This window comes from Vitis vinifera, chromosome 17, assembly GCF_030704535.1.
Source record: "Vitis vinifera cultivar Pinot Noir 40024 chromosome 17, ASM3070453v1".
Lineage (NCBI taxonomy): Eukaryota > Viridiplantae > Streptophyta > Magnoliopsida > Vitales > Vitaceae > Vitis > Vitis vinifera.
Window position 1 is genome coordinate 551,145 of NC_081821.1, and position 60,948 is coordinate 612,092.

Sequence of the window (60,948 nt, forward strand, 5' to 3'; positions counted from 1 at the left end):
GACTGGAAGCCAAGGGTGGCAAAGAGAAACCTGCAAGAGAAGTATCAACCTGCACAGACTCATCCACAAGATCAGAACAAATATTACATGGAGAGGAGTTGGATCGAGGAATGTGCCAGGAAGGAGAGGGAGGGGGAGATGGATCAATATGGTGAAGACGTGGTTCCAAGAAATTTGAAATATGAAGAGAGGAAAGAGGTTGGGCCTGGGAGCTTGGGACAGTAGGAAAGTGAGTTTCATCAAATTGAGCGTGGCGGGTGATGTATAGCCTAGAGGTGGTGGGATCAAGACAACGAAACCCTTTATGAGAGGGACTATAACCCAAGAAAATGCAAGGAATGCTGCGGGGAGAAAGTTTGTTAGGCATATAATCACGCAAGCAAGGATAAACACGACAACCAAAAGGATCTCATAATGTGGAGAGTAGCCGTATAAAAGTTCAAAGGGTGACTTACCACCAAGAAGTGGAGTGGGCAACCGGTTGATGATATAAGTTGCAGTGTTGAAAGCGTCAACCCAGAAACGAGGAGAAAGGTGGAAGTGGAAGAGAAGGGCCAAGCCAGTCTCAGTCACATGACGATGTTTTCTCTCAGCACGACCATTTTGAGCAAGTGTATATGGACAAGAGAGTTGATGATGTATGCCAGAAGTACGTAAGTGAGCTTTGAAGCAAGTATTAGTAAATTCAGCACCTCCATCACTTTGAAAAACCTTGATACGAGCGGAATGTTGGTTTTCCACAAATTTTTGAAATTGAAGAAAAATATCAAAGAAATCAGATTTAAATTTCAAAGGATAAAGCCAAGTAAATCGGGAATAATCATCAATAAAAATAACATAGTAAAGAAAACCGGAATTTGATTTGATGGGGGAAGGACCCCAAAGATCACAATGAATAAGATCTAACACATGAGACGACCTATGTTCATTTCGGGAATAAGGTAATCGATGATTTTTCGCAAGTTGACAAGTACTACATAGTGAGGGAGAAGGCAATAAAGACGTAAGAGAAAGATGTCCTTTTTTATTTAAAAAAGAAATTACAGAATAATTCACATGACCTAGGCGAGCATGCCATAAATCATATGAAGCACGTAGAGATTTATTTTTAAGGACAGAAATAAAGGCAGAGTTGCCGCACTCCAACACATATAACCCTCCATCTCTTTTACCGGTTGCCACCACCCTTCCTGTTTGACGATTCTGGACAGTAAAAAGATTATTAGTAAATGTAACGGAGAGAGGAAAATCAGACGTTAATTTACTAATGGAAAGAAGATTTTTTGTGAGATGAGGGACAACCAATACATCTAATAAGTGAATATTTGGAACAGGAGAAAGAGTACCAGTGTGGGTAATGGGTAGAGAGACACCGTTTCCTACGATCACAGAGTCCTTACCCATGTAATTTTTGGACTGATCCAAAATAGATGGATCGGTGGTCATATGAGCCGAAGCTCCGGTGTCCAAAAACCAGTCAGCAGCCTCGGGTCCAGAAAGAGAACAAGATGTGTTGAAGGCCTCGGCAAGATGAGCAGAGGAATCAGTCCGAGCATACCGTTGGTTGCAGCGGTCAGCATAATGGCCCTCTATGCGACAAATTTGGCAGCGAGGTAGTCAACGACCATGACCAGAGTAGGTTCGTCCTCGGTTGGAAGAGTTGTTGTTGTGGGAATGAGAACGACCTCGCTGGTTGTTACGGAAAGCAAATGGAGTTCCATGAGAAGTGGTGCGACTGCGATTAGTGGCTGTGAATGCCGCAGTGGTGGGTTCAGAAGACTCAAGGGATCGCTGGAACAACTCAAAACTTTCAGCTTTAGAAACTAGATCTGCAAAATAGGGGAGAGGGGTGAGAGACATTTGAGCTGTAGAAAAACTGGAAAAATCGGGGCCGAGTCCACGAAAGAACCAGTGCACTTTGTCAGTGTCCTCGACGGGTCTTCCAATGGCATGAAGCTGGTCACAAAGTGTTTTGAAGGTACGGGCATACTCAGCAACGGGTTTGGTGCCGCGTTTCATCAGCTGCAAGTCATCCTTGAGTCGTAGTTCACGAGCTTTCGAATGATGGCTGAATGTATTCTCCAATGCGAGCCAAACTTCACGGGCAGTGGAGAGACCAACAACGACAGCAATGGCTTCCTCGGTGAGAGAGGAGAGCAAGAGACAGAGAAGCCGTTGATCAGCTGCTTTCCATGCCAAATATTTGGTGCTGAGTGTGGTAGAAGTTTCTGGTTCAAAACGGGGTGGTGGAACAAGAGTTCCATCAACGTAGGCCAACAGGTCTTGACTCTCAAGGAGAGGAAGAAGTTGGCTTTTCCAGAGAAGATAATTGGAGGAAGAAAGCTTGATGGTGATCATGTGGATTAGAGTGTTGAAAGGAAGAAGATGAGAGGATTCAGAAGCCATGGAGAAAAATGGATTGGGGTTGCTAAACCAGATTGGCTCTGATACCATAAGAATATTTGTCAAACCACCACACTTGAGAAGGTGGTGAGAGTTTTCTATTTATAATCATTTACAGAATATTACAAATCAAATAATATCAAACTGATTACAAAAGAAATGGAAAGTAGGAAATAATATCAAACTAATTACAAAAGAATAGCATGTAATCAAGGGTCAAATATGATACATATGGTAAATTGTAATGGAAAGGCTAAGTATCCTTAACAAAGATGACCTATGGGCATTATGCACCTGTTGTCCAGCTCCACTTGCCTATCCTTTGTGTGAACAGTAACCCAGTTTTCTGATCCTACAGGAAGAAAGCTATGCTACCAAGGCCACCATTGCAGCCAAAGAACAGAAAGAGAAGCAGCGACTGGAAATAACTCAACTAGTCCGCCTCCTTAGACAAATCGAGACTCAAGTCAACTCCCACCACGGTGACATCCGCCAGACACTGGCCGACCACAGGAGGTCCCTCCACAAATCCTTTCAGAAAGCCATTTCGTATATTGCTGCCATTCACCATTCCTGTCAAAACCAGGAAACCCTTCTCTTCGTGTTGAATGTCTTCCAAATCACGCTCAGACAAGTGGATGCTGCCCTTAACGCAGTGGAGAGTGGTGTGGAAGACCTCATGCAGCAGTTGGCTCAACAAATGTGCAATCCACTGGTGGAGTATGTGAAGCGCCTCAAGACCGAAACGACATTAGGCACATTTGCTCGCCTATTAGCCATGGTGGAAGAGATGGAACGGGAAATCAGAGATGGGAGGGTGGAGCTGGAGGAGGAGAGAATGAAGGTGAGAGTTGCAGAAAAAAAGATGCTTGAGGCTCTGACTAGGTTGACAGAATTAGAAGACAGAGAGAGAATGAAGGAACAGCTTGGGTCGCTCTTAGAAACTAGGAAAAGCTATACTCTACGTCCACGCAAGGTTCGCCGACCCTGTTAATATGTGAGACCAGTTGCTTCCTAACTCGCATTGATTTGGTAGTCGGAATTTGGAAGTCCATCGATGGCTTCCTCTGGCCACCATCCAGTAATATGACTGCAAAACGGTACAAAATTTGTGTTTGTTTCTTATACTGACCACATTTTCATGCAATCTCAGGTTTTTTTTTTTTTTAATAATTATTATTTAAAGTCCTGGTTTAAAAATAAATTAAATCAAGAAACTTTGAGACCGATTTACTATGATTTAAAAAGAATTTTCTATTTAAAAATAAATAAAAAAACTTGTTTTGGGTCATTATTCTTTGTTTTCAATTTTAAAAAATGAAGAACATTTTTAAAAAAATAAATAAAAATTGTATTAGAAAGCTAATAAAAAACAAAAGAAAACATAGATAGATTTAAAAATATATCTATAAAAAGCAAATAAAACCAATTTAATTTGTATTAGAAAACTATTAGTTGAATAATATTAAAAAGTCATTGACCAAACTAATTTAAGCTCAAATTTTGATTTAATTAATATTAAAAAATTATAAAACTTGATAACATTATAACATCATTGACCATATAATCGTATTTTTGTAAATCTTTTCACTAGAAAAATAAGTTCCAAAGCCAGGCTGAATTTTGCAGCTCAACTCGGATCGATCATTTTCCAAAGCCAAGTTTGTTAATGGTGGTTGCATTGGTTAAAGCATGGTAGGCATTTTTATTATTGACTCTAAGTAATAATGGATACTAGACAAAGTTTGCTTTGTTGACAAATAAACCAAGCTGAATTTTGCAACTTGTGAATGATGGCATGGCTTGGCTTTTGGTGCAGCCAAGTCTTATGGTTTTTTGAGATTTCATTAATCCTTTTATTTTTAGCTTTGTTATATAATTTGCTTTTATGATTGAAATACTTCTTGAATGCTTCTTATGGACTTCAGTAGCCATAACGTTTTTCTCTTCTGCGAGTTGTGCTAAGTAGATATTTTAACCATTAGAGAATGAGAAAATAAAAGTTAATCTTAATAAAGAAAACACTCAAGAAGAGGAGGAAGAGGGGGGAGGAGGAAGGGTGTGAATTGGGTTTTAAAAATTCTTTTTCAAACACAATAAATTCAAGTAAAAGAAACACAAATATAAAGAAATAAAGTTAGAGAAAGCAAATTTAGATTTTATAAATGGTTTGACACTCTTTGCCTACATTCACTCTCCTCAAGCTCTTAACCGAGTGAGAGTTTCACTATACTTGAAGCTTCAACCAAGCTTCCAACACTGTTATACTTGGATTTCGACCCCAATAGACTCTTACAAAATCCCTTCAAGTCTTTGCTCACATGAAACTTTTAACACTCAAATAACAAGTTTAAATCTCTCAACCTACCTCAACAAGGACTTAAATACGACTTAAATGCTAGGAAAAATCACAAGGGTGTACTAAGGAATATGCAAATGGAGATTTAATGCACTAAGGAAAGAATGAGAACTTTTGAGTTAAGAACAAATAGGCAAACAAATAAATGCAGGTATTTTTTTGCTCATGAATGAAGTGGAGCTCTCAATTTATAGGTTTCTAAACTCGATAGCCAAAATGTCAAAAAGCCACTTCGACCGATCGAGTTAGGGGCCGACCGGTTGATTAGCCGTTGGTCAATAAATATATGGCAGGTGACCGTTAGGTCTCGATCGGATTTCAACCAAGACTCGATCAGAAAGACATAACCATCGATCGAAAATGCAAGACTACCGGAAGAGAGAGAAGATCTTTTGCATCTCTCGATCGGACCTCGATCGATTATACCCTCTCGACCAGAAAGGTATAACCAGTCGATCAATACCCTAGCCGATTGAGCTAGTTGACCAATGCCTTGACCGGTTCACCATTTTTTGCCCAAAAACCTATTTTTTTTCTATTCCTTTCACTTCTAACACTTAGGCAAGGTCTTTAGGTAAATGAATATGTTAATTTTGAAGTGATTTGCCTAAGGTTCATTTGATAAAACTCGGGTTTTAATGGAAATGTAACTTTAATGCATAAATCGAGTTTTTAAGGATACATGAAAATATAAAATAAAATAAAAAATCATAAATGCATCCATGTATTCATCTTACATATGTTTCTTATAATTAAAGGTCTCCCAATTATCTTGATCTTGCATCTATTAGGTTATTTGATGAATTTCTCGAATATCATTTTGATTTTCCAAATTAAAACTTGAAATTCTTTATAATTCAAACCAATTAGCAACTTAATCATGATTTGGCATCATCAAAACGCAATTAGGAGAACCCTTAGGGTAACAAAAATATCTTCCATTATTCTCATGTTCAAGTCCCATAAAAAAAAACATTCTTCCTATGCACCTGAGAAGGGGGTTCTCTATGATGGAATATACATAATTGAGAAATGTTGGAGAAAAGTTGGAATTCAAGTAAATACATATCCTACAAATACATATTTCCAGTTAGGTTGTTCTTTTTGCTAAATGTGTACTGATAAGGTTTTTATATGCACCAGAGGTATAAGGTTTGTAGGTACCTATTTGTTAGATGTGACAATGAACCCACCCCATGGACAAGGTTTGTGTGGTTTTGCAGCTTCTTCTCTCATTGAATTCCCTTCACTATTTTTTTTCCCAAATTTTAACTACAGTGATGAACATGGGGACCGACCTAGACCCCTTGCTAGAGATTCCGGAGTTAAATGTCACGGACTTGGTCTTTTCCTAAACTCGTGCGACACTTAGACAAGTCAAGACACTTGATCTTGATAAGTTAGCCTTACTCCCAATGGTTAGCTTGCTAGGTTAAGATGCTTACGACTCGGAAGCTTTAGAAGGCGTAGTAAGCAACTCTTAAAGAATGGAAGTTTTTATTACTCAAAGAAAACTTTACAAGTGCTTTTGGAAACTCACTTGCTTGCTTGGTTAGGTTCTTAGGTGGTACCTTGGCCAAATAAAGTCCTCACATATTTATAGGTACCAATGGAACTCTCTGGAACCTTGGATGGTTCCTTACAAATCAAGAATAATTTGGAAGCTCCTACACTAGTTTATGCACAAGGGTATGTACAAGATGACTTTGGAAGATTCTTAAACACCCCACACTATTCCAATTCTCTCTTAGCCAAGTGTGGAGATGTGTGAACATCTCTAACTCTCTCTAAAAGCTTCCATACTCTTCCACTTTGTAGTTAAGTGTAACTGTCTCCAGGGATCTCTAAAAGCTTCCCACCTCCTATATAAGCAAGCCCATGGGGAGGGTCATTTGAAGCATCGCTACTACTGATAACAGAAGGAAAGTCCATCATGGGACTTTGATGTAAGTGGTCATATTTCTCTCTCTCACCATTATTTTGCTTGTTTTTAATCCTTCTTTTTCTAGTAAAGCCCATGCGCACGTAGAAAAGAACAAAATGATGTGAACCAGATCATAAAGATTACTGCTTGGATTGATTAGATGATATTTCTATCGTGTTTCAATTGTTATTAAGCCCTTCAGATCTCGACTGTTTTTTTCCGTTGTGGGACAATATGCACATATTGTCCATGTAAAAACAGTTATGCTACGCTGCAATCTTTTTCCCAGGACAATACACTCCTATGGAAGTGGAAAAGAACTCCACCTGTCAGCCGTAAACTTGTGGACACTGGAAATTCCGTGAGAAAGAGAAAGAGAAAGAGAACTGCAAGAGAAAAGCTCCCTAAAGATTTGGTTTTCTCTCTGTTCTTATTCTTTTTCCTTCTTTATTCTTATTTAACCAATGCCATCCTCCTTAGGATTTGAAACTGTCCCTTAGGTGGATGGTGGACCTCCTTCCAATTTGTTATTGAATCAAATTAAAACATCAATGTTCTGACAAGATGGTTCCATAGGGATTTTGAACTCATAAAAGAAATTGGTATTTTCTATGATCTGATCTTTTAGGGTATGGAAATTGGTCCCATTTAGGATCATTGCAGGTTAACTTGATGTGGAAAACTAAGGTAGAGGGAGGACTGTTGTATAATCTTGCTTCCTTGATGTTTAATAGATTTTATTATGTTCATTTTCTTAAATTTCACTTACATTTCCGAATGCAGATTTCTACTGCTCGCTGTGTCAAAATGTGATGAGGCTTCCTGTAACAACACCATGTGCTCATAACTTTTGCAAAGATTGTGTGCAAGAGGCCTTTGCTGGTAAGACGTTTGTACGTAAGAGATTATGCTTTAGTGGGCAGGCACTTAGATCGCACAAGAATGTCATGAAGTGCCCTTCTTGCCCAGCTGACATATCCGAATTCCTGCAAAATCCACAGGTATGGTACATGGTGCCCCATATACTTTTAATGTCTGTGAAAGTAGATTTTATCTTGCTTTCATTTTCATATGATTTGTGAGAATGGAACTGGTAGTGCCAAGTTATTTGGGGTTGTAAGATTCATAAAAATCTTTTTAGGTTTCCTTTCTTATGCTCTCAGCAACCAGAAGTAGCATCAGTGCATGTTTTTCGTTAATGTGGAAGAAGTGCAAGTCGTCTTCTTTTTTTTTTTCCTTTTTGCATGAAATTTAGTTTACGTGAGCTTGTTGGGGACTGATAGTGACAGGTTAATAGAGACTTAATGGATTTGATCCAATCATTGCAATGTGACACCAAAGAGGGAGGAACCCATAGCTCAAGAGAATTTTGAAAAAGTTGATCCTGTGAATTGCTCCTCAAATTTGGATGATGAGAAGAAAAACGAGACCAATGCAGAGGATAAGTCCGAAGATTCTCCTAATGGGAAGAAAACTGTTGGTCGTGGCCGGGGTCGCCCGCGGAGAAATGGTCGTGGGGGTGAGGGTCGGGGCCGGGGTTGTTGTCGTCCACTAAAAATCAATATCCAGGCTAATGATGAATTTGAGTAATGGGAGTGTTTATACCAAGATAATTCTTTCAAAATTGTTTTATCAAAATGGAATAAAAATATTTGGTATTTTAATTTATATAATATAAAAAGTAAATCATAGGATACGACGTTTTCATAATTAAATTATAAGGTCCTTAATTCTCACGTTTAAGAATATTATGAAGACAATTTTATCCGATAGAGAGTCATTTTCCAAATTTTTAAAAAGTATCCTTTTTTCGATTTAACGACTACCATTCCATTCACAGTACTCGAAGTGTCTTCAACCTGTTTGCTTTAAAAGTTAAAACATTAAACAATTGGAACACACGGAGACAAAGTCAATAACATTGCATTTCTGTAGGAGAGTTAACCTAAGAAAATTTTATTCCTCAACTCTTTTTTCTTTAAATTGTTCGGGCCACTTTTTGGGCTTGGGAGTCCAAAAAATCGGTTCTTGCTTTGGATTTCAGGCCGTTCCGTGCGTACTGTATTCCTTGGAGGCCCATGTTGAGCCCATGGGCTTGCAAGTCCAAAAATGTCCACTGCTTTGCCTGCTGGCTGCACTCAAAAACTTCGCTCGAATTTCCACTGAAATCAGTAGTTTCTCTCTGTGAAAGCCCTAACTATCCACCCCTTGTTTGACTAAGGTAATACCATCCATTTCCCAAGTGTTAAAGTTGATTCATTTATTTCTTTTCTCATACTTTAATTTATTCAAATTCCTTGTTAGTGTATTTCTTTGTGCAATAACCTTATTGATTCAATGGAAAAAAGGGCAAAAACACTGTATGAATCTGTCCAAAAGGGTTCAAGTTAGATTGTGTGAAGCTAATGAATAGTGAAACGCCAAATTGCCTGATTTGACTGTTCCATTTTTTCTGTCTAATGGATTGGAAAAGATGTTTTGAGGGTCTTATTTCTCCAGTTTCACTTGGTTACAAAGTTACAAAATTTTAAGAACTGGCGACCGCTTATAGTTTAGGTTAACAATCTGCTATAGGAAAATTCGTAGCTTAGATGTTTTTTTTTTTTTGTTTTTTTCTTTTGTATTCTGTCTAATTCTGCCAAGGTCAGATTTTGGTTATGGGTGCTGTTTTTTCTTTTGTCCATTTAATAAGGCCTTTCTTTGCAAAGGGGAATGGCTGATTCTTCCAGGGTATGTGAGTTCCAGCTGTTGTTTATCACCATTCAAATGCCGGGCAAGGTGGGATATGCTAATTGCTGGTGGTTTCAAATATCGGGTCTTTTTCAATGGGCAATGTCTTAATGGTCAAAGTTTGGATTTTGGGTGGATTCGTACTGTTGGCAGTGTGCCATTACATCTTGGGACTTGAGTGTTTGTTGAATTTCCATCGATTGATTCTGGATGCCATATTTGTTTTAGTCTGCTTTGGTTGCTCTACTATCCGTTTGGATCTCAAAAGGACAATGAAAGAACGCTGCAAGTTACAAGCTATTTTCAGTTTTCCCTTCCATTCCCTCCATAATTATCCTGTTTGGAAAGAGCCTAAGTGGGATGCGTTTTTTCATTTTTATTGAAACAAATTGGTGACTTGATCTTTCCAAGATTACTTATATGTTGCTAAGATTTTTAAATTTGGAGTTGTATTCTAAGTCACTCAGAGGGATAATTTCTGAATTGGTTGTCATTATTGGCATTTTCATTTGAACAGATGTCAACAGATGAATTTTTGTCTACACTGAACATATGCCTAGTTTTGGCTTATTATTTTCCATATTCTTCCATGTAAAACAGCTGTTACATGCATGAAAGGGATTTATTGTGGCAACTTTATCAATGCTGATAGATTTTGTCATTTGTTATAGACTGATTTACTTGGATTGATTTTCTTCTTCTTTTATCTATTTTATGTATTTTTTTAAAATCATATGGATTTTTTTGCCAGTCTCCCACTCACCAGTCCTTCCACCCCACTGATGTGGTGCCCTCAAAGCTCCAGTTGGTACTGATAATTATAATTCTGTTAAAAGATATATCTTACATATGTTGGCTTCTTATTGTAGGTTTCTGGTATTTTGAAACAAATTTATCCAGTGCCTCAAGATCCTAAGTATTTATTTACTTCTTCACTGATGGCAAGCATGGCATTTTCTTGCCTATTTATCACCTTCTGTTGGTAATGTTTTGGTCATAATCATGTGTATGTATCATCCAACAATCAAGGTTATATACTTAACTGCAACCCTATTTGATGGTTGCTCAGGTGTTATTTGCTTATACCATGTCATTTGCTTGCTTTAATCATCCTCACCAAAAAAAAGTTCATCTTGACTTGGAGTGTTTCAGAGCCTGTGCAAGTGATGCTATGCATACCACTGCTGTGGACCTTTCACAGTTGGTCGTGTGGAAGTAGAATCATGTAGATTGTGAAAGCAAATAACTTACGTATTGATACAATAAGGTTATGACTTCAATTTTGGTGGCACCTGAGCCAACTTAAAGTAGAGATGGCAATTAGGGGAGTTTAAATACTATAATGGCACCTAAGCTAGACCTTTACTGTGGTGAAGTTAAGACATCGTGATAGAGTTCCCTTTGGTTTTGATGATGATCATCATTTTTGTTGATACGTGATAACGAAAGTGGAATTATTTCTTGCTATGGCATTCTCCCTTCTCTCAAATGATTTTACTCATCTCTCTCTCTCTCTCTCTCTAGTTTGTATTTGATCCATTTTGCAAATAAAATCTTGTAAATGGCGGTGTTCTTAGGCAAGTTATCTTGTGCCAAAGAAAATGGTTATATGTAAAGGATACCTTCCCTTGGGAGGAGTGCAGTGTTGTATTGAAATTTTGACTATTTCATTTGAAACTCAATTGGTGTCCAGTGAGTGTAGATCAAACTTCTGTGGGCTGGTTCTAAGAGTCATGCCATCATTTGGGTGACCCATCATTGGGCTTAAGAGTGGCATTGTTCCACCCCAGCAAACCCCCAAACATGATACTCTTATGACTCAAGCCTATGAACCTTGGCTCTAATACAAATTGTTTGATCGAGTTTTGACTATCTCATTTGAAAACTAATTGGCATCTAGTGAGGGTAGATCAAACGTTTTATGACATTCACCACAACCTGTTTTAAGAGCCATTATTTAGGTGAAACATCCACGGGCTTAAGAGCAGTATTGCTACTCCCCAACATGTAGCAACATTGAAGTTGCAATTTGCATAGAGATAAAGTGACCTAGTAGGATTCAACATCTTGGTATGAGAGTTGGTGGGATTTATTATGTAGGGTACCTTACAATGAGTAAGCTGATCTAGAGGATCAAAACCAATCAGGGTGTTTATGGGAAGTGAGAGCTCATCGCCTGCCCTTGGGAACTGCAGGCTTGTCTCCTATATAGGCAATGAATGAATGGCGATCTCAGCATGACATATGTGTTGAGAGAGAGAGAGAGAAAGGAGAAAAACCTTATTCACATTCATTGTAATCTCTACTTACAATTGAGAGATATATATATACAAGGCTAGTAACTACCATACATGTGACCTATATTAACAAGGAAAGATAGTATACTATACATACATTATATTCAACACTCCCCCTCAAGCTGGAGCATATACGTCATATGCACCAAGCTTGTTACAAATATATTTAATCCTAGGACCTCTGAGAGATTTAGTGAAGATGTCTGCTAGTTGATCATTTGAATTGACAAAACTTGTAGCAACACATCCTGATGCGATCTTCTCTCTAATGAAATGACAGTCAACTTCAATATGCTTGGTCCTTTCATGAAAGACTGGATTGGATGCAATATGTAATGCGGCCTGGTTATCACAGATGAGTTTCATCTGTTCATCCTTTCCAAATCTCAACTCCTGAAGAAGATGTCTCAACCATATGAGTTCACATGTTGCCAAAGCCATAGCTCGATACTCGGCTTCAGCGCTAGATCTGGCCACTACATCTTGTTTCTTACTCTTCCAAGATATTAGATTACCTCCAATAAAAACACAGTACCCTGAAGTGGAACGTCTATCTGTGGGTGAGCCAGCCCAATCTGCATCTGTGTAACCAACAACTTGAGTATGACCTCTGTTCTCGTACAATACACCTTGGCCTGGTGTACTTTTGATATATCGAAGAATACGGATTACGGCATCCCAATGGCTATCACATGGTGACTGTAGGAATTGACTAACAACACTCACAGGAAAAGAAATGTCTGGACGAGTAATGGTGAGATAGTTCAATTTACCTACGAGCCGTCGATATCTCCCGGGGTCTCCTAAAGGCTCCCCCTGTCCTGGTACAAGTTTGACATTCGGATCCATAGGTGTGTCTACCGGTTTACAGTCTAACATACCGGTTTCTTCCAGGATGTCTAAAGCATACTTCCTTTGGGAAAGGACCACACCAGAACTGGATTGAGCTATCTCAATTCCCAAGAAATACTTGAGTTTCCCCAAGTCTTTGGTCTGAAAGTGGGTAAAAAGATGTTGCTTTAGTTTCTGAATACCATCCTGATCACTGCCTGTAATGACGATGTCGTCCACATAAACAACCAGATAAATACACTGCCCCAAGGAGTTATGATGATAAAAAACTGAATGGTCTGCTGTACTGCGAAGCATGCCAAACTCTTGAACAACAGAACTAAAACGGCTAAACCATGCTCGAGGAGATTGTTTCAAGCCATATAGAGAGCGGCGTAACCTGCACACTAAACCAGACTCCCCCTGAGCAACAAAACCAGGAGGTTGCTCCATATAAACTTCCTCAGCAAGATCACCATGAAGGAAGGCATTTTTAATATCCAACTGATAAAGAGGCCAAGAACACATAGCAGCCATGGACAGAAGCAAGCGGACAGAAGCAATCTTGGCAACAGGGGAGAATGTGTCACCATAATCAGAACCATAAACTTGAGTATAGCCTTTAGCAACTAAGCGGGCCTTAAGGCGATCAACCTGACCATCAGGACCAACCTTAACTGCATAGACCCAACGACAACCAACTGTAGATTTACCAGAGGGTAAAACAACAAGATCCCAAGTGCCATTAGAGTGCAGAGCAGCCATTTCATCCACCATTGCCTGTCGCCAGCCTGGATGGGAAAGAGCTTCATGGGTGCTCTTTGGAAGAGAAACAGAGGATATAGCAGAAACAAAAGCAGAATAGGGTGAAGATAATCGATGATAACTCAAAAAATTGTAAATAGGATGAGGATTACGAGTAGAGCGAGTACCTTTCCGAACAGCAATGGGTAAGTCATTAGGAGAAGGCAGAGCCGGGGCAGGTGAAGCCGAAGGGATAGGAAGTGAGTCAGCAGGTGCCTCAGGAAAAGGGAGAGGAGCAACGACACGAGGGCGACGATGATAAACCTGAAGTGGTCGAGGGGGCATAGCATCAGGTAGGGAGACAATGGGAATGGGCAAGACTTCAGAAACAGGAAGAGACTCAGAAGTGGTGGAAAAGAATGGTGAGTCCTCAAAGAAGGTGACATCAGCGGAGATAAAGTACCGATGAGTCTCAAGGGAATAACAACGATAACCCTTCTGAAGTCTGGAATATCCCAAGAAGAGGCACTTCATGGCTTTGGCGGAAAGCTTGTCCTGTCCAGGAGTGAGAATATGAACAAAGCAAGTACAACCAAAGACACGAGGAGGAAGGAAATAAAGTGGTTGGTCAGGGAAAAGAAGGGAGTGAGGAATCTGATCGTGTAAGACAGAGGAGGGCATACGATTAATCAAATAACAAGCGGTAAGAACAGCGTCCCCCCAAAAACGAAAAGGAACATGATTATGGAGGAGGAGAGTACGAGCTGTCTCAACAAGATGTCGATTCTTGCGTTCAGCTACCCCATTTTGTTGAGGAGTATGAGCACAAGAAGACTGATGAAGAATCCCATGATGAGACATAAACGAAGTAAATTGGGCTGAAAAATATTCCCTGGCATTGTCACTGCGTAACACACGAATAGAAATATTGAACTGGGTTTGGATTTCAGTATAAAATTTCTGGAAAATAGAGAATAACTCAGCTCGATTTTTCATTAAGAATAACCAAGTACATCGAGAATAGTCATCAATGAAAGTGACAAAATACTGAAATCCTAAAGTAGACGCAGTCCGACAAGGACCCCAAACATCAGTGTGGACAAGCTCAAAAGGAGACTTTGCCCGATTATTCAAACGCTTTGGGAACGAGACACGAGTATGTTTCCCAAGCTGACATGACTCACACGGAAGCGACGACAAAGTGGAAAAACGAGGAACCATCTTCTGGAACTTGGAGAGACTAGGGTGGCCCAGACGATTGTGAATGAGGAGAGGAGCATCAGTGGAAATGCAAATTGCAGGAGATGAATCTGAGGTGAGGTGATAGAGGCCTTGAGACTCACGTCCTATGCCAATCGTCTTCCCCGTACTCCGGTCCTGCAAGGTCACAAATTTATCAGAAAAGGTAATAGAGCAATTAAGAGTACGAGTGATTTTGCTGATGGAAATAAGATTAAAAGGACATTCAGGAGTATAAAGGACAGAAGTGAGAGGTAGAGAAGGCAAAGGAAGGGCCAAACCAATACCTTTAGCCACAGTTTGAGAACCATTAGCTAAGGTAACAGTAGGTAAATCAGAGGTAGTAGTAATAGAGGAGAAAAGATCCTTATTACCAGATAGGTGATCAGATGCTCCAGAATCTAGAATCCAGGGTCCAAGAGAAGATGTGTGGGTAAGGCAGGCAGAGGCATTACCAGGCTGGGCAACAGAGGCAATAGAAGCCTGAGATGTCTGAGATACGGAGGAGCTCGGAGGCTGAGGCAGCGGAGAATCAGAGGACTGGGCCATATGGGCAGTGCGAGGAGGTCTTCCATGTAACTGATAGCAACGATCGCGAGTGTGGCCAAGTTTATTGCAATAGGTGCAATGAGGACGTTGGCCTCTACCTCGGGTACCACTACGTCCTCCTCGAGAGGTAGTTTGAGAAACTAACACAGAAGAATCTGAAGCGCTATCAGATGGCAAAGTCTGAGTGGACGAGATACGGAGGAGGCGAGCAAACACATCATCCAAGGACGGAACTGATGAACTACCAAGAATCTGATCACGAATAGGCTCAAGATCCGGACGGAGGCCGATAAGAGTAAGGACCATGAAGAACTTGTCAAGCTGTGTTTGTTGAGCCCCAACATCAGGAGTAAGAGGCATCACAGTCAAGAACTGCTCCTTAAGAGAGGCAATCTGGCCAATATAAGTAGATAGATCCAAGTCCTGTTGGCTGAGATGGACAATAGCAGAAGCCACCTTATAAAGACGCTGGATATCATTCGTGTATAATCCTTTGGCCTGAGTCCAAAATTTAAAACAAGTTTTATAGGCCTGAAGATGAAGAAGAATTCGGGGATCAACCGATTGCCATAATACACTACACAACTGTGCATCTATCTTCCTCCACTGTACGCGGTCGACCTCAGGGATATCTGCCTCCTGTGTAATCAAGTGATCCTCATATCCTTGACCCATAAACCAAAGTTCAACAGAGGCAGACCAGGAAAGATAATTTTCACTCCCAACTAATTTCTCCGAAGTAATCATAGGAGATCCAGATATGACAGAGGAAAAAATGGAAGCTTTAGTAGCCATATCCACTTATCTGGAGAATGAAGTATGTTTGGATCGAAGAGAGCCCTAATACGGCTTCAGATTTCAGCGTGGCACCACCGAAAAAGGGAGACCGCCTCAGATCGCGGTGTGGTACCACCAGAAAGGGAGAAGAACACTTCCCAAGGCACGTGCAGGGATTGGAGTGGAGAAAAAGTGGTCGGAGCTTCGCCGGAAAGACTGTTTGGAGGGCCGACGGAGGCAAAAATCCCCAAAAGAGGTACGTCCAGGGCTCGGATGGGAGAACCAGGGAGGTGGGAAGGCTGATCGGCGTCAGGCGAAGCTGGAGGAGGAGGCGCGTCGCCGGAAAAGCTCTCACGCGCCCCCACGCGCCGGCGCGTGAGATTCAACCGCCGGCCGGAAAATTGCGCGTGGCCGGCGCGTGGCTGCTCTTTTGGTGCTGGTGCCTTCACAAAAGTTGGAGATCTCCTCCAGGCGCTCCTTCTGGTATGGTCGGTGTCGGAAAAATAGGTCGCCGGGAAATTTCGCCGGAAAATTTCGCCGGAAAGTTCGCCGGAAAATTTCGCCGGAAAATTTGCCAGCGGTGAGTGTTTTCTAACGACGATCCGACTGACCGGAAAAAATTGGGAGATGGGGAAGGTGACCGGAAAGAAACACGGTCACCGGAAGGTTTCCCGGAGTTGATGACACGGAAAACAGGAAAGAATTAGGTTTTCTTCCTTGGCTCTGATACCATGTTGAGAGAGAGAGAGAGAAAGGAGAAAAACCTTATTCACATTCATTGTAATCTCTACTTACAATTGAGAGATATATATATACAAGGCTAGTAACTACCATACATGTGACCTATATTAACAAGGAAAGATAGTATACTATACATACATTATATTCAACAATATGTATTAAGTGTTACCGGTTAAAGTGATGGATTGTCATCCCCTCATCTTTGCTGAAGTGTTCATGACTACAGTGATCCAATAGGAGGCCATTTTGTGCCTTGATTAGCTCTGAGTTGAACTTCTAAGCGAGATTGCTTAAATCTTGCATAGCTAATTGTCACACCCTACTCAAATTACGCCTCACTTGAGCTTATATGAGGACAAGAAGCTTCCAACATAACCTAGAGACATTTACACATCTCATAAATGGGTAGGAATCCTTGGAGTTATTTGGAGTATTCTTGAGAATTATTTTAAGCTCTTGTAAGTGGCTTCTAGAGGAGGCCCCATTTGCCCTAGGCACCAAGCCTTGTAAAGCATTCTTGTATAATACAACCTTCCATTCTTTCAAACTATGCAAGTGTTGCTTGCTTTGTTCATCTCCAACTTCTGTGTTGCATGATGTTGTTTAGCGTAAAAAGCTAAGTTTGTGAAAGGCTGATTTTGCAAGTTTGAGCACTTTGAGTTATTTATGTGTTGCTTACTTTGTTCATCTCGAACTTCCATGTTGCATAATGTTGCTTAGCATAAAAAGCTAAGTTCGTGAAAGGCTGATTTTGCAAGTTTGAGCACTTTGAGTTATTTAAGTGTGCCACAAGTGCTTAGAAAACACCTAAATCTATGACATAATGGTGGGATGTTGTAGCCAACCCTCTTTACGAGCTAGATGCGCCTAATGGGCCCATTGGTGCAAGCATTGAGCTTGTTTGAGCTCCCTAGGCTTGTCTATACTTTTGGCTTGGTTTTGGGCTTCAAGGTACACCCCTTCACATAGGGCCTCAGTCACTGGGACACAATGGCCCCATGTTGCTCTTGGATGGCTTGATGTTGGAGGCATTTTAGAGGCATGACTTATAAAAATACCCACTCAAGTAGGAATAGTTAGGAAAACTGGTGAGAGCTTCTAAATACTTCACATGGATGCCAATGCTATTTTAGAACTACTTGCATTTGGATACATATTACTTATATGTTAATAATGAGTGTTAAACGTACCTTGTTCTGAGGGGTTTATGTTCCTTGGCTGCAAAGGGACCAGCAATCTGGATTTGACCTAGCAAGGGCTGCATCATTTTTACCGTCAAGTAGTAATTGCATGTGGGCTGGACACATTGTAGGCATAGGTTATCCATGCCTGTCATATTGATCTTTCTACCATTTTGTAACAGAAGGAAGATCCACTTGGTGAGATGGGAGGTTACTTGTAAAGATATGAGGCATGGAGGGTTGGGGTTAAGGTACTTGAAGGATTTCAATCATGCTTTGCTCGGGAAATGGCTATGGAGATTTCCTATAGAAAGGGAGAGTTTGTGGAGAAGAGTCATTGTTGGTAAATTTGGGGAGGTACAAGGTGGGTGGACCACTAGAGAGGTGAGAGAGTCTTACGGGACGGGCCTTTGGAAAGACATTAGGAAGGGCTGGGAGGAATTCTTTCTCAGAACTAGGATTCATATTGGAAATGGGAGACGTACCAGATTTTGGTGGGACATGTGGGTAGGAGATTCTAAGCTAAAGGATCTCTTCCCTTTGCTGTTTAGAATTGCAGCTAATAATTCTGCAATAGTGGCTGATCTGTGGGGAAGACAAGAAGGTGGAGGTGGGGGTTGGGAGGTGCACTTTAGAAGACCCTTTCAAGATTGGGAGTTAGAGGAGGTGAACCGCTTTTTGGGTTACATTTCTGCAGTAAGGGTGCAAGAAGGGGAAGATTTTCTGGTTTGGAAAATTGAGAGAAAAGGAACGTTTAAGGTAAACTCTTATTATAGGTCTTTGAAGGAAGACAATAGCCCTTTATTTCCAGTAAAGGAGGTTTGGGGTTCGTATGCCCCTTTAAGAACTCGTTTTTTTGCTTGGGAAGCAGTTTGGGGTAAAATTTCCACTATAGATATGCTGATGAGGAGGGGTTGGTCTATGGCTAATAGATGCAACCTGTGCAAAGAAAATGAGGAAACGGCAAACCACATCCTAATTCATTGTGGTAAGACAAGGGATCTTTGGAACTTATTGTTTTCTTCGTTTGGGGTGGTGTGGGTGCTCCCGGATTCCGTGAGAAATTTGCTTCTTGAGTGGAAAATGAAGGGCATGGGGAAGAAAAGGAGTGTAGTTTGGAAAATGGCGCCTATTTGTCTGTTTTGGTGTATTTGGGGAGAGCGAAATCAAAGAACCTTCCTAGAGGAAGAGATGACAAACACGAGCTTGAGGAAACTTTTTCTTCGGTCCCTGCTTGAATGGTCTCAACAATTTGTGGACTTGGACTTGGACTATCTATCTTTTCAGAATTTGATGGGTGATAGGGTTGTTGCTTAGCTAATCCTTTTTAGTCTTTATTTTTCCCTTGTTGCCTTGTTTTTGGGCCTTCTTTGTATACAACCTGTGTACTTAGGGAGTGCCCCCTGTTTTCTGGCGTTTTTTTAATCTATTGGTTCTCTTTGTCTATCAAAAAAAACCATTTTGTAACAGAAAAAAGGTGCTGTTTTCTTTCCATTTCACAGGCTTTTCAAGGAACCTTATAAAGTTTGGATCTGAATAATGCTGTCTGAAGCTATTTATTTTTGGCCCAAAATCACGTATACATATCACACACATCGTTGGGAGAGTGTTTAGTTTTTCAGTTTTGAGGATGGTTCTTTTACATTTTATAGATTGTTGCATTAGGCTCTGTAGGTTGTGCTGTTAATTCTCTTGATTGAACCTGTACTTTTGCTGGGTCATGAGCTTAGCGCTATCATCTAGGTTACTCATGGGTGTGTAACTTGTAAGATCGCTTGCTGATTTACACCAGCATTCTGTCACTAGTTTTTCACTTTTTTGTCATATTCAATGTATCTTTTGCAAAGGTCACTAGCTTTTAATACTTTTAGAGAATGTTTGGTAGATTAACTTAATAGCTTAACATAACTTAATAACTTAATTTAAGTAGATTAAATATGTTTAGTTGAATAACTTAATATCACAACTTAAAATAAAAAATAACTTTAAATATTAAGTCAAAATAATTAACTTATTCTTAATCTCAAATCTCTTTTGCCTTATTTGTCCATGTTTAGTGAGGGTATGTTTTACTTTACATCCACAACTCATCTTTTATAGTAAGTATTTTTGTAGTATCTTATGCATCTATAATATTTTAAATATGGATGTTTAACAAATAAATTTATTGCTTACGATTAGTGAAAGCATAAATATTAGTTAAAATTAATGCGGGTAAATATGTCAATTTAATGATTTAGAATAAATTTTAAGTTAACAATTTAAAAGTAATTTAACTTAAAGTTAACTTAAGTAAAGAAGTAATAATTATCACCCTCTTAGTCTCTTTAACATTTTCCCCAAAACTCCTATCCTGTGTTCCACTACTTAATGAACCTGCTGCATTCCAATTTTAAGGGGGAAAGAGCATTAGAAAAGAGGAAGTATTTCATAGTTGATTTGCTGTTACTTGTTGGTTCAGGCTGCAAAAATCCTTGCGAACTTGGTTGTTATTGGATCCGGAATATTAGCAAGAGCTTTAGTTCAAGCATATCGTCAGGCACTTGCAAGTATGTGTCTTTTTTGGTTTATTTGTGCATCTAGTCATGTTTTGTTTCCTTTAGTTCTATATCTTATTCTGAACTCATATAGCACATAATTCCAAATATTTTCTCTATTGGGTACACTTCAATGTCTTTTATTGTTGTTCTATCTCAGACCTCCTGCCTTTTTTGGGTTCATTACTTTTGTGTGGTTGCTTTCAGATGCCTCAAAATCTGGTGTTGCTCAAGAAACAGTACAGAACATCAGGAGAGGAAGCAAAATAATGGCTGAACTAGAGGCAAGGCAGATTCTAGGTGTCACTGAGCATTCATCGTGGGAGGAAATCTTACAGGTTTGTCTCATAGCTTAATACAGTTTATTATTTTGCAGTGTCCACTCTATTATGTCAGCACTAGGTTTTCATGAGTCTTATGTGAAAAGACATCATGTTTCCCTGAATGCAGAAGTACGATAACTTGTTTGAGCAGAATGCTAAGAATGGCAGCTTTTACCTCCAATCAAAGGTTCATAGAGCTAAAGAGTGTTTAGAATCTGTTTATTAAAGGAATGGCCAAGGGACTCCAGATACCTAATTTATTAGAGGTAGCCTGCTGCTTTTTGTTTTCTGTTGTTTGGTTTTTTCTTTCTAAAAATCCTTATAATCATTCAAAGTTTGCATTATTGTAGTTTCTTAACTTCTTCTTGTTGTTGTTTTTATTGTTATTATTTTATCTCCATTTCAATGCATTGCATTCATTTTATCATTTGTAAGCCAAATTTTAACTCCTAGTGCACTAACTCAGTGATATTCCTAATGTGCACTGGCATGACATTCCCTCTGACAGCATTCTATGAAGTATGGCATACATTTTGGGATTGCTGAATTAGTGCTGCGCATTGGAGTTGTTTAATATCATATAATCTCAAAGGTTCACTGTTTTTTGTGCTTAGTGAACTCCTTTAAAGCTAAAGTCCCTAGATCTTTTGGAGATGACATAGAATATTAGAAATTCTCTGAGGTCTAGAACACGTTTAGAGCATATGTTTATGTGAGTTTTCAATTGTAGATATTATGTTTCCTGATGTTAGAGCAAAGGATGAAAATATCAGAAATTGATGGAATATCGGTGGTTAAATTTTATGAAAATTTTGGGAAATATAAAAAATATCAAATGGAAAATTGGAAAAAAAATAATGGTGGATGGAAACTGATCAAAACTCATAAAAATGTGGGAAAAAATTTCCAAGAAAAGATAAAATAAGTAATTACACTCATGTTGAAGTTGTTTTATTAAAGAAAACAATATGTATGATAAGGCAATAATATGTAATACTCAAAAATACATTTGATATTAAAATGATGATTTATGTAGTTTGGATGTACCCAAGGATGTAAAAGAAATGGTTTTATGTCTAATTATTTTTTATTTAAAAATATTTATAATTTTATTTTCAAGTTTATATTTCTCTTGTATTTCGTATTAAAAGACACCCATTGAAAAGATTATCATGCAGAAATTTGAAAATAAAATAATTAAAATTTATTTATGCATTAATTTTTAATATTTTAGATAAGATAATGTATATATTTTATGTACATTAATAATTATAGATCAAGTGTGGCTTGGAGATAAAGCCACGTGTAAGCCCCATTTCTTAACTTTTAAAAAACAAATTTAAGAGAAATTAGCCTATGTGGATTTTAATGAGAAAATCAGTTCCAGATTTTCTTTCTCCCTTCTCCTACACCCAACACTTTGGAGAATTTTGTCAAAACTTTCATCCCTGGTTAGAGGACATGTTTATGCTAATGTTCATTTGTATGTATGTTTTGGTACTTGGTTTACATGTGCTGAGGCTGCATATTATACCATGGTTTGTGGAGTCAAAAGTGCACTTTACACCAGTTTAAAAGAAAAACCCTGAGATTTAGAATGATAATTTTTTACACCCCTTTGCTATTATGTTTTGGCTGCACAACTCTTCTTGTTTTCGCAACAAACGCACTATTATGCAGTGTTTGTACACAAATTAGTATGTCAAAATGATCCGATCTCCACACCCCCTCAAAAAGAAAGCGTACTACTTCAGTTAGTTTGGTATCCAATTAATCATTTCTTTGTCGTTTTAATTTTATTTTTACACATGCATAGTCATGGTAAAATCATTAGCAAGGGATTGGATTTTTGGGCCTGAATGTAACCTTCCCAGTATTCATGTTTTTTATTTTTATTTTTGCTGGTCTAGACAAATGCTCAGGTTTCTCTTCTTAATCTGTTTGTGAAATTATTTTCACTGCAAAAACAATTTAGATATGCTTTATAGTTTATTAACCATCATTTCCCTGCTGTATGAGCCCAAGTATGATGAATGAAAAAATATCTTTAAGTATAGTAATGAAGAACAATTATTTGAGTATTATTAAAGTAGTTGTGTTAAGAAATTTTGCTATATTTTTTTATATGGAAGAAATTAGCAGGCATGAGGGCCTGGTTGGGCCTGAACTTTGTGTCAACTGAACCATTTAGGCCTGGCCATATTGACCTGATCCTGCACAATCCTTCTCTCTATTTTCATCCCAAGTTTTGTCTACAATCTCACCTAGGTTGCCCCCAAGAATGAGCGGATGCAAATTTGGGACCCCACCATCAATACCCAGAACAATGCTCTGCACCGCCCATTTGACATTATTTCTTTTTAATTTCAGAATAATCACATTCATCTATTGCCGTGGTTGGTTTGATTTCAAAACTGTCTACTAAATTATTGGATGCAGGGGCTTTGGTTACAAATGTCAAACAATAGTGATGACTTGCGGCAAGGCATTGTTGGTGGAGCCAGTGAAGCTGGGAGAATCAAATGATTCTTGTTCATGAGACAATGAGATTGATTTAATATGGAGAATGTCTTAATCTCCAAGGAGTTCTGTTGACATTAGATGCAGTGATCGCCGGCAGTGCATTGAAGGGTTCATTCTTCCTCCATTCTTGACAGCGTGACTAAAGTTTTAAGATTGTTCATCTATTCTGCCCAATTTTTTGTACAACACTTCTGAGGAAGACCAACATGGTATGCTGACCCAACTTGTACATTTGCTCACAAACCTAAAACTCAAAAAAAAAATGTTTTTTGTTGACTGTCGTACTCGAACTAAAGAATATATGTGAATGCAGTCCGATATTTTTTACAGCGTGACAGGCAACCACTGGCCGCAAAGTTTGAAAGTGGGTCGGCACAAGTCATCTATCTAGCTGGGGTGGCGCCCCCTAGTGATAATAACATCATTTATATACACAAATAGTGGTTGACCCATTGCCACCCAAAATCCACGCCAACACGCTCCTAGTTGGTAGCTGTGGTGGGACTCTCCATCGCACATCCTCTCAACTCTCAAGTAGGCAAACCATCGATGCATCGGTCAGTGGCTAGTATCCCAAAAAATGCCTGAGGCCTGCCCTTGTTACACATTTCACACTTGGTGTGTGAAATAATTGATGTCATATTATTTTCTTGAAGTGTGATAAGAAAAAAGAATGATATATTCTGTTGTTTACCAATCTTAAATGCGGCGTCTCCGCACACGGTATTATCGATGCTTGCCACTTGCCGCCCAACTGGATGGATGGCGCTCTCCCATTGCCCTTTTTGTTAGGCAAGTCACTACTCCCTTTGTTCTCTCTACTGTATACTCGATTAAACTGCTTTCTCTGCGGAAAATGATAAAGAAAAGGAGCCGCAAGAAATGAGAATTTCAGTGATGAGGCAATGTTTGCTCCCCTCAGAGAAAGAAAGGACATACATTAAATAATTAAAAGAATAAAATTTCAAAAAGAAAGGCGGCCAGGTGCAAATGATGGGAATTTGAAAAAGGAAAAGCAATATTTTTTACATTTAAGAAACAATCCCAAGCATTACTTAAAATTCAAGCAATCTTTAATATAATGTTCTTTCCTTTATTTTTTCCTCTTTTGGTGGGTAAGTGTCATGTAATCTTATTCCATCTGAGAACTAAACGTCTCTAATGAATCCCATTATGTTATTGGTTGGGGAGAATGTTCATGGGAGACTCAAGACATGGTCATTAATCCAGCCAAAAAGGCTGAGTCACGTGTCACACAATGATCAAAGAGAGCCGCTGGCTTTGACTTTGTCGTTCACAGCCGATATTAATGACCACAGCCCACCACGCTAGTCTGCAGTTGGGACTTTCAAACGTCTACGACATTTGTGTGTGAATATAGACAGCTGCAAGCCTTAGCCGCACGCCCGTGTACTCCCTTCCCTTTTTCTTTTGGCACATAAAACTGAAGTATAGAACATTCTCCCGCGTCTCTAGATTTATCAAAAGGCTAAAACGTTTTAATTGTATCAAGTGCAACCTTGCCCTCTTAAGCCTTGGGAGTAGAATGGAAGTCTGCCTCTTCATACCGTATTTTGTGTGATTGCGATTGCAAATAGAATCAAAGCGTGAGAGTGAACTAACACATAGGGTCACAAAAGCCTAGCAGGCTCTCTATCAGAGGCGCATAATTTCATCCACCATTCCCTACCTACTCTGAAACTATAGGTGTACATAATAATATATGTATTTTCATTTCTAACTTAGGACTTACATTGATGTATCATCCCACAGGCTTCAACCCAAAAAAACAAAGAAAAAAAAGTTTCTATACTTATAAAGATAGATTCATCTTATATTTTAATTTAAAATTAGTTATGAGTTTGATCATAATTAATAGCATCACAGCCGAATCCATAATTGAATAGAAATTCAAATGGAATATGGGTTTTAGTAGCATAACAAACTCTAATTGGTGTTGAATGAGACTTATTATCGAAGTGATCATTCTAGTATTGCATAGGGTGGGCTGTTTTAAGATTTTATTTTATTTTTATTTTTTTGGTCAATGAATTATAAAACTAGCACTGTTTGTAGGTGCAACCTATTTCTGGCCAGAATCCAAATGTAAAATAGGAAGCCGGTTTCCATCATTTTCAGAATCCTACTTTGAGACACGTAGTTTGAATAAGTATGGTTCCGCCGCTTCCGCGTACCATTTTGAGAATCTTGAGACTTCTGCTTGCACTTGGCCCTAGGAGTAGGACATTCATCTGCTGTACTGCTAAACAAGAGCAAGGACACCACCCTTTTTCTGAGGTTGATTTACCAAAAACGAATGGCTAGTTGGCTACCCACCAAAAAATAAAATCAATCACAACTTACATACGTACAATTACATAGTTTGGTAAGGTTTCATAATTTTACATTTGAGTCTAGTTGTTTACATTTTGATCACATTTATTTGTATATGTATTTATACTTCATACACTATTTTCTAAGGATTTAGATTTTACCATATATTTTCAAATTGGTACCAAATGAATTATTTTTCAATTGGTACATTCTTTTGTATGTTTTTAATTGCTCATTGTTATTGAATGGTTGACTGCTTTCTTTCTGTCCATGGGCGGTGGAGTTGGCGTGGGGTCTAAACCCATTAAAGGGTCCAACTGGAGACCGGAATACTTCCCATCTGAGTGGGGACTCTTTGGTGTCTCAATATCTAATGAAGTCATCCAGTCGCTGGAACCTCAATTCAAATTGATCAAAAGCCATTGTCCGTGAAGAGGTTGGCATGCATGTTATAATTAAATTAGCATCAGTGGAAGACCCACTTGCCATCACACTATGGCAACTTTAGATGTTATCATCTCCAATATTTAAGTTGGAACTCAAGCTCCAACCTCATACTGCCTGAGAGATGGCAGCTTGTTAAGCATATCATCAATCTATCTTCTCTTTCTTTCATATTGCAGTTCCACCTTAAACCCATCCATTTTCTTTTTCCCTTTTTTGGCAGATAAATCTCTACAACATTAGACATATAGAGTAGAATCACTTCCATGCATTGTGGGTTCTCTTTTTCACTCTTAAACTCAAGACAAAGATCAATAGGCAAGGGTTTAAGCTTAAAAATAAAAAATAAAAAATAAAAATAAGACAACATAACCGAAATTCACATCTTTTACTGCAACCCTTCTTAAAGGGATTATTGGGAATACTAAGTACCCTCTTTACTGACCTTTTCAGTCATCTCTCCTGTTATTGTGAGGGTCGTTGCTAGAAGAACTTCCAAACAGTGATGAAAATTGTAGAAGTTGTGGTTGTTGTAATTCTTCTTCTTCTCGTTGTCGTCTTCGCTGATGGTGTTGTGGATGAGAGGTTGTAGAAGAAGATGAAGATGTAGTTGACAAAGACTGCGTAGTAGAAGCTTCTCTACCATAAAGACTGGACATAGCATGATTTAAATCACCACCTCCACCTGGAAGGAGCTGAGCATAGTGATGAAGATTGGGATATGACGGTCGAGGGAGGGATGGATGAGGAAGAGGAGGAACAGCAGGGTTGGGAAGCTGTTGTTGCTGAGGAAGAAGGAAGTCTTGACGATTTGTGAGGTAACCTAATTCGCTTCGGCCTTGAACTCTTTCAGGGAAGTTAAGCTTGGCTTTGTTTCCTTTGAACCTAAGAGCAGCTTCATCATAGGCAAGTGCAGCATCCTCAGCAGTGTCGAAAGTGCCCAGCCATACTCGAGCTGCCTTATTTGGATCACGTATCTCAGCTGCCCACTTCCCCCAAGGTCTTTGCCTTACTCCCCTATAGTGTCTTCTCCTCAGCTGGTTCCCTTCATTCACACAAAACCACATTTCTTTAGTTTAATTATTTGTATTCTCTTAAATCGCTTCATATTCAAACTTAGGTTACAACTTACACCACCCTCTATCCTCTCTTCTCTCCACCCCTTTCAGAAACCTAAATGAAATTTTTGCTTCCTAAATATCTTCATGCATTGTGTTATACAAAGCTTACAGTCTTGATTACTCCAAACCGACCAAAACATGTGATTGCCCACAAACAATTACATTCTAGAAACAGTGGAAATCAAATCAAATCAAATCAAATGGGGCGTGAGAGGAGGAGGAAAACGTATTGGGTTGAAAGAAGACAGACAAACAACACAGTAAGATGCATGCAGCGAAAGATTTTATATGCAAATGAAAATAAATCAGTCAAACCTGCACCATTTCTTCTGACTAAAAATATAAAGAAAAAAACTTCACAAAGAGTTGTAAAATCCAAGATAGGAATATACATATGATACAAAACGAGTTGGACGCCATAGGTATGGTCATTCGACTGGTATATATATATACCCAGCTCATTAATCCTGACTACAGCAGCCTTGATGTCTAAATTTTATTATTATCTTCAGTAGTTAATGAAAGATAGAAAGGATTTGATTATTATATAACATGAATTAGTGGAGCACTTAGGGTACGAGTACCTTGATCTTGAAGAAGCTGAGAAGGTTGATCATGTGGGGTTGTGGCGGAGTGGTGGGAGATTGGTGATGGGTTTCCAAGATCATGAAGTGGGTTTTTGTCAGTGTTTCCAATGACTTGAGTGAGAGCTGAAACCATAGCGGACATGTCTTGTTGGGAGCGGGCTGAGTAGACAGGGAAGATATGATCTTGATCCTCTTTCTCCTCCGCTTCATCGGAAGGAAGAGGCCTCTTCCCATGTCTCCGATCCACCTTATAAGCCTCTGAAACCACCCTTAATTTATTGCTATCAAATTCATGCACCGAATCTTTATCAAGTGCTGTTTTTCAGACGATGCGGGTGTCAGTCAAATCAACACAAGATGTATATATGAGTGTAAAGGGCGATGAAGAATGAACGATACCCAGAAGAAAAAGAGGGGTCAGGACCGGGAGAGAAATATAGGGTTTCCTCAGTCTAACCATATAAGACCTGTCCCTGTTTCCCAATGCTATCTAGCTAGGTGTGAAAAGCTAGTAGTGATGTTACAAAAGTCAGGTTCGCTCCTTCGACTCCCCCTTTTTTTTTTCTTTTTTTAGCAGACAAGCTAAAGTTCATATTTATTCACATTAACTTTTATTATTGGGATGGATTTCAGAATTTTCCTAGAAATAATCATGAGTGATGCTGCTAGCCTTCTTATTAAATCTATGTTCAAATTGCTTTTTTCATTTTGCATGATATATATAATAATGATAATAATCATGGACTTTTTCAAAATATTTATAGAAGTAAAGATATATTTTTAAAATTAATAATAATACAAAACCAAAGTTTTCAGTTTGCAAATGTACTGGTTAATTAATGCTTCAACACTTGTATTATCACGTAAACGATGGGAAATTGGATGAGAGAAATCAATGTTTTCAAATTTGAAGAGGTCATGGGTCATTGATTGGGTTGTTAGTTGATCAAGAGGGATTAAATTGTGATACTCACGTGATATCATAATTAAAAGATTTCTTAATTAATTTTTAACCTTCACAATGCATTAGCTAAATATAAGTTGGCCATTTTAATTCAAATATTGTTTATTGGTCTGAGTCCATCTACTTGGACGGAATTTTTCAGCTTCAAATGTTTCAGTTGCGTTGAACAGTAAACTATGAGGCAGCTAAGTATACAGTAGGACATTTTGGTATGTTCAAAGGTTCATATTGGCATTTTGAAAAATGGGTTGAGAAAATGAAAATTGCGTGGAGTTCTCAACTAGTCTCAAGCGCCTCTTAGGGCCCAAGAGCATATGAATTTTGCCTTTTTAAATAATTATGAAAATCCATATTGTACCTTGCTCCAACCCGTCCAATAGGGTGTACTCCATATAAACATGTGCCAAAATCATGATGTGTTTATTATATTACATTGTGATTATCCTATTAAGATACGCCCTATCTCAAATATTGGTTGGTAGTCAATCACATCGATCACTTTAGTAAGAATTTGAGGTGTTCATTAAGAAATACTGCATGTTACATCAACAATGTGAATGTAGAATATTGGTATTGGTCAAACTAAGTCCCTTGGGAAAAGGTAGTGTTTGAGTTCACATAAATTTGTATACTTACTTTGTGGAATTACTCTATATATAATTTAATAGATCCTTGGCTTTTATTTCTATGGGGTTTTTGTGAGAATCTATAGGCAGTTTTCATATACATCATTTGTTGTCTCTTGGTGTCATGGATCGTTTTTTTTTATTTTCATCTTATTTTTCGATAAATTGAATGACAAAGATAATTGAGAATTATTAGAAATAAGTTTTTTTGGACTCACTAACCTCTAGATGGTTTCATGAATCAAGAAGCGGATTAAATTTTAAAATCATTTTTTTCTTTGATTCCTACTTATATTCTTTATTCATGAAAGCATAACAAGTGAGATCATCCTTTAACAATCAACTCTCTATTTTGATGGAAATACTTATCCCTATTAGAAAACCATATAAAAATGAAAAATGAATAAGTTTGGGATGGCATTGAGAGATCTACTATTGAAGTTAAGCCCAAATATCAGAAAGATAAACTTGATAATGGAGCTAATGTCAGACCTCACTATAGAATTTTTAATGGTATGAGTCCAAACTAGTTTTGTGGGATAGCAACATATAAACATGCTAAAGAGATCTAACATATTTTATCTATCACAATAAGGTTTTGTTTCATTTATGAAGTTGTCTAAAATTTATATGTAATCATTATGTAAGGGTCTCCAACGGGCCGGGCCGGGCCACCCGGCCCGGAAAAGTAAGGCCCATGGCCCAGCCCAAGGCGGGCCACTGAGCCCGTTGACTGGTCAACGGGCTGGGCCCTTGGTATATCTAAGGCCCGTGGCCCAACCCGTGGGCCCTCAAGCTGGGCATGCTGGGCGTGCTGGGTGAGCTTGGCGGGCCAGGCTGGCGAGTTGAGGTAAAAATAAAAATAATTTTCAGTTTTGAAGGGAAGGGGATTCAATCCCCTTCCCTTATGGAACCATAAGGGAGCTAGCCACTAACTGAGCTAGGCCTCTTTTGTGTAATTATTTTGCATTAGTTATATATATATATATTAGTTATATACGAGCGAGCCTATGGCCCTAAATTGGGGCCCACAGCCCGGCCCATCAAAAAATGGGCTGCGGGCCGGGCCGGGCTACGGGCTGGGCCGGGCCGGGCTACGGGCTGGGCCGGGCTGCGGGCCGCGGGCTTTTTGGAGACCCTTATCATTAAGTTTGAAAATATAAGAATAGAAGAAGATAAAAACTGATGTAATCCATTCAAGTTTCAATCTATATGAGAATGTCTAAGAATCAAGACCAAAAATAATAATAATAATCCTTATATCTATTCCTAAGAGATTTAGACCTAAAGTAATTACTATAAAGGAAAGAAAATATATATTGACTCTATGAGAATTGATTGATTTATTAGGTCACTTCAACAATATAAGATGTCCATGCCTACTTCAAAGAAGCCTAAGAGAGCAACCTTTAAAGCAGTTATGAATGAAGATGTTGAATCTAAAAAGCTTAATTGGTAGTGTTCTTTTTTAGCTTTATTTGTACTCTAAGAAATTTATAAAAAAAAATAATAATGCAAGCTCATAAAAAATATCTTGCAAGTCATATTCAGATAAGGAAAAAAAATCCAAAACAAAGCAAAGAGAGAAGGAAAATATTTCGTATAAGCAAAAAAAATAAAAATTGAAATGTTTTAATGAGGGAGGAATATGACATATGGCATCTCATTTCCCAAGTCCTAAAATTAATGAGAAGGCTATAATGATTTTGATGACATTCAATTACCTATGAAGCTTTACATGAAGAAAGCTTGAAAATCAAGGTTGAGTGTTAAAATTTGTAAGAAAACTCTTAGAATTAAAAAATGTTATGATTCTTTAGACTTTGAAAACACTAATTTACTTCATAAAGTTGACACTCTTGAATTTCAGGAAAAAAAAACATTTGCTTGGTAAAATCTCCAATGAAATTATCAATAAAAGGAAAATTAATCCATGATAAAGCATAAACTTGGTAACATAAATAAGGTTATATAAGATTTCTACTAGTAGGAAAAAATGATTGTAAAAGTCAAGGACATCGCTCTAATTGTGAAGGCATCCTTAAGTACCATTTTTTTTTTCCTACCATTCGTAATAAATTTAAAAGTGTGTATAATAAGTGGTTCTATGATGGATTTTAGTACCATGTTAATAGACGATTAAATGAATCCAACTTCTTTTAAAACCAAAATTTGAACATAAAGAAGGGTAGAGGATCTCACACTAGCTAGTTCTAGGAATAGGAAAAGTCAAGTAGGCACACCTCTAAAAATTAAGCAAGTTTGGGTTAATAAAAGCAATCTTAATTTTAATGTAATGTTTAGCTAAAGTACCATGTGATTGGTAACTATATGGTGGTTATTCAAGGCACATGATAGGGGTAAGTCATTTTTTGCTACCTTTAAAGAGTTTAATGGTGATAATGTGACATTTGGTGATGATAGTATTGGTTAAGCCAAAAGGATAGACTCTATTTGCATATTCGGTTGTCCCAAACTTAGTGAGGTTCTTTATGTTGAAAGATTAAACAAATTTGATTAGTATTAAGTAAATTTGTGATAACAATCTTAGTATAATGTTTTTATAAATAGGTGCAACATTTTAGATGAGGAAAGGAAGTGTATTTGCATAGTGCACATCATTATGGATATATAATTGTTATACAATTAATCCTAATATTAGTTCTTCCTTGGTATACAACAATGTCTGAGTTAACCGTGTAAAGTTATGCCACATGAGGCAATGACACATTAATTTTAAGGATTTGGTTAAGATATTTTAAGTCACGGCTCAAACTTATTAAACATAGAGCTTATGGGTTCAATACACATAAAAGAGTATAGGTGTTAAGAAGTGTGTCCTAGATATAGTTGATAAGTTATGTAGATACATCTTTGTAACCTTTCTAAGGGAAAATTTTGAGGCAATTAAAGGCTTTAAGACAATTTAAAACTCAAAATGTGAAAAGACATCTTATTTGGAGGATTAGAGTGATGGAAGGAGAGTATTTAATAGTGTAAACTTTGATTACTTGTGATAATAAAGGCATAAAAGTGCAAATTCTCGACGCCAAAACACCTTAATAATAGAATGAGGTGGTTGAAAGAAAGAACATAATTCTCCAAAAGAATGTAGTTTTGGAATACATCCTCAAAAACCAATTGGTAAATATTAGGACAACCTTTTTAAGTCTTTAAGTTTGAATGATTTAGAAAATGTTTAGGGGTCTATCTATTCTTGGGAATGATATCTAATCTCTAATTTTAAGATGGGGAGAAATCTTTTTGGATCTTAGGGCTAATTTTCTGTCAATTACTTTATTTATCATCACTTTCCTAAAAGGATAGAATATCATTAGAACATTGAATTTTCCATTAAAAGGTTTATTCTGCTGTGTCTTGTGTTTTGAATTTGAATCCTCTCAATTCGCTATAAGAATTTGGTCGTAAAGTAAAGAGATTTATGAGGCAAAGATCAATATCATCATAAGTCTTCTTAGTTGTTCTAATGTGTGAGGTTACATTTCAGGTGATGTATATGAACATCCTTCAAACTTTCCACAATATATATTTTCTCCAAGTGAAAAAAGAAGTTAACTAATTTATCTTTAGAACGGGAATGCTATGACTTGCTACCCATATCATATGTGGGTGGAAAGTGGAATAGGCTATTTTCAAGGTGGAGCCTCTATGACAACCCTTTCGGCTTTCCCTATGTTTTGTGATTACTTACTGCTAATAAAATTAAAACTATTTCATTTATTTTTTTATTAATAAAGAATAATAAAGAAAACAAAAATTATCGAAATATTCTGAAGTTTGGAAAATTAGGACGTTTATTTTTTCAAATCAACTTCTAAACAAACTTATGCCAAAAAGGATTTTCCAATTAAAAATAAACAAGTAAAAGTTGGAAAATTTTGAGAAATAGCTCAAAAGCTCAAGCTTTAGTGCAGTGCAACTGTTTGTGGAATTTAAGATATTTAAGGACCAAGAGTTAATTGAAGAAAAAAATTCATTGTCTTTGTTATTTTATTTTTAATTTTTTTTCTGAAAGATTTCATACAAGTATATATATATATTTTATCCAAAATCACTTGATGATTTAAGGGGCATTTTTTATGGACGTGGTATGTAAAAATTTGCTTCTAGTTCAACTATATATTTTAAGATAAATATAATTCAAACTTGCACATTAATTAATACAAGATAAAAGTATAGGTTAAGCTACAAGTGAACGCCTAAATCTGATAAAATTTTAAATCCATGGTTTGGATGGCATATCTTCCATATGAGGTTGGGCTTTTATAGGAAAATCCTAGTAATCAAATACCAATGCTTTTGGATTTGAATACTTTAAAGCCCATATGAAATGGATTTCAGATGTAGAGATGTGACAGGTCCAGGTCCAAATTCACAATGTAACATGTGCTCCACATGAAATCCTAGCTTTCTTTTTTATGTTCTATTTAGTCGTTAGAACATATGCTCACAGTGTATGTATATCATGCTAACATCACACAAATCAACATGAGATAAATAAACGAGGGCCATAAGACAAATTGGAGACCTCTGAATAATCAAAGCTACAGTATCACGTTTAGCTATCAAATTTTCCAAAAGTTTATACAAATAGAATATGAACTCGTAATATATACCAAGCTCAAAATGTTTAATAATGCACCAAGGAATTTAGACTTCACACACAACTGCAATCGTCTTCATACCCATTAAGACTTGGTGATTTGCATCACACGAGTCCCTCCAAGAACCCCTTCAGATTTTTGCCTTCTTTTTCATTTCCTAAACAACCATCCACTTTCTTTCCTATCATAGATTCTTCACCCATTTGATTTTGATAGTACTCCATCGTTTAATTCACTTCAAATGCTTCTTCAGTAACTTGTCCTTGCACTCCTTTTCCCGTTTTGGCCATCATAAGAGTCATGCCAAGGCCCAAGAGCTTTGACCAGGGGGGAACCCTAGATGATAAACCTGTTGCAGGCCTAGTTGGAGACCAAGAAATCAAGGTGAAACCTAAACAAAAGGCGTGTGAACCAATAATAGAAAATTGATTTTTATATGTACACTCGTTTCTATGATCAGGAATTTGGAAGAATATTTCTTGTTCGCATGTAGGTTAAAAAATGAGTAGGTAATTCTGCGAGAAGGGCTTGAACGACAGAGATCTCTCCACCTGTAAATTAAGGAGAAGTTAGCTCCCTGACTACAAAAGATTTGCTGAACGCCTGTCTAGATACACTTTTTATTTTCTATTTTTGAAACCAAAAAATAGTAATAACTTGCATATAAAATAAAAATACTCCTCAAAGCCTATATTAAAAAGGTAATAGCTTGTAAAAACTGTGATAAAATATTTAGGTATTATAAAAATTTTATTCCCCTAAATTTATTACCATTCTATGTTCTTAAAGATAAAAAACAAAAAGTATACTCGATCGAAACTTTAGTTTTCATGCACACAGATAAAGTGCTGGAGTGATACTTACTGTGCACATCACGAAATGGAACAAACTGGACTATATCGCGCGATGCAACACGTCCATTTGAACTTTCCAGTCTCTCTCCTTTATCTGCATCTAAGACCTGAAGAAGTAGAAAACAACCGAAATGACAGGGAAGTGGAAATACATACATGAGAGTTCCAAGGCTTCTAGTAGAGTTAAGACAATTCTAGGAAAGCATATAATGTGAATGAGATACCTCCATCTCCTTAAAGTCAGCTCCTCCAACTCCAAGAATAAAAATTGACAATGGCAAGTCAGATGCCTTCACAAGGGCATCTTTGGTTTCTTGGAGATCAGTTATCACTCCATCCTGAGACAGTTTTAGTAAAAATTTAGAGGAATGCATTAACGAGCCTCAAGAAAATGAGGAAACTAAGGTCAGATTATGATAAATCATTTGAAAAAACGGCAATTTAATTCCATGATAAAGTTAACTGATTAATTTTCATGTTAACCATAGCAAAAATTATAATATCAATCCAGAGAAATTATATTAGATTCTAAAGTTCATTTCTTACTGTGATTATTAACAAAACATAGTATTTTTGTCGACCATTTATAAGTGACTGGCTGGCAATCTGCGCAGCACTGCTAATCACAGGTCCAAAAAGGGTCGGCCCTGCAAGAGAAACATTAAAGAGAGCACTTGTATACGCCATCATAATTCCTTGAATTCCATCAACCTGTGAGAATAGAATAACATACAGGCTTAACACAAATTTTCTGAATAGAAATAGGATTATCTAAGGCAATCAGAGCAAGTAATGTTTTGCAAAATATTCCACCTCACAGTAATTACTGCTTCCGTTCAAATTGAAACAATGAGAGACAGGACCATCAATTGGCCGTGCTCCAAAACCCCAGGCAGGAAAGCGCTTGTCTGAATCATAAAACTGTAACACTTCTCCAACCTCTAATATTGCCTGAAAAATAATGACCATGGTTGAATAGGTCTATTGACAGAAGACAGTTATAAGAATTAAAATTGTGAGACTTGTTTCTCACTCTCTGATATGCATTTGGCCGGCCTGAGGGGTCAATATAATGCAAGGAATCAGGGAGGCGAGGATTTCCATTTGAAGCTGATAAACAGGATTGACAATGAAAGCATAAGATATATTGCCAACAATAATATAGATCCATATCAAATATGTCCTACATGATTCCATGTCAATGTACCTTTATTAAAGAGTACAGAAAATGAGGAAAAATGAAACTAAAAAAATAGTTAAAATTGATGATGACTACAGTGCAAAGATGATATGTACCTCAAAATAGGGGGCAATCATTAAAGTTTTACTCTTCTTTCATAAATTCAAAGTATTTAATGGAAGATCAGTAGAGAGAAATCCAAAACATTATCGTAGACCAATGAGAAAAGAGGGCAAATCTTGCAGTCACATTATACGACCATGACCAACACAAAACTTGCAGTTACACTTTATGAACATGAAATTGTTCATAAGAAGACAAGATTGAGGAGAACATTGCTCATGGAATAAGGAACTAAATCACGACCTTTAAAATTGAGCCTAGGCAATGTTTTAAAGGCTAAAGATGGTCACGAGGCATTTTGTCCAAATGAAGTGAGGTGTTAACCTCAAGGAGGCAAAAGGAGACTTTTTTTTTTTTTGATAAGTGAGAGTAATGTATTACGAAAAAGACGCTAAAATAGCGACTTAAAATGTACAAGAAAAGGGAGACTCACCCCCTTACAACTGAAACAAAAACTGACCAGACAAGATGTACAAAAAACAACTCCTCCCTCATCGGGACCCTACCCAATCAATGAAATCAATTAGTGTCAAAGGACCATATTTTATAAACAATTTAGACTCTGACCAAAGCAAATATACAAAAAAAGCTTTCAGCTTTTGCAAGGATAGCACACCATCATCAAAGACAATCTTATTTCTTGTCTTCCAAACTGACCAAAACAAGCATAAAGGGCCCGTATTCCAAACTGCCCTACACTTCTTACCCACAAAAGCCCCTTTCCACCTCAAGAGGGTTTCCCTAACCGAGGAAGGAAACACCCAATGCACTCCAAGCAGAGTAAAGAATAGCTTCCACACTTCCCTTGTTTTTTCACAATGAAGAAGAAGACGGTCAATGGACTCTCATGCGCTTGGCACAAATAACATCTATTTGCTAAGACCCACCCCCTCTTCTGAACTTGGTCCACAGTTTTCATTGGGAAGAACCCTGTTGAATCTGACTCTAAGGCTTTGTAAAGAGCCTTTACCGAAAACGTGTCATCCTTTGATTCCCCTCACCTCACCCTATCCTCCACATCCACAATTACATTCTTCCCACTTAAACACAATAACAGGTTTTCCACTTCATTCATTTCCCAATCATTCCCCTCCCCCCTCCCCTTCTTTCTCTCACTTTCTAAAGCAGTCCAAACATCTTCCACCAAGGCCTCTTTGGAGGTGGCTATGGCAAATAAGGCGGGAAAAGAATAGCATAAAGGTGCAGCTTCACACCACTTATCCTTCCAAAAACTCACTCTTTGCCCATTTCCCACCATAAAAGAAAATCTAGAGCTAACAAGGTGCCCCAACTTCCTAATTTCTTTCCACAGACCTACACCATACCCCTCCCTAACTTCTTGAGAACATCAACCTCCACGTTCCTCTCTATATTTCCCCCTTATTACTTGATTCCAAAAAACCTCTTTTTCATTTGTATAACGCCAACTCCATTTGCCAAGGAGAGCCTTATTGAGCAAGGCAAAGTTCTTCATCCTCATGCCCCATTTTCTCGTCTAAAGAGACTGTCGACCATCTAACCAAATGAGGTTTTTTCTCCAAGGCCATACCTCCCAATAGAAAATCCCTCTGAATCTGCTCCAATCTCACTCTAACCACTCCAGGCAGATGAAGGATAGACATATAATAAATTGGCAAATTGGAAAGCGTGCTTCGTATCATGGTGATTCTCCCTCCCTTGGAGATATATTGACGCTTCCACATAGCCAATCTCTTATGGAACCTTTCCTCAATACCATCCCAAGCTGCCACAAAATTAAAGCAAGCACCCAATGGCATCCCCAAATAAGTAGACGACAAGCTTCCCACCTTACATCCGAGTTCCGCAGCCAAGTCTTCCATGTTTTCCACCCTTCCCACTGGGATTAGCTCACTTTTATCCATATTAACTCTCAAACCAGAGATTGCCTCAAACCGCATCCAGCAACCACCGCAAAAACATCATTTGCTCCTCCCACGCCAAGGAGGCAAAAGGAGACATAAGCCTTAACTTAAATAAATAAATAATAAAAAATTCCCAAAATAAAAAATAAAAGAATACTAATAAAGTCACAAGAAAATTGAATAAGACAAAAGGAATAAACTTCATTACAATAAAATAAATTATTTGTTATAATTAATAGTTTCTAATTTAGTACATTTTTCTCTCTTCTAAAATTTAGCCCTCTCATGGCTTCATCAAATAATTTTCAGCATTAGTCATTATCACTAATAGGATCCTTCAAGAAATATAATCATAACCAATTGATATATTATTCTCCCTATTGGTGTTAATATCAACCCATTCTTCTTCTTCATCCATTAATTTAAATCACATTTTTCTTTACCTATCAATAATAAGATAATAATTATATATGAGCTTAGTCATTCGAACCGCAAAAATTTCGTTGTTCCTTCTCATTAATCTCACTTTTTCTCCCCCATTTAAAGGGTTAATTGGAAGTCAACTAAGCCCTTATTTTATAAAAGGTTTAACCTAAACCAACGCTAAATACAAAACTTATCAAATCTATACCAAAAACACATAAAAGCATAGAACTCATTAAAACTCATTGAATATCAAGGTTTAAACCTCTTATGAAATATATCCTAAAAGCCCACAAAGGTCGAAATCCCATTAAAACCCTTTGGATATTTGAGGCTTAAGCCTCGAACTTCAATGACCATAAATGAGGCTATAGCCTCAAGGCTAAGTCTCAATAGCCTTTTAAAACATTGAGCCTAGGCTTCATCCCTAAGCTCAAGGCCCAACCCAAAGAGGTTCAATACTCACACTAAAATCTTTCTCAAAATCCCAACTTGAGCCTGTGACAACATGGCATAGTGCTATGATGATTCAGTGTATTATTTAATTGACATGTGCATACCAACTAAAAGTGATACAGGACAACCATAGTAAAGTCCTTATGGTTGAGAGATCATGAAATAAATGATAATAAAATCAGATTAGTTGAAATAAGGATATTAATATGATGAGCAACACGAGAATATTAGAAGAATCGTAAAAATGAATAAATTTGTGAAAGAATAGAGGGGGCAAGAAGAAAAGAACAGCTGAGGTCATGTGGCTAAGTGCAATGAAAAGTGAAGATCAACTGTTGTGGCAATAGGGTTGTTGGGATCCAATAATTATTCTTGATTTCATGGAGTTTATTTAATTTATTCTTGATTTTGTGTATATTTTCTGCATATTTAGATTAGGTTTTTTTTTATATATAGGTAAGTGCAAATTGTATAAAAACGCCAAAAGGGGCACACCAAAGTACACAAGGTGTATACAACGGCCGCTTAATAGCGCCAAAAAGGATAGGGAAAACAAAAATACTCTCTCCCTCAATCTGTCCCCAACCAACCAATAAAATCAACTAAGGACATAAAAGTATGTTTTATAAACAAGTTTGTACAAGATAATAAGTTGCACAAAAACACGAACTTCAGCCTTTGAACAAAAAGTTTCATATTCTCAAAAGATCTTTTATTTTTCTCCTTCCAAATTGTCCAAAAAAGGCACAAAGGCACTGCTCTCCACACTTTCATCCTCTTTCTTCCAATGAACAAACCAAACCACCCTAAAAAGGTCTCTCAAGCAGAAGCATGAATCACCCAACTCACCCTGAACAAAGAGAACAAAAGCTCCCACAACAACCTTGCCTATTCACAATGCAAGAGTATATGGTCAATTGACTTCTCATGAGCATAACAAAGGAAGCATCTATTGGCTAAAGACCACCCTCTCCTTTGCAATCGGTCTAAAGTCAAAACTTTTCCCCATGTTGCCTCCCAAGAAAAAAAACGAACCTTAGGAGGAACCCAAGCATTCCACACAATACTAGTTGGGAAGGGGTCTACCCTTACTTCCTCAAGAATAGAGGGACTTAAGAGAAAAGGGATCCACTCTTTGTAACCTCCCAAAACACCTCATCCTCTCTTTCCTCAACCACCACTTTGTCTTGAGTCCTTGATAAAAAGCATTCCATCATCCCAATCTCCTAGTCATTGAGAGGTCTAGAGAAGTTTGGGTTCCAACCACCCTCCTTAGAAGAGTGCACCCACAAATCCGCCACCCAAGCCTCTTTTGAACTAGTTAGAGTGAACAAGGAGGGAAAGGACACACATAAAGGCTCATCCCCGCACCGTCTATCTCTCCAAAATGACCCTTCTCCCATTGCCCACTATGAAGAGAGTTCTGGAAGAGACTAACTCCCACAGTAGCCTTATAGCCTTCCATAGACCAACACCATAGCTGCCCCTCACTTCCTTAGAGCACCAACCCCCTTCCAATTCCCCAAATTTACCACAAATAACTTCTCACCAAAGGGCATCCCTTTCCTTAGCAAACCGCTAAATCCATTTGCAAAGGAGAGTTTTATTTAGAGAGTTAAGATGTCTAACTTCAAGGCCTCCTTTTCTTTTGTCTAAACAAACAATATCCCACTTCACTAAATGAGGCTTATTCTCTAGATTAGTTGACTATGTAAATTAGGGAAATTGTAATTTAGAGGATTTCTAGGAGGATTTTTAGGAATGGGTCAGTTGTTTTATTCTATTTCCATTTATTGTACAAGTTTGAAAGTTGTAAATTTATATTTGTACTATTTTTTCGAAGAAAGAAGAAGACAATTTTATTTTCCAACATGGTATCAGAGCTAAAAAAAGGTTTTTGGTAGTTTTTTCTTCTTCTTGGCCTTCATTGCCAAGCCTTGCCTATCATATTCGCAACCTTCAATTGCCATCATTGCAATAAGCCAAGATACACTAGAGAGACGTGCTGGAAATTGCATGGAAAGCCACAATCAAGGGCTAAGGACAACCACAAGGGTAACACACAATTTAGAAACAACAAAGGCACTAGGTTCAACATCAACCTCAAAGAGTCTCTCTTTCACAAAAAAACAACTAGATCTCTTGTATAAGATTATGGGAAAATCTAAGGTTTCCTCTTCCTCCACTTCTTGTGCTTTTGCACAATCAAGTACTTTTAAAACAACCCTTAGTACTTCTACTATTCTTCATTCTAAAACTTGGATTATTGATTCAGAGGCAACTAATCACATGACTAAAGACTAATGTTTTTCTATCCTACATTCCATGTTCTAGTAACCAAAAAGTACAGGTTACTAATGGATCTTTGACTCCTATTAGTGGTAAAAGCAATGTTTCAGTCACTCCCAACATCACTCTTTCATCTGTTTTGCATGTCCCAAATATGTCTTGTAACTTATCGTCTATCAGTAAATTAACAAAATCTCAAAATTGTTCTGTAACTTTCTTTTCCACTGATTGTATGTTTCAAGACCTAACTACGGGAAAGGTGATTGGTAGTGCTAAAGAGAGAGAGGGTCTCTATTACTTGGTTACTGAGAAGCAAGAAAAAATTCAAGCTCATCAAATAAAAGAAAATACAAAAAAAAGAGAACTTTGGTTAATGCATGAAAGATTAAGGCATCCAAGTTTTTTCTCTTTGAAAACTTTGTACCCTAAATTGTGTGTCAACCTGGATCCTTCTAAATTCCAATGCGAAGTTTGCAAGTTATCAAAAAACGACCATATTTCTTATCCTTTGGGTAGTAAAAGAAGTGAAATTCTTTTTTCTCTCATCCACACTAATGTTTGGGGTCCTTCACAAGTTTCTTGACATTCAAGAGCAAAATGGTTCATAAGTTTTATTGATGACGGTATTTGAACCACATGGATCTATCTCCTAAAAGAAAAATCTGATACCATTCTCACCCTTAATCAAATGATCTAAACCTAGTTTAATGCAAAATTGCAAGTTGTGAGGTCAAACAATGGAGGGGAGTATTTAAACCAAATCCTCGGAAATTATTTATTGAAGAATGGGATTTTTTATTTTTTATTTTTGATAGGTATTTCTTGAAGAATGGGATTATTCATCAAACCTCTTGTGTAGGTACTCCTCAACAAAATGTGGTAGCCGAAAGGAAGAATAGACATATGTTGGAAGTAGCTAGAACCTTAATGTTTGCTAGAAATGTTCCTAAGTTTTTTTGGGGAAATGCGGTGCTCACAGCTGCCTACCTTATTAATAGGACGCCCACAAAAAGCCTAAACTCCAAGACTCCAATAGACATCCTAAAACAACACCTACCTCACATAAATTGCCTTGACTCCCTTCCACCCAAAGTCTTTGGTTGTACTTTATTTGTCCATATCCCAAACAAAAATAGATCCAAACTTAGATCAGTTGACTATGTAAATTAGGGAAGTTGTGATTTAGAGGATTTCTAGGAGGATTTTTAGGAATGGGTCAGCTGTCTTATTCTATTTTCATTTATTGTACAAGTTTGAAAGTTGTACATACATTTATACTAATTTTTCAAAAAAAGAAGAAGAAGATTTTATTTTCCAACAAGGGTGAACAAGAAATGGTCACCTATGATAAATGGAAGATATGGCCCCAGCTAGAGGATAATGACAGAAAATTATTCACATAATCAACTGTAATTAATCAGGACAAGACTTTGTGAATGGAGAATTTTCAGAATATGCTGGCATCAGTCAAGCTAGGGGGAAGGATACCATCCATACATAGTAATACCCAATAACTCAAATCGCCAAGCTAAAAAAGGCATTGTTCTGCATTGCAAATTTGCAGTTCCTAAAGTTTAGTACCTAATGCATAGGAAGTTATTCTGATCCACACTGAGAACACCCAGATATGGTGACATAAGTCAATCAGCTCAGTCACAGCGATAAATTCTAAGGGGAAGAATTGCGTACATGAGTACCTGTGAAATCAATAGCCACCATGAAGTTCAGTTCACATCCACCAGCCAAGTAATCCAGAAAAGTGTGTTCGACAGTCTCAGAAAAGTACTCCACAAATAACTGACTCTTTAACACCTGTGACAAGTTCTAGAGCTTGATAAATGTAAACATTGCTAAAATCAAGATAGAAATACAACTAGTCAAATAGTTCATACCTTGTTGTGGTGATTGTTTCCAACAGCAGTTGGTAAAAAAAAATTCTCTCCCTGCCCACTAGAATGGAGCTTTTCCAAGTCTGCAAGCGATTTTTGAATTTTCCTGACTCATCCACAATAAAGAAGAAAAAAGGAACAAGAAAAATCAGTATTCCAATCTCTAGAGATCAGGAGATACGAAGGCAAAAGGAAGGTCTCCACTTACCCAATTAAATCATGTTTTCCATTGCTATTGAAGTTAAAGCACTCTATTGTTAACAGATTGTCCTGCACGATCATTTAATGAAAAAAATAATGAGAGAACTAGAAATAGATAGATGAGGAATCCTGGCATCTTCTACTCAAAGATCCCTCATCCATGATTAATGATGTATTCCACATTCATGAAACAAATGATTGTCAATCTGGTGTAATGAATGTATATCATTACAGATAACCCCATAAAGCACTAATTCAACAGCTGTGACCATCTGATTTCAGAGATAGACAGAGATGTGCCATGTGACTGCCAAGAATAAATACCCAGATAGAATAAGTTACATGTGTCACAGTATTAGAAAGGTAATGTCATCCTATTTGGGTATATTAGCCATCAATATCCAAGAAGCAACCTAAATGAGTAAATTTCGATTGTCCATGTATCAATTAAACAAAGCATCCTAGGATAGTGTAAAAGCTACAACACAGAATGCTGGATTTCCACTATTTAACACATTCTAACTCCCAGAGGAAGGGGGCTTCTACCTTGCTTCCAACTTGTTGAATGTTCAGAAATACTGATTTCCATTTTGGTTTGAGATCATTCTTTATGACTTCTGTCTTGCAAATTGGGATAGAGATCCCACCCTCGACAATCTTTGATATTACTAGAAAGGGGTCCTGCAAGATATCCCAGAACATATACCAACTCATAAATAGCATTCCTCATAATACTGAGCAAAGAGAAGAAAATAGCAAAGAGAAAGAGAATAATGATCCAACAGGTCCATACACTTCTTGAGAAGAGATCCTTATATTCCAAATCTGAACACCTGAATATTATCTCCATTGCGATCTTTGAACTACTCAATTCCTCAGCATGAACAGTAAGCTCTCCTAAGTTTTGTGAACGGGTTGATTTGATAGATTCTTCTCTATGTACAAGATCTAAGGTCAAAGACCTGTTTGACTTGGAAACTATCTGCACAGAACATAAAAAAAGAGGAAAAAGAATGTTTCTGGGTAAATTAATTACAGTTTAACTCCCAATAAAATGTATTCAACTGCACAGCAGTGGTGAAGGCCTCTTGGCCTACAATTGATTTATTTATCCTGGTTTCTTAACATGCAGAGGATGTGAGAGCAGTAAGATATAATCAGGTTATCACACCTAAGAGATCAAAAACTTCTATTACATGGTAAATCATCCTCATTGGCCCAGAAAATGCAAGATACAATACCACGAATGGAGCATCATTAAAAGAAAATCCCAACTAGAAGATTTAATATCACAGTTAGTAATATGTTGAGGCTAATAGCCTTAGATTAGAACTCTACTGGTCATGCAATATCATTTTAACACAGTGATTCTGTATAGCCCAGATAGATTTGGCAAGTCCATCATATGAACAGTTGAAAAACCAGAGCCATGATAGTGCTTCAAGCCCAACAGATCTGCTCTGAGCCATCTTAGAGTTATTGCTTTAAGCCTTAACACACACACACAGATAACATGGAGGTTCTCATTGTCTGATGATTCAACTAATAAAGGACATTATGAATTTGAATGACAGGTAAGCCATACCTCAGACAATGAACAAGTAGCCTCACCAAGAAACTGCTGCTCATCCAGCTTAAGCATCTGCATTAGTTAAAAGCATCCGTTATTTATTGGATCTTTTATGCATGCATGTGCTTGATAAGAGTAACAAGCTACTTGGCAAATAGTTTGCAATACTGTCTGCAACCTTTTTCAACATTTGGAAACCATATTTATAAGTATCCAGATCACAGGTAAATATGAATGTCTGCGTCTGGAAAGCACCCAGTCACCACACATATCCTACCTAAAAAGTAGAAAAAGCTCAAAGCATGGAAAACAGCAGAATAAGAATTGCCCCCATAGTTTGTATGCTTAATTGATGATCATGGCAATATTTCTATCTCTTACTAGTGGAGTGTGTAATCATGAAATAAGAGACATGGAGTCGCTTCTCAATCAAATCTCTGGGTCATTGTAGAATTGACCATTTATCAAATTGTATGTACAATCCTCTGAATGAACAATTCCAATTTTATTTTCATGGTCCATGCCAAATTTATTCTAGCATGGATCTTAAACAACATTTTAGGAAATAATGGATGGATTACTCAAAGAATGATAGAAGAAAAGAATTTTTTACGGGATGATATTTAAATGGCCATGTAGGAAAAAAATAGTTGAGATCCAGAGTGAGAATGGGGCTATTGAATTTGGAAAAGGGATGAGGGATAACATTTTAAATAGCCAAGCAAAATAATCAAACTGGAGGGTAGAACAATCAATACATGAAGATTGTAAAGTTAGAGAGCTTGATGAAATAATGCAGATTTTTTGTATTAGATGTATGCATTTTGAGATGAAAGAGAAATAACAGAGAATGAGATAGTAGAACTTAGAAGGAGACAAACCACTAAATTTAACATAAGAATTTTAAAAAAAAAATTGAAATTTGGACAAAGAAACATAATGACGGAAGAAAATCATATTAAGGAGCTTAATATGAGTGCATGAGGAAACAGCAGAATTTTTGTACCTTTGAGAAAATTATTCATGTCATTTATAAAGTATCTTACTAATGGATTTGACAATTGTTACTAGATTATTAAGTAAAAGTTCAATAATAGAAATGCAGTGAGAATGATTTCATGCTCTGCAGTAAAATAAATCCAAGAAGACACAGCAACATTAGAACATACCTTTACATCTACATTGTGAAACTGAGTGTCAACATCATACACCCGAAACCTGTGATGAAGGTAATTTCTCAAGGGACATTATATTGAAACCGATAAATTGGGTGGCAAAAATACAGATGGAAGTACTGAAACTTACACCAAGGTCTGCACAACTTCAAACTGATAATTAATAATAAGTTTCGTGAACCACATGGGATTCAATGAATTCAACACCACTTCAGTACGGCCCAGCTCTTCAAGAGCTCCATCTTTTGATTTTGTATAGACAACTGCCATGGGGTCACTCTGAAAACAATAAAAAATTATGAGATAGCAGCCTAGCCTTTTTGCAGAAAATGTAAAATTTTTTTTTTTTTTTGATAAGTAAACAAGATATGCATTAGAAAGGCTAAATGCCACAAAGCATACAGGGAGTATACAAGACGGCTACAGCCTCAAAAAGAGAAAAAGGACCAAAAAGAACTACCTCCCCTCAAGTGGAAGCTATCCACTCCAAGAAACCTATAAGGGAGAAAGACTCCTCACCTAAATACACTTTGGCCCAATTCCATAAATTACAAACAAAAGAATTCTTTAATCTCTAAACATTCACCGCACCCCCCCTAAAGGCTAACTTATTCCTCTCCTTCCAGACCGTCCAAAAAATACACAACGGAATGGATTTCCAAATCTGTTTCCTTTTCTTCCCTACAAATGAACCCCTCCAGGAGGTTAAGGCCTCCTTAACTGTTTCTGGGAGGACCCACTTAATATCTATCAACCCAAAAATAATATCCCAAAGGGCTCTAGTCACTATACAGTGTAAAAGAATATGATTTACATTCTCTTCTTCACAACCACACAAAAAACAACAATTTGGGAGTTGCACCCCTCTTATCTGGAGTCTATCCAGAGTGAGCACCTTCCCCCATGTAGCCTCCCAAGCAAAAAAACAGACTTTAGTTGGCACCTTATCCACCCATATTCTCCTTGCGGGAAACACTGTGGCATTAGGCTTGTCCAACATCCTGTAAGCTTCTTTAACCCTGAAGAGACCATTTCTTCCTTGCCTCCATTTAACTAAGTCATCCTCCAGGGAAGGCCTATGACCCCTCAAAGTATGGAGCAAATCACCAACCATATCCAACTCCCAATCATTGAAGTCCCTCACAAAAACAAGATTCCAATCTCCTTGGCCCGAATGTTGGTCCCACATCTCCTCAATCGTGGCGTCTCTATGCACGGCAAGGACAAAAAAGTGGTTGAAACATTGGGACAACGGAGTATCAGTGCACCAACTATCTTTCCAAAATTTAATTTTGGAACCCTTCCCAACTAGAAAAACCCAATTTTCCCAGCACCATTCAGATTCTTTCATAATCTCCTTCCAGACCCCAACTCCAGCCGCCCCACTAGCCTTCTTAGCCCTCCAACCGTGTTCCTCTTGCCCATATTTCGTAGAAATCACTTGTTTCCAAAGGTTATCCTTTTCACACGCAAACCTCCAAGTCCACTTGCCCAACAAGGCTCTATTCAGAGTGGCTATTCTCCTTAATCCTAGCCCTCCATTGAGTTTTTCTGTGCAGACCACATCCCATTTAACTAGATGAATTTTTCCCTCCAAGTTTCCACCCCCCCATAGGAAATCTCTTTGGGTATTCTCCACTCTTTTAGCAACGGACTTAGGCATACGGAAGATAAACATTTGGTAAATTGGCATACTAGCCAAGGTACTTTTTATAAGAGTGATCCGCCCCCCTTTGGAAATGTACTGTCTTTTCCAAAGCGCAAGTCTCCTCCTGACCCTCCCTTCCACTCCATCCCACATAGAAGAAGCCCTATTGAGGACCCCTAAAGGGAGACCCAAATATTGGGAGGGCAAAGACCCCACCCTGCACCCTAGCTCAGCTGCCAACTCAAGAATCTCCTCCACTTCTCCAACTGGAATGATTTCGCTTTTGGCTAGGTTCATTCGAAGACCCGAAACCGCTTCAAACCAAAAGAGAATCCAGCTTAGATGAGAGACTTGTTCTTTGCTCGCCTCACAAAACACAATTATGTCATCAGCAAAAAATAGGTGGGAGATATTCAATGAAGTTCTACTACCACCCCAAATGTTGCATCCTGAAAGATATCCTCCCTCCACCGCTCTCCTGATGAGAACGTCCAGAATCTCCATTCCCATAACAAAGAGGTAAGGGGATAGAGGATCCCCTTGACGAAGCCCTCTAGTGCTAGGGAAAAACCCAACTGGCACTCCATTAACAAGAATAGAGAATTTTGCAGAAGACACACAGCTCCACATCCATCCCACCCACTTGTTCCCAAAGCCCATTTTTTGAAGGACCTTCATTAAAAAATTCCAATTAATGCTGTCATAAGCTTTTTCTATATCCAATTTGCAAATAAGGCCCTTTTCTTTTCTCTTCTGCCACGAATCTATCACCTCATTAGCAATTAAGGACGCATCCAGAATTTGTCTTCCCATTACAAAGGCATTTTGAGCACTAGAGACCACCTTACCAATCACTTTTTTGAGCCTATTAGCTAAGACTTTAGCCAAAAGTTTATAGAGACCCCCCAACAGACTGATAGGTCTAAAGTCTCCCAGATCCTCCGCCCCGCTTTTCTTAGGTATCAACACCAAAAAAGTATTGTTGAGGCTCCTAACAAAGGAATTATGCTCATGAAATTCTTTAAACATCTCCATGATCTCCTCTTTGGTAAAGTCCCATGCGTTTTGCCAGAAGGCTACATTAAAACCATCCGGGCCAGGGGCTTTATATCCCCATTCATCTCCATCAACGCCGAGTGAATCTCAATCTCTGCAAATGGGACTTCTAGACTCTCTGCTTCTTGCTGGCTGATACAACCCACCTGAATATTACCAATATCTGCCTGCCAAACCATATCTTCAGAAAGCATCTGCTGAAACGAATTCACAACTCCTTCTCTCACCTCCTGCTCCTCTACCAGCCACTCCTCATTAACCTTAATTCTGCCCATAGCGTTGTTTCTCCGATGAGCACTTGCCATTCTATGGAAGAACCCCGTGTTTCTATCCCCCTCCCTTAGCCAAATCTCCCTTGAATGTTGTCTCCAATGGGCTTCCTCCAACAGGACCCATTTCTTAAAGGAGTCTTTAGCTTCCTTTTTTAAATCAGCTTCCTCCACAGTCAAATTTCTCTCACTTTCCACCCGATCCCAAAAGTCTATTTGTTCTAGGGCTAAAGCTTTATTGGTTTCCAACCTCCCAAAAACCTCTTTGTTCCAAACTTTCAATTTCTTCTTAATTTCCTTCATTTTAATAACCAATCTGTAGCTAGCGCTGCCCCTGACATCAATCCCCTGCCACCATGTTCTCACAACGTCTTGAAACCCCTCAACCTTCAACCACATATTTTCGAATCTAAACGGGGTTGGGCCTCTTCTAATTCCACCCCCCTCTAACACGATTGGGAAGTGATCAAAAATTGGCCGAGACAACCTGATCTGAGTGACTCCACTAAACAGATCTAGCCAGCTAGGGGAAACTAAAAATCTGTCTAGTCTCGCCCACGCCTGATTGTTGAGCCCCCCATTCCAAGTGAACTTTCCCCCCTGAAGAGGCATGTCCACCAGCTCTAAATCATCCACAGTCTCTGCAAATCTCCTCATGGCTGAACTGATTCTTCTTTGGCTGCTCCTTTCTTGTTGGAACAGAATGATATTGAAATCCCCACCAAGACACCAGGGATCATCCCAAAGGCCTCTTATTGCCCCAAATTCCTCCCACATACCCTCCCTTTCCATTTTAGTGAAAGGACCATACACTCCCGTAAAAACCCAAGTAGCCCCATTTTCTATAGTCTTGAATCTACAAGACAATGTGAAATGACCCTCCTCCCAATCCAAAATATCCAAGACCCTCTTGTCCCAGCATATCAAAATGCCACCCGCAGCCCCCTCCGCATTTAGAGCTCTCCAATCTATAAATCTCCCGGTGCCCAGGCTTCTCACAATACCCTCCGACATCTCCTGTATCTTGGTTTCCTGAATACACATTAGATCCACCCTCTGGCTCCTTATATAGTTCTTAATAATTTTCCTCTTAGAGCTATCATTAGCTCCCCTCACATTCCAACTTATAATCTTCAGCTTCATTGGGCAACTATCAATTGGTTCCCTTTGCCCTGTGAGGGAGCTTTCTGCTTATTCCCCCCCTCGTAATTGACAGAGCATTCCAGCCTCTTTAGTTCCCTTTCAAACTTGGTCTTCTCCAAGAGTTCTTTGCTATGAATCTTTTCCCTCCTCTTTCTGATTTTAGTCAAAAAATTCAATATCTCCCTTTCTATCCCCTCCGTAGAGAAGCCCAGAAATTGGCTAAATTTCGCTAAACTACACTCCTCCCATAGTTCCTCTTTCTCATTTTCAGTGACTTGAGATCCTGAGGCACCAGCAATTCCCTCCTTGCCCCTAGCCTTGTCTCTGTTTTTGTTGGCCTCTCCCAACTTCCAAGATCCATTCTCGTTCTCAACATTCTCCTCATAGACTGTTAGCCAAGTTGACTTGTCCCCCCATAATTCCTCCTCTAGTCCCCCTGGGCGATCGAAAGACTCCCCCTCCGGAGCCCGATCAAAATTAGAAGAGAGAGAAAGAGACGTCCCCATAACCTGAATTCCTTTAGGATAGGAATGCAGGGCATACCTCTTAGCTTCTTCTTCAAGCGCTCGGTCAGTCATGGAGAAGCCATCATCCCGCTGTTCCCTTCTGATCTCCTCTGGCACCCAGCACGTCAAAGGATCCTCTGGAGTGGGTCTTTTTCTGGAGATAAAGCAGCCCAAGAAACCAGCCTTCTCCTGGGTAGCATTTGGGCCATCCCTTTCCAGTCCTTCCATCACAACAGAAGAGTGGCAGCCCAATTCAGCAGCCCAATTACTAGACGATGGACCTGCCTCTGACACACCAGCCACCTTTGTTTTATCCTTTAACTTTCGGCCCAAAAACCCGTCTATCTTAGCCAGCCCACCATCCTTCTCTTGCTCTTTAAGGCCCAAAGTTAGACCATGTGAGGACGACCCAGCCATTTTTCCATCCAAATAGGCCCATTCCCGGGACATCGGGCCATGGATCTGGTTCCCGGGCTCTAAGCCCGGCCCATTTTCCTGCAGCAACCTCCCATCATCTGGTAAGAGCAGTCCCTCGGTTCCCGTATCTATCAGTTCCTTCCCCACGCGCTTCTTCGCGCGTAAGTACATGTCACCCCTGTCCTCGGTTCTCCTTCTGATTTCCGCTACAGAGAAAAACCGTCTCACCACCGGCCTAATCTCCCACCACAACGCCAAAGAGTAAACCTCCTCCTCTACCTCAATTTCTAGCATGCTCGGTCTAAATTCGCCTCTTATTTTGACCAGTATCCTAGCCTATTGAATCTCCCCCATCGACCTTGTCCGCTCGTCAATTTCAACAAATCCCCCACATTCCTCCCCTATTTTCTTCAGAATCACCAGGCTCCATAACGAGACTGGCAGACCGAAAATTTTAACCCATGCTTCCTGTACCATCTCCTCCTCTACCCAACAGCCCGTCTTTGGCTTCCAGAAATCCAACCCTAAGTGTACTCCTCCCATCTCTCTGCTCCCCGATGAAACCACACGGTGAGCCTCTCTTATATCTTCAAACTCCAACAAAGCCCTACCTCGTTCCAACTTGGCCAGCCCTAGTTTGCCTTTTAAGCCCCAAGAACTCGCCCAAAGATTTCCCAGCCTCTCCAAATCTTCATCTTCCTTTTTGTTGGGCTTCCAGCTCGCGACGAGGCAGTGTTCCAGCTTCTGTAAGTTTCCAGCCATCTCCTCCCTCGAGACCTTCAACTTGATTGCAGTTGTGCCTTTCCAATTTGAACCCATAACTACTTCTGCGTATGATTTCACCGTAATAGTTTTACCGCCGGCCCTTACTTCCTGCAACTCCATTCTTCTGCCCGCCAGCTTTTCCATTTGGCGAATCATTTCCGCCATAGCCGTCCATCCTCTTTTATCCCTCCTACCTCTCGGTAAGAAGATGCAGAAGTTTTTTCATTCCAGATCCACAACCCCCAGCCTTAAAAAGCCACCTGCTCTATTGGAACCCCGCGCCAGAGTGAATCGCTTACCTCTATCGCTCCATTCCATTTCCCATCTCCCTTCTTTTTCATCTCATATACAATGGATTAGCCCCTCCTTGAAAAGCCCTAAGCTCTCCAGCCCTAAGCGAATCCATGTCGAGACCCCCCGCTTCTTTTCCACGATGAGGAACTGACATCTACCTTTCCTTCCATCCAGGGCAAGCTCAAAAGTCTTGGATTCCACCGTGAAGCTTCGCTTTCGACTCGCCTCGCCGGTCTCATCGTCGTCTCCGTCGCACGTGCTTTCACTCTCCCTCACGCCCCCTCTCTCTCTCTCGCCCTCTCTCTCTCTCTCTCCCATCGGACCTGGGTTAGTAGAAAAATACAGAAAATGTAAAATTTAAATAACCAAAAGGTGGAGAATGTCTACAAAGTAACGCATCATGAATATCAGAAGCATGGCATCCAAAGACCACAACTACCAACAAAGTTTGGGAGAAAGAACTAAAATTTTAAAACAGAAGCCAAAATTAAAATTAAAATTAAAAAAAAAAAAACAAAAGAAAAATTGACTATGAGGGAAGGAAAAAGCAGAAATGGGAGTTAAAGAGACTAGAGTGTTCAATTAACTATGAGGGAGGGAAAAAGCAGAAATGCCCCTTGCAGGGCAGAGGGTGTCCTCTTTCGGAAGTCCAATGAAGCTCAAATTGTTTAGTTGGAATGTGCGTGGAGCAAATGACAGCTCCAAAAGGAAAATAATAAAGGCCATTATAAGAAACCAGAAGGTGGATTTATTTTGTCTTCAGGAGAAAAAAATTCATGCAATAACCGAGGGTGTGGTGAGGAGTTTGGGCACTGGGAGATTTTAGAATGGGGGGCTTTGAATGCTTCTGGCTCAGCTGGAGGAATTTTGATCCGTTGGGACAAAAGGACATTGGAAATTCTTGATCTGGAGGTGGACCAATTTTCAATCTCTTGTAGGTTCAGGAATGTGGAAGATGGGTTTGTCAAGGTGTTCACGGGAGTTTATGGTCTGTTCACTAGAGAGGAAAGGGAATATTTGTGGGAAGAGCTAGGGGCGATTAGAGGAAGTTGGGAAGACCCCTGGTGTTTAGGGGGTGATTTCAATATTATTTTATTTCAAAAGGAAAGGAGTAGGCAAAGGAGGTTGACAGCAGCAATAAGAAGATTTGCTCAGATAATTGATGAGCTAGGGCTAGTTGACTTACCTTTGCAAGGAGGTTTGTTCACTTGGAACGGAGGTCAGAATGATCAGTCTTGGGCTAGATTGGACAGATTTCTCATGACTCAAAATTGGCTTGATCAGTTCAGTGGAGTCCTTCAGAGCAAGCTGCCTAGGCCTATCTCAGATCACTTCCCTATTTTGCTAGAGGGTGGTGGTTTAAGAAGAGGACCCTCCCCTTTCAGATTTGAAAATATGTGGCTTAAAGTAGAAGGCTTCAAGGATTTCCTACGGAGTTGGTGGCAGGGGACTGTTATAAGAGGCAATGTCAGTTTTAGGTTGGCTGCAAAGTTGAAGGAGCTAAAACAAAAAATTAAATCTTGGAATAGGATGTCTTTGGGAGGCTGGAATGCAATAAAATTTCAGCTCTTCAACAAGTGGAGTTTTGGGACTGGGTGGAAAGTGAGAGGAACCTATCAGAAGAGGAAACAGAGTTAAAAAAGGAAGCAAAGAAAAATTATAAAAAGTGGGTTTTTTTGGAAGAAGTTCATTGGAGACAACTTTCAAGGGAGTTATGGTTAAAAGAAGGGGATAGGAATATAGGTTTTTTTCACCGTATGGCAAATGCCCACCGTAGAAATAACTCCTTGGATAAAATTAAGATAAATGGGGTGTGATTGACAGAGGAGCAAGACGTGAGGGAAGGGGTAGCTAACGCCTATCATCAAATGTTATTAGAAAATTCAAAATGGAAAGCTGATAATAAGAGGCTACAGCTAGATCACCTAAGTCTTCAAGAAGCTGAGTTTTTGGAGCTTCCTTTCTCTGAGGATGAAGTTCGCTCTGCTTTGGTGGAACTGAATGGTGATAAAACCCCAGGCCCGGATGGCTTCACAGTGGCTTTTTGGCAAAACTGCTAGGACTTTGTGAAGGCGGAGGTCATGGAAATGTTTAAGGGTTTTCATGAACAAAGCTCCTTTTTCAAGAGCTTTAATACCACTTTTCTGGTGCTAATCCCAAAGAAAGGAGGGGCTAAGGACCTTGGGGATTTGAATGGTTAAAAATGAAATTCTAGGGATGTTATGTAGAAATCCAACTTTAGTGTAATAAAAAAATGATAATTCACTTTCATCTTATAACTAGTACCCACTAATGGTACTACTAGAATAGAGCTTTTGTACTGATAAAAATAGGAATGCATATTTGGGCAATAAAGTGAGAAGGTTGAAAAGGTAAAATCATCTTATAGGTCTAGGATGAAGTACAACAGTTAAAGTAGCAAGGATGATTGTTCTCTAGCTAATAATTTTTTTTTTATAGGTAGAACGAGAGAATATATTTTTTGATAAGCAAGCACATATATTAAAGAAGGCAAAAAAGCCGCAAAGCATATAGGGAGTATACGAGGCGACTATGGCCTCTCAACCAAAAAACAAAACAACCCAACCCCTAATTGGAGGCTAACCACTCCAAGAATCCTATTAGGGAATTCGACTCCATATCAATGTACACTTTAGCCCAACCCCAAATATTATACACAAACGAAATTTTTAACTTCTAAAATGCTAACCCCCCCCCTTTAAAAGCTAGTCTATTCCTCTCCTTCCATATTGTCCAAAAAATGTACAGCGGAATGGACTTCCACAATTTTTTCCCTTTTTTCCCCACAAAAGAGCCCTCCCAGCTACAAAGAACCTCCTTTACAGATTCTGGAAAGACCCACTGCACACCACACAACACAAGAATGATATCCCACAACCCTTTTACCACTGTACAATGAATTAAAATATGATTGATCGTTTCCTCTTCACACCCACACAAGAAGCATCGGTTAAGGAATTGCCACCCTCTTCTCTGCAGCCTATCCAGAGTGAGGACCTTCCCCCAAGCAGCTTCCCAAGCAAAAAAAACAATTTTGGTTGGAACTCTGTCCACCCAAACATTGCTATAAGGGAACTCAGCTCCTTCAGTATTTGCCAACAAACTGTACACTTTCTTGACTTTAAACAGCCCGTCATCTCCTTCCTTCCAAATCACCGAGTCTTCCTCCAAAGTTACTCTATACTCCCTCAACTCAACTAACAAATTGCCCACCATACCCAACTCCCAATCATTAAAGTCCCTTAAAAGCCTTAAATTCCACCCTCCTTGACCCAAATTCTGATCCCAAGTTTCCTCCACTATGACATTCCTTTGGGCAGCCATGAACGAGAGAATATATTAAAAAGTGCTAGCAAAAAAAGGCACAACAAAGCATACAGCAAACACCAAAAGGCTAGCAAGAGAGAAAAGGGAAAAGCAAATACCAACCACCCTGGAAACAACCAAACCACAACACCTTAAAACAACCGGACTCTCCCAAGTGGGAAAGACCAGAGCATAAAACACAACCAACACCAAAAAGAAACCCCTAAAGCCTAGCATGGACCAGAAAACACCCTTGAAACCTTCTGAAATAAAAAACCTGCAACCAATCTGGAATCGAAAAAAGCGATCTCAAAAAGAAGAAGCACACAAATATATAATATCATGAAGCTATAAAACTGTAACCTAGGAACCCCTAAAACTGCTGGGAATAAAGAGGAAGCATACAATTATCAACAATAATATAGTACCAATGCATCTGAAGGTCCTTTATATTCTTTACAAAGTGAAGCAACAGACCTTGGAGAGCACATCCCGATCACGCAAGTTTGAAGCAGACAATGATAGCTGCAAGTAATTTGTTTATATACAAAGTCAGTATCAAAGATAGAAAGAACATGCCAAAAATTAGATTTGAGGGGGGGATGGGGAATCATCAGAGATAAAGACACCACTATCCTCTTATGAATCACTTATCATAGCTTCAAGTGTACTAAAATTCTTAAGATGAAGATTATGAAAATAGAGGTGCAAGTCAGGTAGAGTTGAATCATACTAGCCCCATGTAGGTCAAAATACAAGTCAGATGAGCTATACCTAGTTTGGAGTAAAGTTTATGCCAAAATAATTTGTTGGACCATGGGGGCTGCCTGGAGTCAAATATGTAAGTACATAGACCCATGGATGCACACGTGCATATCTGAGCTGTTAAGATGGCAAGAGTTCTGTGTTGACACTAGCAAGATCTAAGTTTCAGCAACCTTTTTAACAAATGCAATCAATAGATATATTTTAGATCACCTCTACGAGGGGTTGGCTTGTGGACTCCATCACATTTAGCTCTTTCTATGACCATTTTATCCTTTAAATCTTATGTCATCGTGCCTTTTTCTCTCTGTTTGAAGTCACAGCTCACTTTTCTTTTCTGTCTTCCTCTTTCCTTGCAGCACCTTTGACAGAATCACATTACTTCTTACTAGTTCATATATTGGTCTTTTTTACAACACAACAGACCTATCTTAGATAATTTCCACATGTTGTGCTTGATTGGGGTCACCTATAGCTCCTTATGAATGCATTCATTATTTATACCATCTTTTTATTTAGTGATAATCAATACTTTAACATCTTCTTATTGACTAGAGTCAATTACTCTTACAGTATTAGAGTGCATATCAGCCTACTAAGCCAAGTAGCATTCTCCTAAATTGGATCAAAAAAATTAACGAGTTCCAAAATAGGATTGAGTTTGATTATTCTATTTTGAAAATGATCTTAAACAAGCCTCTAATGAAGTAGACATCAAACTAAGAAAAAGTAGTTCATCTTCTTACATTCCTACTTACAGAATATGGGCTTGTAGACAATAAAACTACATGGAAAAAGGATTTTTTATCATTTATCAAAAAATTGCAACATATAAAGAAGATACATAGAAAAGGATGACAGAATTGTATCAAGAATGAAAGACAAAAAAAAAAAAAAAAAGAAGAAAAAGAATGCTCCCACACAACAATCATGGGAAAGAAAATTCCCTGCCAAAAGAAAGATAAAATAATAAATAACAAGATGTGGCTCCTTTCTTGGCCAAAAAATCCATTTCTAGATTTCCTAATGCAGGCCTCTAAAGGAAGAAGGCTCCCACATCTAAATAAATGTGAATGATTCTCCTTATTAAGCAAGGAATCTCCCTCCGCCATCAAATTCATAGTCTCTAAAGAAAGTCTCTTTAAGGCCACCAAATGAGCCTAGAATTGACTTCTTTTATAGTCATCCCAATCTCCAGGTCAGGACAAGGTCCAAATAGCACTCCCACTTTGGTCTCTAACAGTATACCACTAATACCCTTCAACTTAAGGTACCCAGTGAATACACAACAGAGCTGAGATGGTGCATTACCACTATCTGATCCCGATGCAGTACTGTGATAGTTGATCCTTTTTAAGCCAATGATAGCACTTAAAATGTTTGAAATCTTCCTAAAGACTAGACTGCTATAGTGGTTTTGCACTACAGAATTATGCTATGTTTTAAATCGTAATAAGGCTTTCAATGACTAGAATTAAGACAGCTAGTAGAATTTACGGTTCTTCCAGCACAACACTTATGGAGTCTTTTGAGTAAATTTTGTACTCAGTTTTTGTCCTTTTCCTCTTTTTTGTTGGAGGGTGTACATTTTACACTAACAAAAGACAGGTTACATAGTCTTTCTTTCAACCATGACATGGTGCCTTAGGTTTTGCAAACCCCAGTCTGCTCATTCTCCTTGATTTTTTTCTTTTATTGTTTAACCTCTCTCTTTTCTTTTGATTTCGTGATTGACTTGACTTCGACCTTAAATCAATCAAACAGTATTAAACTTCAAATTCTAGTCTTCCTCTTCAACATTTATAATTAAATTCCCAAGGAGGTAAGCAGCAATGTTTTGATTACTGATTTCCTACTCCCCAAATTCCACCTCAATGAGGTATGCCCAACCACTATAGCATATAGAAGGCAAGGGATGGGTGTTCCACTAAAATGCATGAGATTCTGTGCCACTGCTCCAGTATGATCTACTTATCTACAACTTTCTGAATTCTTCTGCTTTTCAAATTAACTTATCCTGAACTAAAATTGAAATTGAAATCAAGTGAACTGCTAGAGAAGGAAAAGAGGGGAAAATCTGCACTCCATAGTCCAGAATTTGAGGCATAAGCTATAAATTACTTAAATAAGGATTGCAAGAGATAGTAATAAGGATTCCAATTTCCGATCTTTCAATTTAATTACTTGGATATTTAGCATAGACCATCGCATTATGCACACTGTATTGAAGAGAAAAACATCCCATCCCTTTGCGTAATCCAACCATCGACACATTGAATTATTAGAAATAAGATTTCCTAGACTAAACATTAATATATAGAGCCATTCTGAATTCAACTGGTAAAATGCTAAAGCTCATAAAGCGCATAAACGAAATTGCTAATCATTCTCATCGATTCTGATTCCCGCCCCCACGCATCTCCAAGATCTCCGCACTCCAACCACTTGAATTGCACTTAAAAAATAAAGACTCCTACATTCATTTCCAACGAACCTTCAACTCCATTGAAAAACCTCAAACAACTATCATCAACGCACACCAAATCTGATACAGCAGATTGAAACAAGAAAAAGAAAAAGAAAACGAAAACGAAATAAAAGGAGTAGAAGTTTGGATAGTGAATTGAATGAGTGAGACAGACAAAAAACGAACCTCGATCTGAACAAAAAGGCCGCGGTAGCCGCGAGACTTGAGGAATAAATCCACGGCGTCGTTATGATCATGTTGAGAAGCGGATGTGCCGCCCACCGCCGACCTTCCGCCGCCGTCGTCGGAGCAGCAATTTCCCATTCTTAGGAACTTTCGAGCTGAGCAGAGCCAGAGGCCAGCCGATCGGAGTCACTGAAAAAAGCTCGAGAAAAAAAAAAGGAAAAGGAGAAAGAGAAGCAAGCGAAGAAGAAAGACGAAGACGAGGAGGAAAAATGAAGGGAAAAAACGGGAAAAGGGAAGATAGAGAGTGTAGTATCCATACTCTCGTTGTGGGACCACGCGCTTTTTAACTTAAAAACTCTCACTGCGTTTACAACTGCTTAGAAGCGCGTTGAATTCAAACTTATTCGCTGACTTCCATTCTCCAATCGCTCGAATCGCCCTCCGGGCCTCAAGTCCGAGTTCGAATTTACCTTTTGACCCCGTTGTTTCCTCGACAATTACGCCTGCGGTTTGAGTCCAGTGATGGGACGAAAGTACCCCTTGTCACCGGCCGGCACCCAAGAAGGCGTCGACTCCTATAGTCCTAATGGTATCATTTTTAACTTAAAAGGCACATAAAATTACCTAATACCCTTCCATTCAGAGAGAAAAAAATAAAATAAATATAAGTTAAACAAGTGTTGAGTATATTCAAGGAAAGAGATGAATAAAAAGAAAAAGGAGGTGGGGGTTGAAACAGCACTCCATTAGAATTTAAAATGAGGTATGTTCACCGAATCCATTGTTAGTAAGTAATCATACACAATAAGTAAGGCAAGGCTTTGGAAAAAGGAATCCAACTTGTTCTTGAACGACATAAGTATAAGACAGTGAGTCAACAGCCAAGGCGCAGAATTGGAGGTCCAATCTACCTAAATCTTCTTGTTTTCTCTTCTCATTTTATATGATGTGTCTTGATGCATCCGCATAGAGAGAAAGAGAGAGAGAGTTCTTAAGCTATGAGTCTATGACCAGGACCATGTTGACATTGGTTATTTTGCTTTAATCAATCAAGAGGGTTTAATTATAAACTAATGTCTTATGGTCCCTACTTTTATTATCTCACCTACCCTAATAATGCCTACAAACTTTTTTTTTTTAATAAATGTTAAGAAATAGGATAATTGTGTTTTGAATCCACTTGGGTCAAAAAATTAAGATTTGGCCCGTGAAAATTACATAATTGATGAAAAGGATATAAAATGTGAAAAGATCAATATATCCTTCAAAATTATTTTGAGTATTTTATACCACAATGTTTGACAAACTTTTTAATTTTAAATTTTTTTAGTAATTATTCAAAAAATTTATTATTTTTAGAAAACTATTTTTTTTAAAATATATATATTCTAAAAATATATCATTTAAAAAAAATTGACATATTTTTAATTATTTTTTACATGCATAATTTTAAATATATATATTTTCTAAGATGTTTGATTTTTAAATAATAATAATAATAATTTATTTTTATTTTTTTTAGAAAATGGTGTATTTTTTTCCAAATCATTAAATTAAATTAAAATTTATTGAGGTTTACAAAATAAATAAAATTTAAATTAATGTTTTTCTACTCTCTTTTTTCATAGTCAAAAAATTCATTTTTGGAAATATAAAAAATTTATATCCTTCTTCTCAATTTCCACGCTTTCTTTAAGTCTTGGGTTTAAATAGTGAATTTATATGAACCAAAACTTAATTTTTGGGTCCAACTAGGTCTAAAACACAATTGTCCCTAAGAAATATCATCAATTAAGTGGTGTAATTAGCTAATTTGGTACAAATTAAAAAGCATCATCAATTAAATAGTATTATTTTATAACTTAGAACCTCCTTGTCTTATATTTGAATTCCATTCTTTTGCAAATGATTATACCATAGACTTGAAAGATACATATTTCTCATATGTTTGTAGTATCATTCAATATTTCAAATTTCATTATATACTTGAAACGATTTATATTTGATTGGAATTTGATTTAATACCTTAGATTTTTTTCTTCTCTTTAGGATTGTATTTTTATACAAATTTTAAGGTTCATTCTTTGGTATCACATAAAAACATAATAACGGATTGAAAGCGATCATCTAATAAAAGTAATCTTATTTTCTTATAACTCAATTCTTATTTCCTTTTATATATATATAATTCAATTTAATTAAA

At 38.2% G+C, this 60,948-nt stretch overlaps 4 protein-coding genes across 7 annotated transcripts in view; 2 read left to right on the top strand and 2 right to left on the bottom strand.

The window, feature by feature from the left end:
- LOC104882376 (uncharacterized) overlaps nucleotides 1–3,550 on the top strand; it is a 6,316-nt gene extending 2,766 nt beyond the window's left edge. Inside the window, exon 4 of the mRNA XM_010665507.3 lies at nucleotides 2,762–3,550. Coding sequence (XP_010663809.1) covers nucleotides 2,762–3,397 — 636 coding nt within the window. The 3' untranslated portion in view covers nucleotides 3,398–3,550. The remainder of the gene's footprint in view (nucleotides 1–2,761) is intronic.
- Nucleotides 3,551–7,469: 3,919 nt separating this feature from the next.
- Nucleotides 7,470–23,893, top strand: LOC100267977 (mitochondrial import inner membrane translocase subunit PAM16 like 1). Of its 3 annotated transcripts, none has more exons than XR_002032285.2 (6): nucleotides 7,470–7,687; nucleotides 20,237–20,324; nucleotides 20,520–20,650; nucleotides 20,763–20,901; nucleotides 23,075–23,367; nucleotides 23,472–23,893. XR_002032285.2 is itself a non-coding variant. In XM_019226497.2 (5 exons), the coding sequence occupies exons 1-4, from the start codon at nucleotides 7,499–7,501 to the stop codon at nucleotides 20,859–20,861; spliced, it is 507 nt and encodes a 168-aa protein (XP_019082042.1). In that variant the 5' UTR covers nucleotides 7,470–7,498; the 3' UTR covers nucleotides 20,862–20,901; nucleotides 23,075–23,442. The 3 variants fall into 3 exon arrangements, 1 of the variants encoding a protein (XP_019082042.1); XR_002032286.2 differs by having other exon boundaries at nucleotides 23,489–23,893; XM_019226497.2 differs by lacking the exon at nucleotides 23,472–23,893 and having other exon boundaries at nucleotides 23,075–23,442.
- A 2,291-nt stretch (nucleotides 23,894–26,184) lies between these two features.
- Nucleotides 26,185–28,203, bottom strand: LOC100245655 (ethylene-responsive transcription factor ERF113). Its single transcript, XM_010665504.3, has 2 exons — nucleotides 27,642–28,203; nucleotides 26,185–26,981 (listed from the first exon to the last, which is right to left on the bottom strand). Exons 1-2 carry the CDS (start codon nucleotides 27,784–27,786, stop codon nucleotides 26,386–26,388), a joined length of 741 nt encoding a protein of 246 aa, XP_010663806.2. The 5' UTR covers nucleotides 27,787–28,203; the 3' UTR covers nucleotides 26,185–26,385.
- Nucleotides 28,204–33,766: 5,563 nt separating this feature from the next.
- Nucleotides 33,767–59,653, bottom strand: LOC100250795 (protein BONZAI 1). Of its 2 annotated transcripts, none has more exons than XM_002280877.5 (16): nucleotides 58,746–59,653; nucleotides 55,805–55,852; nucleotides 46,033–46,181; nucleotides 45,897–45,945; nucleotides 44,743–44,799; nucleotides 43,951–44,139; nucleotides 43,704–43,838; nucleotides 43,165–43,226; nucleotides 42,960–43,062; nucleotides 42,765–42,879; nucleotides 35,747–35,823; nucleotides 35,527–35,664; nucleotides 35,260–35,424; nucleotides 34,938–35,051; nucleotides 34,724–34,820; nucleotides 33,767–34,410 (listed from the first exon to the last, which is right to left on the bottom strand). In XM_002280877.5, exons 1-16 carry the CDS (start codon nucleotides 58,881–58,883, stop codon nucleotides 34,316–34,318), a joined length of 1,731 nt encoding a protein of 576 aa, XP_002280913.1. In that variant the 5' UTR covers nucleotides 58,884–59,653; the 3' UTR covers nucleotides 33,767–34,315. The 2 variants fall into 2 exon arrangements, with proteins under 2 accessions (XP_002280913.1, XP_010663805.1); XM_010665503.3 differs by having other exon boundaries at nucleotides 55,756–55,852; nucleotides 58,746–59,057.
- Nucleotides 59,654–60,948: the final 1,295 nt, after the last annotated feature.

Bases quoted from the DNA above. Each gene is read 5' to 3' on its own strand.
- LOC100245655 (XM_010665504.3), bottom strand. From the start codon at position 27,786: ATGTCCGCTATGGTTTCAGCTCTCACTCAAGTCATTGGAAACACTGAC. The intron at 26,982-27,641 runs GTACTCGTACCC...GTGTGAATGAAG, and splicing joins TCAGCTTCTTCAAGATCAAG to GGAACCAGCTGAGGAGAAGA.
- LOC100267977 (XM_019226497.2), top strand. From the start codon at position 7,499: ATGAGGCTTCCTGTAACAACACCATGTGCTCATAACTTTTGCAAAGAT. The intron at 20,325-20,519 runs GTATGTGTCTTT...GGTTGCTTTCAG, and splicing joins ATATCGTCAGGCACTTGCAA to ATGCCTCAAAATCTGGTGTT. The intron at 20,651-20,762 runs GTTTGTCTCATA...CCCTGAATGCAG, and splicing joins CGTGGGAGGAAATCTTACAG to AAGTACGATAACTTGTTTGA.
- LOC100250795 (XM_002280877.5), bottom strand. From the start codon at position 58,883: ATGGGAAATTGCTGCTCCGACGACGGCGGCGGAAGGTCGGCGGTGGGC. The intron at 44,800-45,896 runs GTATGTTCTAAT...TAACTAATGCAG, and splicing joins TTCACAATGTAGATGTAAAG to ATGCTTAAGCTGGATGAGCA. The intron at 42,880-42,959 runs GTATGAACTATT...AACTTGTCACAG, and splicing joins GAAACAATCACCACAACAAG to GTGTTAAAGAGTCAGTTATT.